We start from the raw sequence: 72,089 nt of genomic DNA on the forward strand, positions 1-72,089 counted from the left end.
TTGCCTTGAGAGAGTCTTTTGTTGACCACCAGCATTATGCTTTCCATTTTTAAGTTTGGAATAGAGTAGTACCTTTGGAAGAAGATAATCAGGCATCCGAACAACATGACCTGCTGGATAATGCTGCTATTGTCCAGGGAGGAAGTGAATTTTTAGGGGAGTCAGCAATCCCAAAAGGAGAGCACCTCTCTCTCTCCCCACCCTTTAAAGTTGAGTGTGTCCAGGAAGAAAAATTATTATTTTGTTATCTCCAACATCTCTGAACCTTTCTTTCTGTCAGAGAGAGGGAGAGGGAGACAGATGCCCTTTGTGTGTGTGTGTTTTGATGTTCGGCTTGTTAAATATCTTTGAAATGTATTTTACAGGTGATCAAGCCTGTTGCCTGCACCATGCTGGGCTGGCATATAGTTGTGCTGTTCCTTACCCAAGGGGAAGAGTGATTAATTTGCAAATCATAGATGCTCTTTCTGGTCAACTGCATTCAGTGTGGGCCAGGGAAGGCATGCTCTCATGGGAGATAAGATTCCAGGCTCATCCAGACTTCTTTTTTTGTGCTGTGTTTCTAGGCACAGGTCTGTGAAAACCTGCTCTTTGCCACTGAATCGGAGCAAATGGCAACTCGCTGAAAACCCAAATGGTCTGTTCTGATTCAGTGTTAATGAGTGGGTGGGTTTTCCTGGAGAAAGAGGTGGTGGGGAAGAGGGGAAGTGCTCAGACATGAAACTTTTAAGTGCCCAGAAAGCACAGGGCAAAAGATAAGCGTGGATGAGCCCTCTGACTCTTTATATACACACACAAGTAATATCCATACATACCTTTTTTAGGGCTTCCCCTTTCATTGGGCAGAGTGAGCCAACCACCTCAGGTGGCAGATAGAGACAGGCAGGTGGTTCAGTGTGGACCTGCTTTGGTGTGGGTGGGTTTGCTCTGGTTTCGGTGATGGTGAGGGTTGAGCTAGTGCATACACCTGGCACATGCCCCCCCGCCTGGCACACACATGCCTACCTCAGGTGTTGGCAAATGATGCTATGCCACTGCTCCCAGTTTCTTGTTCTTCCAATCTTTCGAGTTTCCAAGGCATCCAAATGACTTTTCATGTATTAGTTCAATGACATCCTTATAAAGTTGCCCAATATTGTTATCACCATTTCACAGAAGAAGGAATGAGGCTGGGAGGTAGTGGCTTGCATAAAGGCATTGAGTGAATTCATAGCACAGTTAGATTTATAGTAATCCTTTGGTTAGGGTCTCTCATAGCACATGCTCTTGGCCGTTAGTGCACAAACTGTCATCTATTGTTCTGAGCCAAGAAAACAGCTGTGAGATAGAAATTTTCTTGGGAATTTTGCAAGTCACTTAACTCTAGAGGTGAATGGATTTCCCCCTTTTGGTTCCTTTATCATTCCAGAAGAAGGTGACCAGGATAATGAGGGACCCAGAAACTAATGCTGCATCTGCACTATATATCTAAAGCAATATCACACCACTTTAAACAGTTGTGGCTTCGCCCAAAGAATCCTGGGAACTACAGTTTGTTAAGAGTGCTAAGAGTTGTTAGGATACCCCTATTCCCCCTACAGAGTTACGATTCCCAGAGTTCCCTGGGTAGAAGGATGTATTTAAAAGACTCCTCTGCATAGTGCACATGGAGCACAAGTCCTATCATGAATGATTGAAAAAAGCTGCTTATCCAGAAAAAAGAAGATTAAGGGGACAGGTAATAGTAGTCTTCAAATATCCTAAGTGCTACCATGCAGAAGACAGAACAGACTTGGGCAGGACTAGAGTTAATGGGTGGAAATTGCAGGGAAGCGTATTGCAGCTAATAATTAGGAGAAACTTTCTAACTGTAAGAGCTATTACACAGTGGAGCTGGCTTCCTAGGAAATTGGTGGGCTCTCCTTTACTGGATATATTTAAGCAGAGGCTGCATGGCCATTTGTAAGAGATGATGTTATTTCACAATTCCTTATTGCCCTGGGGTTGAATTAAATGACCCCCAAGAAACCTTCCAACTCTGTGATTCCATAGATTCCCTCTGTTTTACATTCCTGGATTCTGGTATAGCTAGAATAATTTCAAAAACTGCTTCTGGAATTGGAGTGTGCATAGATTGCTTCAGTTTATTTGTATCTTTTCCCTTCAGCAATACTGATGTGCAAGGGTGCACCGTAAAACACCACGAGAAAAGAGCTTTTGACATGATTCTACATACCATTGTATCAAGATTATTTTGGTATGTTGTTTGAGTGATGCACAAATGTATGGCCCTGAGCACTAATAAAACAGCACACCAAAAAGGATTGTGATACAACTATACATACAATCACATATTTTCTTTTCTTTTCTTTTTTTGAAGTTTTACCAATGCTTATGCATGTATTGGTAATACAGACTATCAGAATAATGCAAGAGATTAGAAAGAACAGAAAACTCTGACAGCCTCTATACAAAATCTGGAAATTACAGTGGTACCTCGCAAGACGAATGCCTCGCAAGAAGAAAAACGCACAAGACGAAAGGGTTTTTCGTTTTTTGTGTTGCTTCGCAAGACGATTTTCCCTATGGGCTTGCTTCGTAAGACGAAAATGTCTCGTGTTTCGCAAGATGTTTTCGTCTTGCTTCCTTTTTCATAAAGCCGTTAATACCCAGCGAATCCGCGCTCCGCAAGACGAAAAAATCGCAAAGCGACACAACTCACGGAACGAATTAATTTCGTCTTGCGAGGCACTACTGTAAATGAAAGAGGGAAAACACTGAAGATTCTTAATTCATTGATTCTGCTTTGGAACTCAGAGTTTATTAATCCAAATTAGGGAGGAATTCTAACTATTTCCAAAGCATCCCTATTCAATAATACATCAGGTAATTCTAGACTCTGGACTTAATGGCATTTACATGATCATATATGATCTTTAAACGGCAATGGGTGTTTCTTTAACATAGGGTCAGCTAGTCTTGCTGTGCTTGGCAGCCCTCCTGCTCATTCCACTGAGTGGGCCTCCAAACATCTGCCCCAAAATCCTTTGCTGAAGGCAACTAAGGTAAAGGGATCCCTGACCATTAGGTCCAGTCGTGAACGACTCTGGGGTTGCAGTGCTCATCTCGCTTTATTGGCCGAGGGAGCCGGTGTACAGCTTCCGGGTCATGTGGCCAGCATGACTAAGCCGCTTCTGGCGAACCAGAGCAGCGCACGGAAACACCATTTACCTTCCTGCCAGAGCGGTACCTATTTATCTACTTGCACTTTGACATGCTTTCAAACTGCTAGGTTGGCAGGAGCAGGGCCCGAGCAACGGGAGCTCACCCCATCGCGGGGATTCGAACCAACGACCTTCTGATCGGCAAGTCCTAGGCTCTGTGGTTTAACCCACAGTGCCACCCGTGTCCCTCTGAAGGCAACTAGTCCCTCTTCAATCCAAGCCTAAGTGCTCTTGCCACTTAGATAAGAATGCAAGTGAAAGTGAGGAGTTTCTGATAGAGTTTCTGCTAGCAAAATATAATGGGTCACAGCAGGCTTCATTTTTCTGCTGCACAGTTTGGCCCTTATGCCTGTCAGAAATGAATAGGGAATGGATATTGTGGCAGACCAGGGACAAATCCCTTGCTTCTCTATCATACAGGAATATTAGTCTTTGATTTAGTGGTTCCTGCTCTGTGAGCTGAATGTTAGCATGTTCTCCTTGACCTCTTCCTCCCTGCCTCTGGCTTCTGTGCTCCACAGCATCATTCGAGCATCGATCTGACACCTCAGCAGGAATGGCTTTGAACTGTAGGGCTAACATTTGTTTGGTGTGCCGTGGCTCTGTCAGCAGGCCTCGTGAGGCAGGATGGTGTTGTGGTGATTAAGCCTGAGGATGCTATCCAAACGGGGTGAAAGGATCTGAAGGTTAAAAAAACCCACCCTATTTCCATCCCACCTTTCCTCCTCTAAGGAGCTCAGGGGAGCATATATGGGGTAATATATATATATGGGGTCTTGAGCCAGGTCTTCCAAGTAAAATCAGGGACAGGGAACCTTTCTTTCCACCTGAGAGGCACATTCCATTGTGGAGAACTTTCTGAGAGTGGTGAGCCATTGGTGGGCCAGGCCAAAGAAAGATATGTTATTGCCGTGCAAAAGCCTGAGATACACACAGACCCACTCCCATCCTCAACCAACCAAGCAAGACCCATGTATCCCAGCCTTCTCTTCTCACAGTGACCAAAAACATGCCCATGGGAAGCAACAGTACTCTTCCCTCCTGCAGTTCCCAGCGACTGGTACTCAAGAGGCATACTGCCTCCAACAGTGAAAGTAGAACATAGCCATTATGACTGGCAGCCACATTCTCCATGAATTTATCTAATCCCCCTTTAAAGCCATCCAATTTGGTGGTCATCACTACATCTTTGGGGAGCAAATTCCATTGGACTGTGCACTGTGCAAAATGGCACTTCCCTTTGTCTGTCTTGAATCTTAGATTCATAGAGCTGGAAGCTACCACAAGAGTCATCTAGTTCAACTGCCTGCAATGCAGGAATCTTTTGCCTAATGTGGGGCTCAAACCCACGACCCTGGGATGAAAGAGAATCGTGTTCTAATGACTGAGCCGAGAGAGCCAACATTCAGCTTCATTGAATGTCCCTGAGGTCTAGTATTATGGGGTAGAGTGGGGTGGGGGAGAGAGAGAAACTTTTCTCTACACAATTTCCCCCATGCCATGCAGTGTTTTATTCAACTCCATCGTGTCCCCTCTAACTGACCCTTTATTTAAACTAAAATGCTTCAAATGCTGTTAACTTTACTCATGTGTGTGTGTGTGGGGGGGGGTCATGTCATCCTCTTGATCATTTTGGTTTTACATGATGGGAGTTTTCTGAAATGGCATCTCACACCTGCTATCCGAAATGGGACCAAGCATTTTCCTACCATACTCTGTTGCATATGTAGATAAAATTAGCACATGTTCCCAGAGCTGTTTTGGTGCTACTGACTATTGAGATAAACAAAATCTGAGATAAATCTGGAAGACTGGAGTAAATATGCTTTGTTTTAACTCCAGTTTCAGAACAAGTGAGGATCTGGAAACATGGTTTGTTCTTGCCTTGATGCCTTTCACTGACCAGAATTCAAACACACCACTGTTCTGAGTTCTGACATCATGAGAAACTGTAGTTTGTTCAAAAGCATATGCTCAGTAGCAGATGGCATGGTGGGGTGGCACTGGTCACCATACCTCTGGTTGGTTGTGTCTCTGCCATAAATTGGGAGATAGGGAGGGATGTGGTAGCAGTGAGGCCAGCACAGTGTAAACACACTGGCAGGAGCACTGGTCTGGCACCACTGATGCATTTGCAGCACACTGACCTCATTAACTCTAGGTAAGCAGCAGCACAACTGACCAATGCCAGGTGAGTGGTGCACATCATTCACTATTGCTCTTTGTACTTTTTAAGCTTTTGGAAGCCTCGATGCAGAATATCTGTGTACATGTTTTTCACCCCCATTCTTTGGTGCAATTTTTTTTCCTCCCAGAATTGATTGCAATTAGAGTACTACTAGCAAATGAAGATTGCTTTCATGCTACTTTTTAAAAATAGAAAATATATTCATGCTAACTATGTTCCAACTCACTGGACTGAAAAAGCCCATGGCTTCACTTCAGTGATCTCCAATTTTGCTCTGCTCTTTACATGCCTTAACTACTTGGGAAGCAGATTCACACGGCTGCCATTGCTTAGCTCTGCTCTACAGTTGTTCACCGAGGGTGGGGGGGGGGAGGGAGAGGGGAGTTTCCTGTCAAACGCTCTTGGGCTTTTCTCAACTGCTGTGATTACTGTATGGTGATGGGAAATAGTTCACACTGTAGTGACTGACTAGAGATAAATTTATTGTCATTGTCCGTATATACACAGTATACACAACAACGAAAATCAAACACCCAAAGACCGGGTTCACATACACATTTGCACGTATCTCCAACACTCTCATCCTATTCAGACATAATCTATAAAACATAACATAATCCAGAATATAACATAACCTATTAAAGGCATAACATAACCTAAAACCTATCTCATTCCTTCCTACTCCCTGCTTGCTATTTCTTGCAACTGGCCCTGAGATCATTATTTAGTGCAATCAGAGCTCTTGGATAGAAACTATTCAGAAGGCGTGTGGTTCGTGTTTTCATTGTCCTATATCTTCTGCCCGAAGGCAACAGTTCAAAGAAGTTGTGAGCAGGATGGGTGGGATCTCTCAGGATATTGTGTGACTTCTTGAAGCTGCGAGATGTGAAGATCTCATCCAGGGTTGGTAGTTGGAGCCCAATAACATTCTGGGCAATTTTAATTATTCTCTGTAAAGCTTTTTTATCCATTTCAGAGCTGCTCCCATACCACGATAATATACTATAGGTTAAGACACTCTCGATGGTACTGTGATAATAGGACAGAAGTAGGTGCTGAGATAGATTCAGTCCCCTGAGCATTCTCAGGAAATACAACCTCCCCTGCACCTTCCTCACAACCATATTAATATTTGCAGTCCATGAGAGGTCCTCAGAGATATAAATGCCCAGATATTTAAAACTACCAACCCTCTCCACCTCCTCGCCATTTATGTGCAATGGTAAAAATACACTTTTCTTTCTCCTAAAGTCAATTATGAGTTCTTTGGTTTTTTTGGTGTTAAGCATAAGATTGTTTTCTTTACACCATTGAATTAACCCCTGTACTTCTTTCCTATAAGCAGTCTCATCGTTCTCACTAATGAGCCCCACCACTGTTGTATCATCCTAAGAAGACCACTCACCTTTTCCGGTGGGCAGTGTTGCGGCCAGGCATCCGGGCCCCTGCAGTGGTCCAGTAGAGACTGACGCCCCCATCATGCTGTCCTGGCTGCGTCAGCAGCGCTGGGCAGGGCCTCGCCCAGGGGTGGCCCCACTGTCCAATCAGCGCTGGTAGGGAGCATGGAGGGGAATTTAAACCCTTTGCCAGCAGTTACACATAGGGTAAGCCTTTGTTTGGATGGAGGGGAGGTTGTAGCCTTAATCTGCTCCTCTTCATTAAGGGTATCCTGTTAAAGGGATCCAAGGGTGTGGATTCTGTCTGATGCCTGGACATGGGCTTCGGCCATGCCACGACCACAGTGGGGATCCCCCGGGGTGCCCCTATTTGATGTAAGTCATAGGGCCCCCTATTGGTGGTTTACTCTTAGATGGACTCCCTGCAGAGGGGCGGGAGTTGAGATATTTTTTAAGGATGCCACCAAAATTGTGGAGCTCCCTGACACAATTTTTACACCCGAAAACCAGGACACATCAGGAATTTTCCTGACGTATGGTGGCAAACCTACAGATAAAAGCATCATAGAATCACAGAATTGTAGAGTTGAAAGCGGACCCCCGGGATTAATTAGTCCAACCCCCTGCAACGCAGGAATCTCAACTAAAACACCCATGATCTTGTTCCGTATAAGACAGCTTCTGATGTGCATAAGGGCTAGGAATGAAGTTGCTTTAAAAAAGAAGAAGAAGAAGAAGCTGAGACCTTCAGGAAATGGCATTGTGCCTCCCAATAAGCACAACCTTATGAGTTTTCTGTGCAATGGCGAAATTGTGCCTGGCACTCAACAGCACAGCATTTACATAGTAATGTAGCAAGGACTCCATGAGGAGCGAGCAGTGGGCAACTGGAGTCACCCACAGCCATGCGCTTGTTGCTAACCAAGTCACCGTGAACAAGAAACCCCATGGAATCTAGGTCAGAGATTTCTGTAGCTGCACCTTGTCGCTCACAGTGACTACAAATTTTGCTCTGAGCCTTGACAAGGAGACATGCTGTCTCACCACCTTCCCGCTGCTTCTAGCTCTATGACAACTGCATTACTTTCCCCTTGTATGCTGCAGGGCTTTCTGATGCCCATGTGACCGTAGCAAGGATTATATACCTGCATCACCAACCATGCTCTCATATCTAAGTCCCTTGTTTTCAGCATCTGATCAGGGAGAGTCACACAGCCATACAAAATAAGCCTTACTCCAAGTCAGGATGTTGGTGCATCTAGTTTAATTGGCTGTCCAGGGCTTAAGACAGGAAGTATTTCCTAGTCCTGTGTGGAAATCCCAGAAAATGGACATGAGACCTCCTGCATGAAAACATGTATTGTAGCTAGGGATGGATGGATCCGTCAGGTTTTGTTTCTCTCCATTTCTCGTTTTCCTGAGCTCCTGAGTTCAGCTCTCCACATTTCAACATCAGCTTGAGATGCATTCTTTCTTCTTAAAAAAGGCCTTGTGAGAATGCACCAGGATCCCAGTGCAAATTAATATAGACATTTTTTGTACATGATTTTGCCTAATGAGTACATTTTGGCAAAGCAATTTTTCCTTATATAATGCATTTTTAAATGCTATTTTCATTCATGTGTGCATTTTAACAGGGCTGGCCCAGGGCATTTTGCCACAAAGGCAAAACAGCAAATGTGGTGTCCCACTTTGCTGCCTCCTCCTCTGTCGTGCACCCAACCACATGCCTGCTGGCAGCAGCACATGGGCACACAGCAGAGGAGGCAGTGGGCATGCATGTTGTGGCAGGTGGGTGGTGGGTGTGTAGCAGAAGTGGCAGCAGCCAACAGATGCAGGAGGTGGCAAGCAGTGCACTCCTTGGAGGCAGGATCTGCTGGCCCTCACACCTGTCATAAGCCTGCTGCCCTGAGGCCACTGCCTCACCTTGTCTCATCAATGGCCTGGTCCTGCATTTTAGTGTACTTTTCCCCTAAGTACATGCCTTTTTATAAGCAGCACTTGGATGGGGAATTGCACTGCAAAATTCAGAGAGGTGCGGATTTTGAAGGACAGCTGTGCTTTGGTCCCCAGAATGTTTCCAAAAGTGCAAACTAGGTAGGTTCACCTTTAAATGAGAACTGAGTTGGATTTCTCCTCTATCCTTCATTGTCCCACTGAGGTAATTCTATAATATTCCTCTGAACAGAAACCTGCCTTCTATCATATCAGACCACTGGTCCATCCAGCTTGGAACTATCTACACTGATTGGCAGCAGGGATCTCTCTGGTCCTGAAACTGTATGGCCCCATCTTCACAATACATCTAAAGCATAATCATGCCACTTTAAAAATCATGGTTGCCCCCCCCATGCATCCCGGGAGCTGTAGTTTGTTAAGGGTACTGACAATTGATAGAAGACTCCTAATCCCCTCACTGAATTCCAGTTCCCACAGTATCCACTCTGGGAATTGTGGCTCTGCGAGAGGAGTAGAGGTCTCCTTTGGGGGAAGTCATGGCTGTTTAAAGTGGTATGATGAGGTTTTAAATGTATAGTGCAGATTGGGGCCTATACAAAACAAGTCTTCTGCTGCTGAGCCACCATCCCTCCCCTAACCACCATTCCTCCTCTTGAAGCTATGGCACCAGAAGTCAGCTGATCTATATTAAAGTCTCTTCCAGCTCCATAATTCTATAATTCTCTCTCTCCATTTAGCACTTGAAGAACTGCTGGCTCCAAAGTGTTGCTTCTCATGTTGCTTTTTGCTCTGGGTATTGCTGCTCCCCAAGCAAGTTGTAAGATGTATTTCATTTATGAAAGAATCTCTCTCTCTCTCTCTCTCTCTCTCTCTCTCTCTCTCTCTCTCAAATTGTTAAGCAAGAATTTATGAGTGTGAGTGGCAAGTTCTTTTTCTCCTCCAAAGAATTCATCTTGCAGAAGTTCCACCTTTCTGCTTCTTTGTTCTCTGAAACAAGACATCAAAAGGCTTTCCTGGCCCGCCCTCCTCTCCCCAAATCTACCTTTGCTACTACCATCTCTCTTCTTTCATAATAGAATACCTGCATCTTTGAAGGTTCCCCCTCCCCCCAGGCATGGGGTGCACACAGCCACCACTGATAGAAGTCCAAAACGATTGTTTCCAGAAGGGCAGGTAGGTGTCTTAAGCAGTCATTACTGTGCGTATGAATTCCATTGCCCCATCCTGGAACCAGCATTTGCGTGAGTTCAGAATAGGTGAGGACCAGTGGTGAGTAATCTCAGGCCAGGGGCCAAATGTGGCTCTGCCTGTCTGGCCTTCAGAACTGTCCCTGGGCCATATGCATTAATGGCCCTGCTTTCTACCCTGAATGTGTTTTGCTTGTCTGGAAGGTGTCCTCAGACTCCGATAAGGCCTCTCACTTGCCTGGATGAAGGCGATAGAGGGGAGTGGTGCATAGAGTCTGCATAGAAACCAGCCTACTGTACAAAGGTAAAATTTGGGGCCCTTGGAGAGTCTCCCTGAAGGGAGTGCAGCTCTCAGACTGAAAAAGGTTCCCCACCACTGGTGTAGAGACTATTAAAGCTGATGCAATTCCTTGTTGTCATGACTATCTGCTCTTACTAAGTAGATGCCATTGTGTAGAGTAAATGGATCACTGTTTCCCAATGTTGATTGTCTCTGATATTTGCCCACCCCTGCTATAGTCCTCAGTGGCTTAATGTGCTCTGTTGTGTTTGGCTGCAGGTGCAGGACCAGTCCAAAGCTGTATTTGTGCCATAATGCATGGCTTTGTAGAGGATCAGAACCAGACAAATGTCATTTTAGGCCAACAGCAGCCACCACCCTGAGGCGAGTGTGTTGCATATTGTTTCCTCTGCTTTTTGCAATCACTACCCCTCCCTTTGGAACGTACTGCTGAGGAACAGCAAGGAGAACACCCCCTCCTATACACAAGGGTGAAGGTAAGGAAATAATACACCACAGAAATGAAGAACAAGTAGAAAAAGTTGAATAGTTTGCAAAGGCAACATATACACCAACGCTTTGTAACCAAACAGCACGTAACATGGTAAACCCTACTGGTGGCTTGATGTATAAAAACATTTCCTGGTCACCCAGGAGGTGTGTAGGCTTTGGATTCCATCCCCCTATGCCTGCCTTCTTACTGTACCCTGGATGTGTTCACTTGCTCAGGTCACCCCAGCCTTGGACTCTTAATTTGTAACAGCTTATTCTGAGCAAGTGGCCTGACTTTTCTTTTACCTTCTTTAAAAACATGCCCATTGCTCCCCATTGGAGACATGGCCAGATATGATGATATTAAGAACTGTTATTATATATTATGTGATCTTTATCTATGCAGCTCTACAATCAGGGTCAAGCACAGGATGAGGAGCTGCCAGGACTTGAACTGGGAGCCTTTGAGTTCTGTGCAGCACATCGCAGCCTCTGCGCAGACAGTGGGCCACCTCAGGCCCAGAGATTGAATGTGCCCCAATCCAGGCCTGTCTATCTGTCCTTTGGGACTCTTCCAAACCAAGCCCCCCTCAGCCACTTCCTCAAGTGCTTTTGCTTAGAAGGAATGTGTCCTTGAGCTGTGATAAAGTCTCATGCATCGTACATGGATGCTATGTGTACAAAGTGTGCTTATACGTATATGAAGAAGCCTTCTGCACCAAGTTAAAAAGCTTTGTCATTTTTATCCTGGAAACAATCAGTGAAATCAGGATAACCTTGCCCTCCCTCCTGCTTTCAAAAGCGACTTCCTGACTTTGGCTCACGTGATTCTTTGGCATTTTCACCTTCACTGCAGTTTCCTAAGCTATGGTTTTGATCTCTGGCTGGGTTGAAGGGAAAATAAAATAATAACAATAATAAAATACAGCCCAGCTCTCCTGCTGTTGTTCAGATAACATTCATTCAGCTAACTACTATGGCTCCCCTTCTGCCCTCTTTTTTTATTGTGCATTCATGATTATTTGTGTTCCTAATGGTATGTGGGCATTCACATGTCTTTCCTGTTTCCAATACTGTTAGTGCCTGCAAAAGTTTAGGGGTGGACACACTGCTGTGTTTCTAGCTAGTGCATGTCCCATAACATCCTGCTGAAATCCTGTAATTTTTCATGCCACAAATGTCCTAGTTTATTTTTTTGTTGCACTATAGTGCATGGGTGCCCCTCCAGAAAATAATAATGCAATAACTTGCTTCACAGAACAACTAATAAAGCAGAATGATGGGTCCAGTATAAACCCACCACTATTTTGATTTGTTGCAGAATACACTTGCAGAAAAGCACCAGTCTGGGAGTTTCAAGAGCCAGGTGGAGGAGCTTTGGGATGGCTACAATTGGCCACTGGGGTTAAGGTTCCCCACTCTGATCTACTCTGATTGGCAGCTGACAGATCCCCTGCACCAGAGATCATCAATGGCTTTGTTTGCAACACATTAAGGGATGCCACTGGAATGACTACAAATAGTAAATAGCACTCCTGGTTTTCTTTGTTCCGTTTCCATTGGGGTCAGGAACTTGGGACATAAGGGTGGGGTTTTTGAGAGAGTCGGGCTCAATGATGTTTAACATTTGTGTAGCATTTCTAAGTGGTCAAGGTCCTTTGCATGTGGTATCTAGTTGTAATCCTTACTGTAGGAAAAGTCAGTTGTATTTTTATTCTTCATGCTGAAGATGAAGAGAGCTCCTGCCAACCTAGAAATTTGAAAGCACACCACTGCAAGTAGATAAATAGGTACCACTGTGGCAGGAAGGTAAATGGCATTTCCGTGCGCTCTGGTTTCCATCACGGTGTTCCGTTGCACCAGAAGCGGTTTAGTCATGCTGGCTACATGACTTGGAAAGCTGTCTGTGGACAAACGCCGGCTCCCTCGGCCTGAAAGTGAGATGAGCAACGCAACCACATAGTCGCCTTTGAATGGACTTAACCGTCCAGGGGTCCTTTACCTTTACCTTTACTTATTATATTCATGGCAAAGGCAAGATTTGAACCAGGGACTTTCTGATTCACAGCTCTGCCTCTTAGCTACAGTGCTTCACTGGCAATCTTAATTGCTGCAGTGTTAAGAATATGTGCTTGGAATCAAGCTACACTGAAGTTAAAGCTGCCTGTCTTTCTTCATTGGATTTTTAAACATTGCCTGGTATCTGCACCTGGGACATTCATTCCTGGGGTTTTTCCATACCTGTTGCTTTTGAATAGCCATCTGCAAGTATTTTCCACCCTCAACTCTGTCTCCATTTCCTGGAATGCCCCTGCTGAGCAAAGGCAGTGTTAGGTCTCTGTTTATGCCTTCCTGTGGTGATAAAATGCATCAAAACCTTGTGATTGGAAGTCCACGCCTCACCATCCTGACTGTCTGAACTGGCACAGCGTGTCGACAGTTACAAAGGCATATGTGCAAAAATCATTTTGTAAATTATGTGCTGGTAATTTGATGCTGACAAGCCACCCCTGGGCCAATTGACCTACAGAAAGGAAATTATATATGGACTATGAGAATAACGGCCAGTTCATACATCAATGCTTAATTAATACATTAACACCTTAGGGCAGTGACCGATAACCTTTGTTTAGACCAAGGGCCACATTGACTTCTGAGCTACCTTCTGAGGGCCACATGCCAGTGGTTAGCAGAGCCAGAGGTAAAAGTGGGTGGAGCAACGAATACAAATTTTCCCATTGTACAGTAGGCTAACTTGCACATTCCTCTGTATCCCCAGCCAGACAATCAAGAAGCATTATCAGTAGTTCAAGGAGACATTCTAGCCAGGCAAAAACATTCAAGGAAGGTGCAACAAAAGCCAAAGAAGGATGTTCCCTTCGGATGGGGGACATCATGCGTTTGTACTGTGCCCAGTGCTCCCCCCCCCCCGAAAAATTGGTGCTGGTACTCCCCATGGAGTTGTTACAGTAAGTGTTACACTAACAACAATGAAAAAGAGCTGCCAGTACTGTGTACCCTTGAGTACCCACTGGGGGAAAAATAAGCACAGTCTGTGCCTATGCCTGTACTCCATGCTATCTGCTCCCCAACACTGTCCCTATGTTTGGGAAGAGGTCTGCAGTGGAGCAGCCTGCTGGATGAGAGTAAACCATGTCTTTGAGCTGGAACCTTGAGGGTGGCATCTCATGGTGACAGCCTCCGTGCTTGGAAGGTTGCTGAGCTTCAGGAAGCCTTCTCAAATGCATGGGTGGTATCAAGAAGGGTCAGGTTGTGGGGTGCAAAACAAGTGAGCTCAGTTCAATTTACTTGGCTCAGTTGATGTTAATTGTTTGTTCTGAATGCCCAAATTAAGTTTAGATTACATATACATACATACATACATACATACATACATACATACATAGAGTTTGCCATTACATACTGCTATCGGTTTTGGAATCAGCTCTCTGAATATAAAATTCATTTCAACACCCAAGTTGCTAGGATTTGTTTTGATCGCTGTTGCCAGAGCAGCAACATGTTTGTGTGGCCATTTATGGATTTCAGGTGTGAATCTAAACATAAAGGAACAATAGTGCATCATGGAGTTAGCAACAGTAGCATAGATATTTTAACATTTAGTTGTGAAAGCGAGGTGGATATGGCCAAAACAGCACCAGATATCTTTGTTTCTATTTTGGTCTAGAAAGTTGCACTGAAAATTTGTAGTGCAGATTTTTTTATTATTATTATTTTTAAAAAACCTAGACCTGAATAATTATCTTCACTTAGGGAATCAAACTCTCATTTCATATTTGCGGAGTTTAATACTGGGAGAATTGCTTCTTCTTCTGTTTTTACAAAACCGATGCCAAGGTGAAGGAATTGCTCTTTAATTATCAGCCCGGAGTGAATTTTTTACAACCGAGATGAAGGGATTCTGGAAATAATTGCTAGCTACAGCCTTATAAATCAGGACATATCCATCTCAGCATTACTGGGGATTTCCGAAATTAGAGGTGGAAAAAAGGGCTATTTGCTCATCTGCCTGCCAGTACGGAGGATTATTTCATACAGTGTGGGATTTATTATTTTTTTCGCTTTTAGTACCTTCACAGTGACTGATGAAGCTTCAACTGCTTTCGCTTAAAGGACTTTTTCACCAGCTAATAGGCCTGTTAGCAGATTAGAAGGTTACAGTCACGCATGTTCATTGATGTTCTCCAGGATGGAGAGGGAAAAGGTGTTGTTACGCACAGCTGTAAAACCTTCAGCGTACGATTTGAGGCCGGCTTCCCTATGGTTTTGTGTCTGTGCTTTTTAAAACCAGAGATGGAAGGAAGTACAGGTGATACTTAGTGCATTTGCAGAATGTTCATGTGTTCTCAAAGTCCTTCGTACATAAATGATCTCTGTAATCTTTACGAAAGGGATGGGAAAACTTTTTTCCAGTGAAAGGTTGTTGACCCACCAAAGATTGGGCTGAATTTGATAGTATGAGGAGCTGGAGCCAAAATAGAGGAACTGTCAGGATTGTATAGATCTCCCTCACTCTTTCTCTGCCACCCCATCTCTCCAGGCTCCATGGAATTGCTTTTTAGCACAATAGGCCCAATATAAGTGACTGATCTATTTATTACTTATACCCCGCCCATCTGGCTTGGCCTCCCCAGCCACTCTGGGCAGCTTCCAACAGGACACACACACACACACACACACACACACACAAAGATCAAGCATTAAAACTTCCCTAAATAGGGCTGCCTTCAGATGTCTTCTAAAAGTCAGGTACTTGTTTATTTCCTTGACATCTGAGGGGAGGGCGTTCCACAGGGCAGGCGCCACTACTGAGAAGGCCCTCTGCCTAGTTCCTTGTAACCTCACTTCTCGCAGCGAGGGAACCGCCAGAAGGCCCTCAGAGCTGGACCTCAGTGTCTAGGCTGAATGATGGGGGGTGGAGACTCTCCTTCAGGTATACTGGGCTGACTTTAGTGTGGTAAGAGAAAGTGAGAGTAGAAACAGACCAATTTGTTCCCTCTCTATCTCTAACCAGGAAAAAAAAGTTTAAAATAAATTGAGGGTTTTCAGCTAAAATACTGGCCTTTCCAATTGTTTTGAAACGACCTAGAATGGAGGGGGGAGAAATTCAAAAAGCCTTGAAAAATAAGGAAGAAATTGCAGGGAGGGAGGAACTCTGTGATGGAAGAATGGGGCAACTTCAAGTGACATTAAAGGACACATAAAGTGAGCATTGGGGGCCATGCGTTTCCCCTTCTGCTCTATTAGCAGTTTGACCAGTAGCAATTAACCCACAATTGTACAGTATTCATCTCCAGGCAGGTTTCAGAGACTGGTATCAATGGGTGCCTGTTAAGGTTCACAGCATACAAATACCGATTATGGACAAATATACCACGAGCCAATACTGTACAGCAGTTCTAAGCTCATAAAGGTACCCCTGACCATTAGGTCCACTCACGGATGACTCTGGGGTTGCGGCACTCATCTCGCTTTATTGGCCGAGGGAGCCGGCGTACAGCTTCCGGGTCATGTGGTCAGCATGACTAAACTGCTTCTGGCAAACCAGAGCAGCGCATGGAAAGCCCGTTTACCTTCCCGCCGGAGCGGTACCTATTTATCTACTTGCACTTTGACATGCTTTCGAACTGCTAGGTTGGCAGGAGCAGGGGCCGAGCAACGGGAGCTCACCCCATCGCGGGGATTCGAACCGCTGACCTTCTGATCAGCAAGTCCTAGGCTCTGTGGTTTAACCCACAGCGCCACCCGCATTCCTATTATGAGCATCTCAGCTCATAATACTCTTCAAAAATGCAGCATGAGAACAACAGGCAGGCTAACCAAGCGAACTACAAACAAAACCCAATTTACACCATCCATTAAAAACTCCAGAAAAAAATGGGTGGACCTTAAAAGAGACTGGCACCACAGGTCCACACTCAATGACATCCTCATACCCCATTCTATAAATCCATGTGGCTACATTTGGGGATGCATTGATCAATCTGTTTCCGGTCAGTGTCAGTTTCACATATGATCATTTATCACAAGCCTGCTCTCTCCCATTTCCACATCAATCTGCTTAAAAAACAAAAACCAGTATGGAAATTCATATAGTATTTAAATATGTCTTTTATCACAGAATATGAATTTCCAAACATAGTGTGTTGCATCAGTGAAAAAGGCAAATTCCATGCCTGGCATCACTGGGAAAGGAATCAAAAGTAAAACTGGCAGTATCATAATGACTGCATTAGAAATACGGTGTATAGTTCTGTCACTTATCAGGTCTTTTTAGTTTAGAGAGTAGGTGAGTAAGTGGCAACATAACAGAAGTTTATAAAAATCTGCACAGCATGGAGGAAATGGATAGAGAAAACTTTTTCTCAGTCTCTGATAACCATAGAACTCATAAACATCATAGAATGATAGAATCTTAGAGTTGGAAGGGACCTGAAGTGTCATCTAGTCCAGTCCCCTGCAATGCAGGAATCTCAGCTAAAGCATCCATGGCAGATGGCCATCCAACCTCCGCTTAAAAACCTCCAAGGAAGGAGAGTCTACCACGTTTCATGGGAATCTGTTCCATTGCTGGACAGCTCTTACTGTCAGAAAGTTTTTCCGAATGTTTAGTCAGGATATCTTTTCTTGAAACTTGAAGCCATTGGTTCAAGTCCTACCACCCAGAGCAGGAGAAAACAAGCATGCTCCTTCCTCCATGTGACAGCCTGTAAGATATTTGAAGATGGTTTTCATATCTCCTCTCAGTCTCCTTTTTTCCAGGCTAAACATACCCAGTTCCTTCAAGCGCTCCTCATAAGGCTTAGTTTGATCATCTTGGTTGCCCTCCTCTGCACACGTTCCAGCTTGTCAATGTCCTTCTTAAATTGTGGTGCCCAGAATTGGACACAGTATTCCGAGTGTGTTCTGACTAAGGCACCTACTCCTACAGGAGGCAGCAATGCCCACCAAACTGGATGGCTTCAAAAGAGGATTAGGCAACTTCATGGAGGAATCATGGCTATTAGCCATGATTACTACACTCTGCCTCCACGATTGAAGGCAGTGGAGCTTCTGAATACCAGTTGCTGGAACCTGCAGGAGAAGAGTGGTCTTTTGTTCATGTCCTACTGGTTGGCCACTTTGAGAACAGGATGCTGGACTACATGGGCCATATGTCTTATTTTCACTTAAATCATGGATTTCTAAATGTGTTTAACCCTAAAATGCACATTTTGGGGAAACATTTGGAGAAGCACAAAATCTGAAGGGTAGCATTCTGTTCTGGATGCAAAGTCCAGAAGCTGGAGATTGGATCGGTTCATATTCCTTAAGCATCTCTAGCCCCCAACCCATGATTGTTATGATCTGTCTCACAGATCTTGCATCTTAGGGATGTTGGAGACCTGATGCCTCTATATGCAACTTGCCTTGTGTTATTTGCAAAAGTAGAAGCCAAAGCCATAAAAGGATAATGAATTGGCAACTGTAGGAACAGCAGCATGGCTGCCAAACTCTTTCTCCCTCCCTCTCTGCCCCCTCTCAGTGTGTGTGTGTGTGTGTGTGTGTGTGTGTGTGTGTATCTCCTTCCAGTAGCACCTTAGAGACCAACTAAGTTTGTTATTGGTATGAGCTTTTGTGTGCATGCATGCATGCATGCATGCACAATTCATACAGCATTGCTGTTAATTTAGGAATTACTGTTATATGGGAGTCAGGAGGGATAATTTATATAATTGCCTTTTCAAGTTGCTTTAAGTAGATGTGTTCTCTTCTCCCTATTCAGATCAGCTTCTTTCCATTCTATATGTGTGTGTGTGTGTGTTCTCACAGAAAGAAAGAAGAATTAAACTGGCTTAACGAGGTTCCGAGTCAGCAGAGTTGTAAAAGGGAAGATGAATGAGGCTCTTTAACCCTTTAGCCCTGTTCATTGTTTAAACGTGTCTGTGCTTTAAAAAGAAGCAGCAGCAGCAGCTATGCAGCTTTAGAAAAGTATGCCTTTATTTTGTGGCACTCTAATGTCCTCCCCTCAAGGTCATATGATTACCCCCCCCCCATGGATAGTGACAATTCCCTTGCTGGAGAAAGATGGTAGGTCCCCTCTTAAAGGTAAAGGTACCCCTGCCCGTACGGGCCAGTCATGACCGACTCTAGGGTTGCGTGCTCATCTCACTCAAGAGGCTGGGAGCCGGCGTCGTCCGAAGACACTTCCAGGTCACGTGGCCAGCGTGACGAAGCTGCACTGGTGAGCCAGCACCAGTGCCGCACACGGAAACGCTGTTTACCTTCCCGCTATAAAGTGGTAACTATTTATCTACTTGCACTTAGGGGTGCTTTCGAACTGCTAGGTGGGCAGGAGTTGGGACCGAACGACGGGAGCTCACCCCGCCTCAGGGATTCGAACCGCCGACCTTACGATCAGCAAGTCCTAGGCACTGAGGCTTTACCCACAGCGCCACCCGCGTCCCTTCTTGCCTGCCTGCAAATTTTAAAGGTATTATTGAAGAAGCATCATTGCCCTTGATGTCTGCACTCATCCCACTATTGTCTTGGGTAAAGGAGGTTTTGAGGTTTCTGTCATGTTTCAAAAGCCTACGATCCCTGTTTTGCCCCATTTGCAGTCTCTGGTTAAAGAAATGTGCATGTCAAAGACATCTTTGTCTTACCATTTTCATAGGAAAACAAGAAGAGCCTTGCTTGGTCAGAACAAAGGTCTGCCTGCTCCAGCATTTCCCACTGTGGCAAATCAGATACCCACAGTCATGACAGAAAGACATTAGCCCATTCCAAGCCCCTTCCTAGCAACCTCTACTGTCTCTGAATCTGTGGGTTGCATATCAGAACTTATAACTTAGAACACATCAGAACTTATTTATGAGATCCCTAAAAGCAAGGTAATGAAAGCACAGCCCTCTCCAATGTATGTCCTGAACATCTGGTACTCTGGAATATACTTTCTCTGAATACAGAAGTTCCATTTAGCTACCATAGTTAAATATCCAGTGACAGATCTAACCACTGTGAATTTGTCTAGCTGCATATAGAAGCTATCTAAGCTAGGGGTCACTGACATGGCAGTGAATGCCATATGTTAATTATGCATTGTGCAAAAGATCTTACCATTGCCTGGCAGGAGTAATGGATCCTAACCGGACTGGTGCCTAAAAAGCACTGCAGATTTATTCAGATCAAGATGTATCCATCTATAATGCATACAACCTCAGGCGGTGGGGGTGGGGGGTTAAGCCAATGCTAGGTTGATTTTTGATTCCCCCCCCCCATAGCTCCATGTGTTAAAAAGGAAATTTATTCCACAGCGGTGCCGTTTGAATGCAGAGTGCCTTTATAAATACTGTATTCCCCCCCCCCTTTCCTTTTATTTTTATAATTGCACACAGTAAGAACACAAGAAGAGCTCTGTTGGACCAGACCTGCTAATCTACTGTCTTCTTTCCAACAGCGAACAACCGGATGCTTCTGTGAACCTCAAAGTAGGGAAGACTACCGTAGCAGACTTTTTTCCATGGAAAAAGAGGCATATATTTAATTCTTAGTAACTCCTCTTAAAGCTCACGTTCCATTTTCCTAATAGACCTTTCTTTTTGCAAAGTCTGCGAAGAACAAAAAGAAAATGTAAGTCATCCAAGAACTTTTATCTGTCCTGACTCTGCAAGAGGCAAAAAGAACTCAGTGATCTCAGCAGAAAATGCAAAAAAGGTAAATGTGCACCTGAGCTGCATGCCTTACCACACTGCTATTCCAAGCCTCTAACTTCCAAATGCAATTGCATCCCAGAAATTGCATGTTTGCAGCTGCAAAATGCTTTGCATATTTGCAAGAAACACAAGACTGTCTCTCTGCAGATACATAATCTATTTTCTTTTGATCTTCTTGCAGCATCAAATGCCTCTTTCTGCTTAGGTGTTCTCATCCCAGGTTAGTGAGGGGGCTATTTCCCTATGACCACTGTGGAAACTTTCAGGAGTGGAAGTGGTTACATAAAAGGAAACAAAAAGACAACTGTTTTTACATCAGAGTCTTCATCTGCCACCACAGCCTAAAGAAACTCTTATGCTGATTTGAGCATAATTTCCCCCCTATTACTAGCCACCTTGTAAAACTATAGCTGTAATGTCCCAGCGGCCCGGCACAAAAGAAGGATCACCGGAAGACTGAGTGCAAGAATGGCCAAAAATGCATCCTGGAAGGCACCTGGAAGCAGACACTTCCATAAGACCAGGGAACAGGAGATGCAGGGAAGACTGAAAGTACAGTGCAGAGTTAAACTGTGGAATCTGCTTTTTCAATATGCAGTTATCACCACCCACTTGGATGGCTTTAGATGGGAATTAGACAAAATCATGAAGGATTTTTTCCACCTCCAGTATCAGTTTGTGGGAATCATAAATGGGGGAAGTGCTATTACACTCAGATCCTACTTACAGGTCTCCCATAGGCATTTTATTCGCCACTGTGAGACCAGGATGCTGGACTAGATGGGTCTTTGGTCTGATACAACAGGGATATTCTAATGTTCTTCTGACTTAAGCACTGCTACCACTTCCATAGTCTGAGGAAGTTGCTTGGGCTTTGACTCTTAAGACTGAGCCCTCAGGTGAACAGATCCTCCTCTCACCACAGACACAGCTAGCACCAATGGAGCCAATGCCAAAGAATCATGAGGAATCAAACATGGCTGCTTTAGGCCCAGGCACTGTGGTCTCTAAGCCACTGAGCCTCTTGGGCCTGCTGATCAGAAGGTCGGCGGTTCGAATCCCTGCAACAGGGTGAGCTCCCGTTGTTCTGTTCCAGCTCCTGCCAACCTAGAAGTTTGAAAGCATGCCAGTGCAAGTAGATAAATAGGTACTGCTGCAGCAGGAAGGTAAACAGCGTTTCCATGCACTCTGGCTTTCGTCATGATGTTCCTTTGCACCAGAAGTGGTTTAGTCATGCTGGCTACATGACCCAGGAAGGTGTCTGAGGATAAACGCCAGCTCCCTTGGCATGGAAGTGAGATAAGCGTCACAACCCCATCATTGCCTTTGACTGGACTTAACCATCCATGGGTCATTTACCTTTTACCTTTTTAGTTTCCCTGGGTGGGACCTAGATATCCTGAGCTAACAATAGTCTATTTAAGCATTCAGTTGACTACATATCTTTGCTGGCACAGCATCATTCTCTGATTTACCTTTGTACCCATGTACACTCAGCTAGAAACATAGTTGGCTAGAACATGGCGCTGATAATGCCAAGGTTGCAGGTTCCTGTAAGGGACAGGTGCATATTCCTGCATTGCAGTGGGTTGGTCTAGATGATCCTCAGGGTACCTTCTAACTCTATGATTCTACAGATTAAACCTGTTTCTTCTCTACATTGAGCCATCCATGGTCCTGTCACCTTGCCTAAATTCTGCCCCACCTTCTCTGTTCTTCTTGTAGTCTCCATTTGGAGTGGGGTAATTGTGAGACATAAAGGGATCCAAAAATTGTGGGATATCCAGCTTCTTATAACCAACATGCTTAGGTCCAATTAATGCATGACAGGCTTAAGCTGTCCAGCCAGGCTTAACTAGGTCACTTCCCTTCACCTCAGGAAGAAGGGTTATCAAGGCTTTGGCCTACCCATTCCACCAAGTGAACTCCTGCTAATAAGGAAGTCTGAGCTGGTCGTGCCAGCTCAGACCACAAGCACGCCATCTTTATGTTTCTATACAAATAATTTATAAACATTCACCACTTTGGAACCTCAGTTTTACTGCCTGTGTGTTCTTACTGCTATATGGAAAAGCACATGAATCTGAGCTTTGAAGAATTTGTAAGTAAACCATTTATAACTTACCAAGGATGTGGTCTCTTTCACACTTCACTTTGTGGTTTTGTGGTTTTAAATCTCTGCTGGGGCTCTCTCACCAAAGAGTACGAGTACTTGCCCCAAACCTGGATCTAGGCATCCAGGGAATCCTCCTTTTTATATACCATTTTTTTCCCTTTCACCAAATTTAAACTAACATAAATATCTCAAGTCATTTTTCTTCCTTCCGTGAACTTGTGAGGTAGGTGAAAGATTTCCCACCACTCAACAATTCTCGAGACTGTGTGTGTGTGCGTGTGTGTGTGTGTGTGTGTGTGAGAGAGAAAACAATGACAGGAAATGACAAGAAAACATCTATAAAAACCGAAAAATGCTTGTAGCGCTGAGTTGCCCTTATGCAAAAGTCAAGCACCAGAAGTGAATATTTCTTTTGCACCATCCCTTCCCAAAACAACAAGAAAATGCTTCCTAGGTAATCTTGAGTTCTTTAAAACAAATACCACTCAGCCTTAAGAGTGTGTCATTCACGTGGGTGACTTTTAGACTAAAGCAAAAATGGGGGGTTTTCGTTTAAAAAGAAATCACATTTAAACCTGACCTTTCATGTAGCGGAGCATAATAGACTATGTGCAAGCAAATAGCATCTTTCTCGTTGGAGACGGCAGTGAACTGGAATATTAGTTTTCTAGGAGGGCATTTAATTTTTTACAAATTCATCTGTCAGAAGTTGGTATTTCTAACTAATGGCCCCATTAATGTTGAGTCTCTCCCCCCCCCCAAGTGCCTTCCCACACTGGGTGTGTTGCTTGGAGATTTGCACTCATGAGCCATTTGTATGAGCAAGTGTCTCCTATGCCAGCTCATGGTGGTGTCACCTATTGGGGACAATAAAAGTATTGCTGTGTATGTTAATGATATAATGAATGCTTCCCTGGGGACTGCATATCGGGGCTGCGGAAGAAGGGGAGTAAAAATTACTTTAACATTTTGCTGAAGAAGAGAGGACTAATTAAGAGTAGATGTGTGTGTGTGTGTGTGTGTGTGTGTGTGTGTGTATACACTTTGGATAGCTGTACAGTGGTACCTCGGGTTACAGATGCTTCAGGTTACAGACGCTTCAGGTTACAGACTCTGCTAACCCAGAAATAGTACCTCAGGTTAAGAACTTTGCTTCAGGATGAGAACAGAAATCGTGCTCCGGAGGTGCGGTGGCAGCGGGAGGCCACATTAGCTAAAGTGGTGCCTCAGGTTAAGAACAGTTTCAGGTTAAGAACGGACCTCCAGAACGAATTAAGTTATTAACCCGAGGTACCACTGTAAACTGTAAATGAAAAGTGGACCAGTCTCATGTGGGCTGGTCTAAGACATTTTGGTGCTATTGTAGCATGGTGGCTGAGCTGAAAGTCAGGATAGCAACCCCATACCCCAACATCAACAATTTCCTCTGTCATGAACTCACCGGAGCTGGGACAGAGCAACAGGTGCTCACCCTGCTGTGTGGATTCGAACCGCCAACCTTCTGATCGGTGAGAGGCTCAGTGGTTTAGACCACAGTGCCACCGGCATCCTATTTAAGTGAGCCAAAATCTATGTCTCAGCACTAACTAAAATAGATAGGTAATACTTCACACATGCTTTAGTTGCATCCAGGTTAGTTGCATCCACTACAATGCCCCCCCCCACAAGGGGCTGCCTCATTCCACTAGTGGAGATTGCCGCTGCCAGACTGTTGACTGGGACTTGTTATACCGCAAATCCAGTACTGACATTGAGTCTGAGGGCAAGAGGTCAGTGGTGCAGACTGAAAAGTTCTGGGCTGAGTTCACAAGCCCAACAAGCAATGTCTGAAAACCCTAGAGATAGCAGCTCTAAGCTCAATTGGAGGACAGCATCCTCTTTCTCAATGGCTGCATAAGCAACTGATCTGATGCACCAGTGCAGGTGGTGAATCCAGTGGAAAATCATGGGGAGACGATAGAAGGCTAGATTCCAAGCCAGCAGTGCCCTCTTTAAGATTCTGAGCCAAGCAAGAGAATAGAAAACTGAGATGAGTAGGAAACCTAAAGAGTATAAAAGGATACTTTGAGAATGGGCTTCTTCCTGAAGAAGGCACCTTTAAGAACAGAAGTGTGGAATTGTTGTATGTCACGTGTCTGTTTACACTCCAGCACAGCTTGCTGGGAACTTCTGTTTTGTGTATAGCTTTTGCTTTAGCTGTCTTACTTGGACACAGAGGAGATCGGACATATTTTCCTTTTGTCCTGATGTTGGTCCCTGCTCCTGCCAACCTAGCAGTTTGAAAGCACGTGCAAATAGATAAATAGGTACCGCTCCGACGGGAAGGTAAACGGTGTTTCCATGCGCTGCTCTGGTTCACCAGAAGCAGCTTAGTCATGCTGGCCACATGACCCAGAAGGTGTACGCCGGCTCCCTCAGCCAATAAAGCGAGATGAGTGCCACAACCCCAGAGTCGGCCACGACTGGACATAATGGTCAGGGGTCCCTTTACCTTTACATTTATGCTGAATGAACTGCTTGTGAATATGCTCACACAGCCTTCTCCTGCCACTTCTGTTGCGTACCGTTTACTCTGCTGAGGAGCGTGCCCTAGCTTCTGAAGCTCAGGTCGCTGATGCTGCACCAAGGACTGGAGATCGCCTGGCACACCGGCCAGTGGGCTGGAGCCAGCTGGGGGCCTGCCAATTCATCTGTCAGAAGTTGGTATTTCTAACTGTTTCCTTAGTTGCATGCCAACACTAAGTTCCTGTTCTCTGTCCAGGGTCCTGGAAGGCTTGCCTTCAATGGCTTTTATTTTGGGGGGTGCCTGCCTGTATATTTTCTGCTGCTCCTGTCTCACTGTCCCAGATCACTTGATAAACCTGCCTTCTCTTGATGCTCCCACAGGCTCTGCTTCTGCAGAACTGAGTATTATTTGATCAGCATTGGCTTTTGTTTCCAAGCCCATTTCAAAGTTCTGGATATCACCTTTAAAGCCCCACTTCTGATCAATAAATGTGGTGCACAGTCATTTGAGAGTTTTTTCTGTGCACATCTCACAGGAATGAATGGGAGTTTTCCAACTGCACTATAATTATAAATTGCATTCATAGCCCACCCTTCTTCCAAAGACCTTAGGGTAGTATACATCGTTTCTCCCTGTTTCACCTTCAAAGTAACCCCGAGGGACAGATTAAGCTGAAAGATAATGACTGGTCCAAGATCACCCAGTGGGATTCATGGCAGAGCAGGGACTTACAAGAGGGTTGCATTTCACAGCTCTGTCTTCTGTTCTAGTACTGTTGCTTACAGATCAGAAGTAGGGAACTTCAGCTGATTGGCAGTGCTTGCATAGGGCTTTGTGTGGCATAGCTGATTGGCAGACTTTTGGCCCAACTCTGTCTTTACCTGCTCCACACCTGACATCATATATGGCATCTGGTGTAGGGCAGGTGGGTGCAGCTTGACCAAAATGGCTTTGCAGTCCCCCATGGCTGTTATGGTGGTCAACAGCCAGCTGCTCCTGTGAACCCATAATGGCTACCCTTTTACATTCATATCTGACTCAAACCAGATCAGATCCTGAAATACTACCCCCTCCCTTGGAAGCTTACATTTACAACTGTCAAAGAAAAGAATGCTTCCTTATTTTTTAAGAAGTACAGCAGATGCTGTGTTGATGCATTTGCCTTGGTGTTTCCTTCCACCAATTTTTGCTTCACTTTCTCCCTGGGAGGCAGATGAAACATGAAGGTGCCTTATCAAGAGTTTTTTTTTGCTTCTACCCGTGGAGCTGCTCTCAGCTTCCAATGACTCCCAAACTATTTTTTTAAAAAAACATCAGGAACTACCCTTCCTTGAGTGACCAGCACTTTGCATGCCATCCACAGCCCAACTGTTATTCTCCCAAGTGCAAGCTGGTTCCTAAAGCCGCTGCTGCTACACCAAGCATTTATGCTAATATCCTACCAGGCCTCTCTGTTGCATCACCTTCTTCATCAAGATTTGGTTTTATGCTTGAAAAGAAATGCTTTCAAAAGACCATTACTGGTCTGCCTGTTCCCCCTGGCCTTGCGCCTTCCAGCTGTTAGGGCTTTTTATGAAGGCATATATTTTCTTTGCTATAAAACTCACAAAAGCTGTTTTTCAGGGCCCACATTGAAGTCTGTTGTCAGCTTAGTCATTCCTGTGCACTCTCTGGTTGAAATGATCTTCAGACTGCTTTTTGTTAAGCCAAACATTCCTTCATGGCTGTTATACAGCAAGCATGGGGAACCTTTGCCACCCCCCAATGCTACTGAACTACAATTCCCATCAGCCTCAACAAGCATGGGCTGTGTGCCAGAGATTATGGGAGTTATGGTTCAGCAACATCTTGGGAATTAGCCTTGCCCAAACTAGAGGGCCAGAAGCAAAAGAGGATAGGATTCCTGCACCTGTTTGTGTTGAAGAGGGAATTTCAGCAGGCACAACTTGTATGGCAAACTATACCTGATGCAGTCTCCAATAGAGCCACCATAAGGTGCAGAGTCCTTGTCCTAGTCTGACTACCCTCCCATCAACTCTTAGAAACCCACCAAAACTTGATCCTGTAACATCAGGGAAGGGAAACCTGTGGCCCATGAGAGGTTCTTAGACTCCAACTTCATCAGCCCCAGCCAGAATGGTTGCTGGTCAGGAATGATGAGAGTTGTAGTCTTAACAACATCTGGCAGGCCAGAGATTCAGTCATATCTAGCTTAAGACCTGTCTGAATGTACAGTTTTATTGCAAAGGAGAAATGGGGAACAGGTGCCCTGCCAAATGCTATTGGACAACAGCTCCCATCATTCCTCTGCTGGCCATTCTGGCTGAGGCTGATGGGAGACTTGAACAATATCTAGAGTGCTATCTATAGGGAGAGGGTGGAGCTGTGGTCTAAACCACTGAGCCTCTTGGGCTTGCCGATCAGAAGGTTGGCGGTTTGAATCCCTGGAACAGGGTGAGCGCCTGTTGCTTTGTCCCAGCTTCTGTCAACCTAGCAGTTTGAAAGCATGTCAGTGCAAGTAGATAAATAGGTACCACTGTGGCAGGAAGGTAAACCACATTTCTGTGCGCTCAGTGTGTTCCTATGCACCAGAAGTGGTTTAGTCATGCTGGCCACATGACTTGGAAAGCTGTTTGTGGACAAACGCTGGCTCACTTGGCCCGAAAGCGAGATGAGCGCCACAACTCCACAGTCACCTTCGATTGGACCATGTGTCCTTTACCTTACCTTTACCTTTTAGAGTGCCATCTCTGTTGCATGTCAGTAACTAGAAGTCCCCATTGTTTAATGTGGAACTTCAGGGAGTTGTGCTGCATAGGCAAACTGGATATTATTGTGGAGTCAGATGGCTGTTGAATTATAAGGTTGCAGCTGGGAAAGCCATTTGCTCCATGCATGTGTTTAAATCTGTGCTGAGACTGCCTGAACCATAGAAGAACATGCATTTTTATGTATTGGCCATAGCTCAGATGTAGAGTACATACTTTCGCATGAACAAGGTTCCAGGCTCAATCCCTGACATCTCCAGTTTAAAAGATCAGGTAGCAGGTGATGAGAAAAACACCCATCTGAGAGCTCTGTCAGTCATGGGAGAGAATGCTGGGCTGTATGGACACCTAAGAGAGCTTCCTATTACCCTGACCAGTTCCGTGCTCCTAGGGCTGCCACTTCTTGTGCCACTGCAACGTTTTCATAGACCAGCAACCAAAGGAGAAGAATAACAGAATAAGGAGCTACCTTGGACTAGCCAGGACATCAGTCTACTTATCTCCAGTATTTTAAATGCCACCAACTTCCTAAGGTCTCAGACTTTCTACACCAGAGATCCTTGCAGGTGAAGATGCCAAAGGGTCTCAGGTCAAGGTATTTTCCTGACCTGGTACCTGAGATCCTGCACTGGAATTTCATGCATGCAGAGTATGCATTGTACCGCTGCAAACCTTTGCACCTTCTGCAATAGGAGAAAACTGGTAACCATCATGGAGATGGTGCAGACTTCTCTGTCATTTCAGGTCTAGAACCAAAAGTCAGAAACTGCAGGGAAGCGAATGTCAGTTAAGCAATGTTTAACAGTATACTGTCTTAGGAGATAATTGGCTCTCCTTCACTGAAGGGTGTATGGTCATCTTGAAGGGATCCTGTTGTTGCATCTTGTACTGCAGAACCAGCATTGGGAATTTGACTAGATACCCCTCCCACACACACTCCAAGGTGCCTTCCAACCCTATGATTTTTGAGGATTAGAATTCAGGTTGCCTGCATCCTCGTCCATGCATATGAACCAACTGGAACAGTAAAATAGCTAGGTTTATAATGATGGTTGCCTGTCTGAGACCACCCCGCCCTTCTCACCATCACTGGAACAAGAGATCAGCCTTATTCAAGCAAGTGCTATTTTTAACCCGAAAGGGAGGCAAGGTGTTCCTTTGCACCCTGTAATTAAGCTGTGGAACCTGCTGCCACAAGATATTATTGAAGCAAATGGCTTAGCAAGATCCAATAAAGGATTAGACACGAGGCGGGATAAGAACAGGCTCGGCAGTTCCTCTTGCGGGGATCACATTAAAAGGATTAGTTTCACTTCTGCATGAGAGCACAAGTAATATCAGCAACAGTGTGGGGCATAGAAGAAATATCTCCTTCTCCCTGCTCCCACTTCCCTATTGTATCATGTGTTGGCTTAAGCATTTTTTAATATATAAAAAAGACTTCCAGCCAAGCATCCAGGACTGATGAACAGCAGCTTGAGACTGCATCACAAAGGCAATAATGTCTTCCTCCGCTTAATGTGGCATTCAGCTCCAGCTCTTGACTTAAAAAAAAAAAATTGTGAAATTTCCCAGAACATGAAAGAACAGAATTTCTCTAGCACCTGTGCAGGTGTCCCCCAAGAATCATTACCTTTGGAGTGAGAGAGCTATCTTACTGCACCGAATCCCATTATCGCATACTCATGCGCTACACCGGGAAATCCTGCTTGCAAATGCTTATTTCAAATTACAACCCTCCCACTTAGGGAAAGAAAGAAAGAAGGAAGCTGCAGCTATATGTCACCTCTTAAAAAGCATCTTCCAGCACTGTGACACTGACAAGGCTGTAGACAATTCTTGCACTGTGTTGAAGTTCCAGGCCAAGGGCACTTTCACAAAAGATGCCAAAGCATGTTAGGGGGCATGGGAACTGTTCTTGGTTTGTGCCATGGGTGCTTCAGAGTGTGGGGGCTGATGTGAAAAATGGTCAGTGGCATAATCGAGGGAGGGAAGGAAGGATTGCTCCCCTCCCCTTTCTCACAGCAGGAGAGATGACATGTGTTGGAGTGGCGTTGTAAGCTTTGCTGGAGTGGCTTCACACATGGTCCCTTTGCTTAAGTAGGCTAGGGTGCAGGAACGCTTTTCAGCTTGGGGTTATATTCCCTTCTGGGCCACTTTCAGAGAGGTGGGCAGAGCCAGAGGCAAAAGTGGTTAGAACAACAACTATCGATTTTATCTTTGTACAGTTGGCTAGTTTATACACACAACTCTCTAGTCTCCATCCAGACAAGCAAGAAGCAGTATCAGAGTTTGAGGGTTTGAGAGTTTGAATTCTAGCCAGGCAAAAACACTCATTGTAGGTAGAAAGCAGGGTCAGTGAGTGGAATGGCCTGGGGAGAGGAAGCATGGCTGAGGAAGGACATGGTCTAGGGAGGAGGAGGAGGAGGAGGAGGCATGGCTGAGAAGAGAGTATGGCTTGGGGAGATGAAGCAGGGCTGAGGGAGCAGGGCTTAGGAAGAGTTCCACTGTCCAGGTAGAGAGGCTTGGAGGGCTGCATTTGGCTCCTGGGCCTAATGTAAGCCAGCCTTGGTTTAGACTGTGGTTGGCCCAAGTCAGCCAGTGACCTTCATGGCTGTTGTGAAAGAAGATCACCACAGGCAAAGCCACTACTAATACCGCCATGTACCACCAGGTCTGCCTATCTCTCATGGACCAACACAGCTGCATGCATTTTTGGGACACTCCTTGGAAGCGTGATAATGGAGGCAGCTATGATGAGCTTCCTACTTCCAGACTTTACCATTAAAGGTAAAGGGGCCCCTGCCTATTCGGTCTAGTCTTATCGGCAAGCCCTAGGCCCACGGCACCACTATTATACCACTGCATTCTCTAGGATGGGTTGAATTAGATGTCCTTTTGGGATACCCTTCTGCCTTGTGCTTGAATAATAATAATAATATAAAAAAGATTAACCACAGTAACGTGCCAAATGGCAGAAGGTCTTTGGTGCACATTAAACCCGGAGAGAAAGTCTAGGGATGAAATGGTCATCAGTACACAGGCAGTCAGTCTGCCGGTGAATTGGATTCTATGCAGTCAATTCTGTGTTTTTCTCCTGCCTCCGTTGTTTTTATCTCATTAAAGTAATAGCAGTTAATTAAAAGGTCCTAATGGATTTCAAGAGAGAGGCTCAAAATGGTCCTTCCCTTCCCCTTGTCGACGCTGCTTTGAGCGAGAGTGGCTGCGTGTTTTGCCTCTGGCATACTGTTTTTTTCCCCTGGAATCCTCCAGGCTTCTCAATCTTAATGTACTTTATTAAACAGAGGGACCCATGCTGCCTCCCCCAGAGAAATAAAATGCTGCCACCGGCCACCTGTTGCCAGTAATTGCCTGGCTGGGGCAGACCTGATAAACGTCTGTGTGTGTGTGTGTGTGTGTGTACATACATATCTAACAAATTCGAATGAGTAGCTTCTATTTATTAAAGAAGGTGCCGTGCCAGCAGATTGGAGAGTTTTGGATTAAAAATGTATGTAACTTTAGATGCAAATGAAGGGCAGCCTGGAGGCTCTTAGCAAGTTACTAACTTGGCATTCTGAATTTCCAACCAAGTTGACCTCTGGCTTTGAAGAAGAGGAGAAACTTGAGTTTCCTTTTCCATGCAAACCTTTCTTACAAAGATCCTTAAAAAAAAGAGTCTGGAATGGAATTTCAGACCAATGTATAATGTAAATGCAGACCAACGGCATTGCCTCAGAGTCTGGATCTCAAGGAAAAAATGCCTTGACACAGGAGCTGGAGGGACCAGCATTTAAACTACATGTAGGCGAGGGCGGGTGGAGGAGAGAATGGTCCCTTAGGCTCATCTGTCAGTATGAGATTAATGCAGTTGGACTGCCAATATACAATGGAAACTGGTCTCCATTGTCCAGCCTTCTCCCTGATTGCTCTGATAGGAAAATGATCTTGACCCACCCGGCAAGTGAACACTGCAAGGATTTATTAAGTGGGACAAAGAGAGCATGTTAGGAGACTTGGGACGATGAGAGGGATATTTCTGTTGCATTTCTGCCTATTAATAATGCTGGCTGCCTAAGCATTCTTTGCATCTTTCCTCTGACTCTGGGAAAACAAGTCCCATTTGTGTTTCCTTTCTAGGCAGAAATGCATCCACCTGATGGTGAACTTGCTCAGACGATGCTTTACATCAAGGAAAAGATGAAGAAGGGGAACAAAAATAACAATAACAATGTAAAGTTTTTACAGAAACAACAACGAACAGCAGTGGCTTAAAAAACAACTTGCTTCTGTGTAAGGTTGTTTAGGAAGCACTGAGCAATCTAGAACCATAGATACATAGTAGGGCTGTCATACACCTGGGGATTTCTGGACAGGTCCTTTTGGGGGGGGGGGTAGGTTTTACATGCCCATTCAGGGGAAGGACTTTACATTTTAAAGCAAATGTCCTGAATTTGGGGCTTCTCAGTTTTGTCACCAAATTCAAACCTCTTCTGATGCTGGAAATCCAGGATCCCTAAAAGGTTGGCAATCCATCTTCTACTTAAAGTAGAGACTTCAGCAGCTTCCAGGACAATCTGATTTACTGTTGAATAACTTGTGCTGAACCAGGAAGCCTTTGCTATTGCTTTGCAGAATCCCTTGCCTTGTAATTTGTGCCTGTTGGTTTGGATCCTGCCCTTTGGAACAGCAATGTTCCTCTACCATTTATCTTAGGAGTGGGGGAACTCAGGTCTGGGGGTCAAATGCATCCCTCTGGGCTTTTCTCTCTGGCACTTGGGAACCCCTCCAGGCTAATGCCCCACCCCTGGGTCATGGCTCTTCTTCACAAACTCCACCCTTTGCTAGTCCTGCTCCATGACCTCCTTGAGTCCTTTTGCCTTGCTGGAAGTGCCTGTAAAATTGATACATATATTTCAGGACCCACTCTAGTTCTGACTGTAATTTAAACTGTTTTAATGCTGTATTTTTTGGGATGCGGGTGGCGCTGTGGGTTAAACCACAAAGCCTAGGACTTGCCAATCAGAAGGTCTGTGGTTTGAATGTCCGTGACGGGGTGAGCTCCCATTGCTCGGTCCCTGCTCCTGCCAACCTCACAGTTTGAAAGCACGTCAAAGTGCAAGTAGATAAATAGGTACCGCTCCGGTGGGAAGGTAAACGGCATTTCCATGTGCTGCTGTGGTTTGCCAGAAGCGGCTTAGTCATGATGGCCACATGATCCGGAAGCTGTATGCTGGCTCCCTCAGCCAATAAAGTGAGATGAGCGCTGCAACCCCAGAGTCAGTCAAGACTGGATCTAATGGTCAGGGGTCCGAATGCTGCATTTTATATGCCTGTTGTCTTTGTCCATGGAGTTTTCTTGGCAGGGATACTGGAGTGGCTTGCCGGTTCCTCCTCCAGCTGGATCACATTTGGTCAAAACTCTCCACTATGACCTGTTCTTCTTGGGTGCCCTGCTCGGCATAGTTCATAGCTTCTCTGAGTTATTCAAGCCCCTTCACCTCGGCAAGGCAGTGATCCATGAAGACAGAAGTGGAAGACAGACGTGCCTGGTGTGCTCTGGTCCATGGGGTCACGAAGAGTCGGACATGACTAAACGACTAAACGACTAAACAACAACAACAATGCTGCATTTTATATTGCTGTAACCTGCTCTGGGACCTTCTTGTGAAGGGTGGGCATTAAATCTGAACACCATCACCAGGGTTGGGGGTGGGATGACACACACCACATTTTGCTTGTTTGGATGGAGAAAATTGTGTGCAGGAACTTCTTACTTCTGCATGGCTAGAATGTAACCTATAGTACAAAGTGAAGAGCTACTTCCATTGAACTGCCCACTTAAAATAATAATAATAATAAAATCTTTGCGCATCTCTGGGGTGCACTTGCTGAAAGTATGCCCATGAGGCAATGTGACTAATGAGCTGAGGAAAAAAGGGTATCTACCCCTATTTGATGGGATGGCCCTCAAAATATTTGAACATAGGAGTCACCAGATCACCTCTTCATATTCTCCAGGCTAAACGTACCCAACTGCTGCAATGTTTCTTCATGGCAACTGGTATCCATGCAAATTACCATCTTGTCACCTACCTCTTGAGCTGAATCAAAGCAATTAGCCCCCAAATGTCCTTTGTGGATTATTTTTTTAATGGCAAATGGTTGTCAAATATGTCTATATTTGCACACATTCAGTGAGTATTTTATCTTTAACAATGGCATTTGACACTTGCCCTTTTTGCCCTGTGAGTCTTGCATTTGGAGAGTGTCTGGCAGTCAGTATGAGTAGTTATGAGGTTTTGACAATGTTTGATCACCGACATGCAGTACCAGTCAGTATTTGAGAGTCTCTGACACATAGTGGTGAAAATGTGACAGTATCTGACAGCTGCTATCATTGTTTGACAGCAACTGGCAGCTGGCATACGTCAGCAATCAGAACATGACAGCTGACACAGCAGCAGAATTGAGCAAATTCTATACTAGCTCTATTAATTTAGTCAATCAAAAGAGTTCCAAGATGGAGTTCTGATTCTGAAATTCATTTCCTGAATTGTGAGATCTCCAGAATCCAAAAATTGAATTGCAGAATTACATTGTAGCTTCAATGGTCTTGGGAGGCCCTTCTCATAGTCCTTCTGTTCTCACAGGCATACTTGGTGGGGACACCAGAAAGGGCCTTCTCAGTTGCTGCTCCCAGACTTTGGAACTCCCTTCCAAGTTGCACTAGACTGGCTCCCTCCTTTTTGTCCTTCTGCCTGCAGGTGAAGACTCTTTTATTTGGGAAACTGACTGATTTTAAAGGAAAATGTTTTAACAATGTTATTCTTATTCTTGTTACCAGTGCTTTAATAGATTTGTTTTTTATATTGTTTAAATTCTGTTGGCATTTAATGGCCTTTTGATGATTTTTAAAAATATGTTTTTAGCTCTTTGTATTTTATCTGTTTAAAATTATTCTGTCTTAACTCTTTTTGTGTGGGGAGATGTGTCTGAGAGGAGGAGAGCAATCTGGGGGGGCAATCACAGTGGTTCAGGGGGAGGGGGAGGTATGGTGTGGGAGGTGGGGTGAGGTGGTTAAGGGGCACACGGCACAGGTGGTAAGTAACTGTGCTGCATGCCAGCCCCTCCTCCTACCGGAGGAATTGTGGTTGTCCTATCAGCCAGACCTTGGGGCTGCTTTTGCTGAATGCCAGTATGACTCTGGGTAATAAGAAGCATGATAATAGACAGCAAAATAATAAAATAATCATAATAATAGCCCCTCCCACACCAGCTGTAACAGGCCATCGATTATTTAATGGCCAAAGGCCTAGGTAAAAAGGAATGCTTTTTGCCAGGTGCGTAAAGATATGTAGGGACGTGGGTTGTGCTGTGGGTTAAACCACAGATCCTAGGACTTGCCGATCAGAAGGTCGGTGGTTTGAATCTCTGCGACGGGGTGAGCTCCCATTGCTTAGTCCCTGCTCCTGCCAACCTAGCAGTTTGAAAGCATGTCAAAGTGCAAGTAGATAAATAGGTACCGCTCCAGCGGGAAGGTAAATGGTGTTTCTGTGCGCTGCTCTGGTTCGCCAGAAGCGGCTTAGTCATGCTGGCCACAGGACCCAGAAACTGTACGCCGGCTCCCTCAGCCAATAAAGCAAGATGAGCGCCACAACCCCAGAGTTGGTCACGACTAGACCTAATGGTCAGGGGTCCCTTTACCTTAGTTGGAGGCCCACTCAGTGGAATGAGCAGGAGGGCTGCCAAGCACAACAAGACTAGCTGACCCTATGTTAAAGAAACACCCATTGCTGTTTAAAGATCATATATGATCATGTAAATGCCATTAAGTCTAGAGTCTAGAATTTCCTGATGTATTATTGAATAGGGATGCTTTGGAAATGGTTAGAATTCCTCCCTAGTTTGGATTAATAAACTCTGAGTTCCAAAGCAGAATCAATGAATTAAGAATCTTCAGTGTTTTCCCTCTTTCATTTACAGTGGTACCTCGCAAGACGAAATTAATTCGTTCCGCGTGTTGTGTAAATAGGTCCCTTTACCTTTTAAAGATATGTGATGATGGTGCCAGGTGATCCTCTCTGGGGAAGAGCATTCCACACATGGGGAGCCACCACCAAAAAGGCCTGTTCTTGTGTTGCTGCCTTCCTGACCTCTCTGGGAGGAGACACATGAGAAAAGGCCTCAGATGATGATCACAGGGTCCAGCCTGGTATTGATATTGATATCAGCCCTTGTCATGGTCAGATCACTTCCTTCTGAAATTAAGGCTCTCAGGAATTTCTCCACTTTGCAGAGGCGGGGAACTGCTCCCCAGTTTGTTGCATATCTTAACTGCCAGGTAAAGACATTCCTCTTCTCCCAGGTCTTTGACTGATAAAGCAATTGGTGGCCTTGTAAACCTGGGGAGGGGGGTTGCTTTTTAAAATTGCTATACATTTTTGTGTTTTTATATTGTAAACTACCTTGTAATCCTCAGATGAAGGGCAGTATAGAAATTTAATAAATACAAATAAATAAACTTCCTTGAGACAGGTAATCTTCCTTTGTTTCTGTATCATATACTGGCAATGCTCCCCCTCCCCACTTCCCCTTCCCCTCCCCCTGCATTTGATTCTTTTTGTACTTAATTGAGGTCCATGTCTTATTTTGCAAAGAGTCTTCTCTTCCCCTTCAAGTGTGCTGCAGACAGAGAACACATGTCTGGCCTCTCTGAAGGCAGCAGGTGGGCATCCCCAAGTCTAAGACAACCCTGATGGCTTATTACTTTTGATCAGAACAGGGAGACCCAACAGGGAAAAGAGAGAGACAGAGAGTTGTGTGTTAGAGGTGCATTTGGGGAACATATTACTGCTTCCTGCGAGAATGGTAATTCCCATTCTGGCACAAGAATTAGACTGAATGGTGGTGAGAGCAATGGAGTCAGGTCAAAATCAGTTCAGACAAAAGACTGACCCTCCAGTTTCATTTCAGTGGCCACAGTTTCTGCATGGAATTAAACGGAAAGTCTATCAATAGCAATTCCTGCATTTTTTTGTCATGACAGAGAATCTCAGACCCCATGGCCTAATGGGGCTCAACAGGCCTCTCTATCTGGCCCTCAGGACTCTCCCCAGCCACACCCTTCTCTGAAAGCCACATTCCTCACTGGACGTGCATTGCACCCTCCTTGCCTGTTTTTAACTGGCTGGTTTTTAACCTGTTTGGAGTGTTTGGGTGGCATGTGAAAGAAGAAGAAGAAGAAGAGTTTGCATTTGATATCCCGCTTTATCGCTACCTGAAGGAGTCTCAAAGCGGCTAACAATCTCCTTTCCCTTCCTTCCCCACAACAAACACTCTGTGAGGTGAGTGGGGCTGAGAGACTTCAGAGAAGTGTGACTGGCCCAAGGTCACCCAGCAGCTGCATGTGGAGGAGCGGAGACGCGAACCCGGTTCCCCAGATTACGAGACTACCGCTCTTAACCACTACACCACACTGGCTCTCAGTGTGTAAGAGCTGTACATGCACACTTCCAGTTACTGACCAGATGTGTGAGTAACTCTGTGGTCTTGTTCATTGCCCAGCACTTGTGGAGTCACCTGCAACCACATTATGTATGGGTTTGTCTAAACACTCCCTTAGTGACCCTTGATTAACTGAACATGCTGCACGCCCCTGGATTCTGAGTTTGTTTGTTTGTGTGAGTGTGTGTGTGTTTTAAAAAAGAACAACAACAACAACAACAGATTTTGGCTGTGCTGCAGCTGCATACACACCATATGTTGAAAGCATGTGACTTCCCACCCCCAAAGCAACATGCAAACTGTAGTTTACAGAGCTACAATTCCCAGAACCCTTAGCAAACTACAGTTCCCAGGATTCTTTGGGGGAACGCATATGCTTTTAATGTGTGGTGTGTACACAGCCTGGTTTTTCTTTGAGGGTGGTTGCTTTTATTTCCTTTTCTTTTGGGGTTGTTTGTGGTTGTTGTACAGTATTGTTCTTTTAAACGATGAGTTTTAATCCACCCTCTGGACCCTCAGGTTGAAAGGCAATGCAATAATATTTTAAATAAATAAATAGCTACAGGAACTAGTGAGAATGTTGTCTGTTGAAGGCTGAGGTGCTGCTTTGTGGCCTCAGGCAAACTGCTGTCTGTCATCCTATCCAGCCTCAAAGAGAATTTGTAAAAGTGCCGGAACATTCTGTAGAAGTGAGGAAAATAATCAACATGACCTCATTTCTCCTCCCTGCCCTTTGCATTCATTCCCTTACCCCTGTTTTTTGTTTTGGCGGGGAGGCATCCAATGGGCTTTCAACTGTAGGCCAAAGAGGCCCAACAAATTACCTCAAGACCCTTCTTTCTTTCAGTTCACAGCATTCTGAAAGAAGGCCGCTGATGTTTCAGGTTGTGGGAGAATTATTGCTGACTCCTGGAATAAGGGTCATTCTCTGGAGATACTAAAATGTGTGCCCTTTTTTATAGAGCTGTTTTATTAGAGTCTTATTAGGGGAGAGTGAAGGAGTCCTCCATTTGTCTTAAGCTGCACAATGGAGACTAAGACTTTGTATTTGGGGATCTGGGAGGGAAGAGAATTTGTTTTCTGACATGAATAATAGATAGTTGGAGGCTGCACTGATTTCCGCTGTAAAGAAACTGTTTGCTGGGGGGAGTGTGTGTGTGCGTTTCTGTGTATACTGAAAAGTGAAAAGAAGGGCAAATAGACCTGAAACTTTGAATTCTAGCAAGGCTTTTGATGAGGCTCAGAACATGGTCTAGGTAGTGGTTCACTACCAAACACTTTAGAGTTTATGTTTTGAAGCAAACTTGAGAGTAGAGAAGCCAATTGCGATGTAGGCCAGGATAACGAACTTAGTGCTTTCTGGTCTGTAACCGCCATCGGACACATCTGGCAAGACCAATGGGTAGGGATGATGTGAGCTGGAGTAATAAACATATGGAAGCTACCATGCTGAAGAATGCTATACTAAGATGCATTCCATGAAAATGCCATAATGTAGGTTATACATTATATACCTCATCACTAATTATAAACATACAAGGCAAATAGTCTGCTTTTGTTATCTTGATATATCCAGTGCCATGGTGGTGTAGTGGCTAGCATATCAAGCTAGGATCTGGGAGTCCTGAGTTCAAATCCCTACCTAGCCATTAAACTCATTTGGTAAGCTTGAGCCAGTCACTGACTCTCAGCTTAACTTTTCTCACATGGTTGTTGTGAGAATAAAATGAGGAGAAGAACTATGTACGTTACCTTGAACTTCTTGGAGGAAAGGTGAGATATAAATTCAAGTGCACCCCCCTCAAATTTATTGATTAATACACAAAATAAATCAAAGATAAACAGCATACAAAAACACTTGGAATTTTACAGCAGGTTGGAAGCAGCATAAAGTTGGACATGACGGTTAGCTAGTTTTGTAATGTTCCTAAAGCATTACCAAAAATACCTATTTCCCCCTAAGTCTGTTAAGCTGCTTTACTATCAGGTCTCTTTGCTTTAGCACTTTTCTTGTGCTAGGCAGTGGTCAATACTACTTTAGCAATTTTATTATTATTATTATTATTATTATTATTATTATTTGTTTTAAAGAATCTGCTTTTAATCTTGTGCTAAAATGCATTAAAAGGCAAATTAAATATTCATGCAATGGTGCTTAAATGAAAAGGCATTTTAGCATAAATGAGAAAAAAATATTCAAAAAAATTCCATGCTTCTTTGTATTATCAGTTGTCCACACATGTGGCTACGTCACACAGCAGGTAGCATGGATGGAACATACAAAGGCGATGGTGTTCTTGGCAAGGCTGGTTGCAGTTCGGCAGGTAGAATATTCATGTATTTATGGGAAGCATTTTGAGCCTGCTCAAAAAGAGAAATAAAAGACCCACCCCACCTACTGCCAGCAGTCTGAATATCACTTTAGAAAAAAAAAGTCATTCCTAGCTAGTGGTGGGGTGAGAGATTTGACCCAGTTCACATTTAAAGGCAACTCTATCAAATCTGCATTTCCAAAACAATGTGAGGACGCAAACATAGCCAGCCTTTGAAATTTGCGCTCATCTGGATTCCGTGACACAGTTCTCCAATCAAATAATGATTACAACAGTGCATATATTGGGGTGAGGTGTGCATAAAAATCAGTGTTGTTAGTGGAAGTAGCATACAAAAATAAAAAAGCAATGATGATGATGTGTTTATTTGGAGAAATTTGCACTATCCTGCTGATGAATTTTGGGGTGTGTGTGTGTGTGTTTTAAATCACATAAATCTGGAGAGCTGAATTAAGATTGATGAAATGAGAAAGGAGGGTAACTGAAAGTGACAGATCCTTCTAAACCTAGTCCCTGTCCTCAGGCCTGACAAAAAGGGGGAATGGACTGGCAGGGTGGGAGGGAGGAGAAGACCCAGTAGCTATTTCTTTCTTAGTTTTCATAAAGACCAGCTTGAACAGAATTTTTTCAAGGAGAGGATGAGCCAAAAGGTAGTTACTCTTCCCACGGAGCAGATGGAGAGATTCTTAGTTTAGTCCCATCTCTGTCCTCCTCCTATGCCCTAGTGAAATGGCTGCTGTGGACTGCACTTGTGGGACCTATGCCTAAAAAGTATGGGGCAAAAGGGAAGTGTGGATGAGCCCATAGATGACAAAAGTCATTTTGCTGTTAAGACTCCCTGGAGAAGACCCTGATGTTGGGAAAGATGGAGGGCACAAGGAGAAGGGGGCGACAGAGGACAAGATGGTTGGATAGTGTTTTCGAGGTTACCAGCATGAGTTTGACCAAACTGCGGGAGGCAGTGGAGGACAGAGGTGCCTGGCGTGCTCTGGTCCATGGGGTCACGAAGAGTCGGACACGACTAAACGACTAAACAACAAGAACTACATCCCTTAAACAAAATGGTGATGGTGGTCATTACGATGGTGATAATAGGCAAAGAAGCCTTGTTAGGAGGGACAAAAGGTGCTTATTCTTATGTAGTTAAGCAACCACTACCTCCTTATTCCAGCAGATGTCGAAGAAACGACAGAAAAAACTGGGTTTTCGGTGCTGAACTTGGTCTCAGATGTAGGCTCTCACTGGGAGACTTTTTATTTTATTTTTTGACGACTGCTGCTTTCCATCTATGTGGGGGGAGGTTGCTCTCCAGAGTGACATGCGGTGATTTAGCCATTAACTTTAATGCTCCATCTTTCTCTGCCGCCTTGTGAAGCTTCTAGGCTAAGCAGTGCAAATAGCTTAGCCGGTAGTTTTAAAGGTCACTGTGTAAAGGAGGGGGGAGGGGGGAGTCGCACACCATTCAGGCAAATGTCCTTAGTAATCAAAGCCTGCTTAAGGGAGGAGCGAGTCATGAGTTCTTTCAAACATATATCTTTCCCCTCTCGGATCTTTCTGCGCAAGCCTTTGGATTTCTGGCAGCTTGGAAACGTGTGAGACGGAATCCTTTCTTTGCTTTCTGTCTTTCATTGTATTGCCTGCAGGATGAAATGGGTGCCCACTGTCATTTCTTTTTGAGGACTCCCTTTTCCAGCAGCATTAAACGCATCCCCCTTCATTTGCTCAATGATGGTGTCAAAGGGCAACTCAGAACTCTGGAATCTAGGGCGGGACACCTTTTGTCTGAGCAGCTTCATTGTGACCAGACATTCAACCGGTGTGTTTAGACATTCAACCAGCCGGAATGTTCAATGAAGGAAAAGGCTTCTGTTGCAACTCCTGCGCAAATGTTCAAGACAAGAAAAAGCCCCTCCCTTCCTAAGAAATGGTTATTACATATTTATGCAGCACTATCAATGCACATGGTATTTTACAGCAAGGGTAGCGAACCTATGGCTTTCCAGATTTTGGTGGACTCCAGCACTGCTTCTACACCTCTGCTTTAGAGCATAACATCAAGAGGACAGAAATGCTACTCTCTAAAAATGGTTGTGAGGAAGCAAGAGGCCATTGTCGATGGTGGATGTGGGTACTATGGTGCCCTGTGCAAGGCCAAAATTTGGCACCAATCCAGTCCCCGTACTGCATTCCCAAAGGTGGGTAAAGAGGCACCCAGCTTTCGGAAGCCGCTAAGTGAGGTGCCAGGAGGGATGCGGGTGGTGCTGTGGGTTAAACCACTGAGCCTAGGACTTGCTGATCAAAAGGTCAGTGGTTCGAATCCCCGCGACGGGGTGAGCTCCCGTTGTTGGGTCCCTGCTCCTGCCAACCTAGCAGTTCAAAAGCACTTCAAATTACAAGTAGATAAATAGGTACCACTCCAGCAGGAACCACTCCAGCAGGAAGGTGAACGGCGTTTCCGTGTGCTGCTCTGGTTCGCCAGAAGTGGCTTAGTCATGCTGGCCACATGACTCGGAAGCTGTACGCTGGCTCCCTCGGGCAATAAAGCGAGATGAGCGCCGCAACCCCAGAGTCGGTCACGACTGGACCTAATGGTCAGGGGTCCCTTTACCTTTACCTTTAAGTGAGGTGCCAGACTTTGGGATGGAGGCACAAGGCTCTGCCAGGGTCCTAGAGCCCACTTCCCACTGCTGAGAAAGTGCTAACTAGGCTTTGGGAGGTTAGCAAGAGGACTGTGGGGCCCTATCAGAGCCTCATGCCTCCTTCCCAAAGCCCAATGCCTCACTTACTAGGCTTTGAGACGGTGCCCCTTTGGCTCAGTGCCCGGTGCATGTGCACTACTCGCATAGCCCTAAATCCACTCCTGCCATTACCACATCAGAGGAAACAAGAGGGGCTATCTCTTGGCATTCAGAGCCATCTGCAATACGTTCCAAGTGAAGGAGAGTCCGGAGCAATAGAGGGGATGACAGACAGGAGGGGGAAAGAGAACGGAAAAGGACTGTGGGGTCAACAAGGATGCTGGAAGGGGAGTTTAGGGAGGGGGGGAAGGCAAGTGCGGGGTTGGATTAAGACTTTTAGAGGCCCTAAGGACGGGGGGGGGGGGGATATGGTGCCTCCGAAATGCAATTCAAAATAAAGCAACACTAAACCGTAAAATAAAATCTTATAAATGAAAGGAAACAAAGATTTATTGCAACACATGATAGAATCTGATTTCGTCACATTATTTTGATCTATGTTAGTAGGATGCCTCCTGGCTAAGGTGCGGATAAGTAATAAAAAGAGAACAAAGGGAGGGAAGAGTGTGTAGTGGAACTTAAGGAAGTCTAACAAAGTTCTGATTTTTCCCATGATGACTACTTTGATGGCATAAAAAATATATATCAAATGTCAAATTCTTTTTTAAAACTTTTTTTCTTTTTTGGTTCTTCTGCATTGCTAGTTCTCTAAGCGCATACTTGGTCTGCCTACTGGGGCGCGCTTTCACTAATGGGGTATCCCATTAGCACCTCTGACGTGTGATTTTTGTTTACATCCTGGGGCAAAGTTCATAACCAGGAGCAGCTACTTCTGGGTTACAAGAGCTTGTAACTTGAAGTGTTTGTAGCCAAAAGTGTTTGTAGCTAAAAGCATTTGTAGAATCCTTAGGTAGGTTTTTTTTTGGGGGGGGGGGTAATTATTGCTGAGGTTTCTCCTAGGCCCTCCTCCTCCAGTGGTCTTCTGATGAATGCAGGTGTTCACTACATAGTGCGATTAATTAAAATAGTGTGTGTGTTATTTGAAGAATCCAACACAAAGCAGGGAAATTCTTTCACATCTTCTCATTGGTAGGCCTTTTCATCCAAAAGATCTGGATGTTCAGAGTCCAGTTTATCTACGAGATGTAGAGGTTTAAAGGGAAATGTTTACTACAACCCCACCCTCTGCACAATGTTCACCCCCCTCTCAAAGTCTGGCCTGAACAGGAACTCTCTGTCATGTTATGCTGATGCTGTGGCTTCTTAAACATTCTGCTTTGTCATTGCAGTCAGACAATATGGTATATAATTGGGATCAATACGTAGTTTAGGAAATGGAAATGTCACTGCCTTCCAAGTAACAAGGTAATGTAAAGTGTGTGTGTGTGTGTGCGTGTGCGTTTTGGGATATTGAAGATGACATCTAAGGGATCCTTCGGAGCTTGGGGTAATTAGTTATAAAATTGAGGCTTGATCAGGAGAGTGTTAATGAAAGGAAACAAGATTTCTGGAGATTATCGTGATGGCTATGATAGGGTTGTTAGTGATCCTATTTTTGTTAAGGAGATGTTTCTGAAAAGAGAACCATTTGGGAATCAGAGATTGACCTCCCTCGCTTCTCCTGGCTGGGTGGTAGTGTGGAAGTACAATAGTCAGCCATTCCTTTCTTGAGGCTTAAGACAGGGGGCAAGTGTGGTGTAGTGATTATAATGTTGGACTAGGGTCTGGGAGGCCAGGGTTCAAATCCCCACTCATCAATGAAGGTCATTGTCCAGGGGATAAAATGGGGGCTGGGGAGAACCATGAATGCCACATTGAGCTCTCTGAAGGAATGGGTAGATATGAATGTAATGCTAAATTTGCTCTCTGTGAGAATCCAAAGCTTTGGATTTGTTGCCCTCCTAGAAATGTAATGGGGGGAGCAAACACTTTTGGAGTGTTAATACTGTGAGCCCTTCCATCTTAGGTTTTGCTGGTATATATGTGTAAAGAAAGCCATTTATCACAGACACTACAAGCCTCTGCTGACCTTCATTCGTAGGAAACGAAACCCAACTTAGGTGTTCAGGCTGACCAGATGTTGCTGAGATACAGCTCCCATAAGCCCTGAGCTTCTTCTAGGAACAATAAGCTAGATGGACTTCAGCTGAAAGCCACTATAAAATCTGCTTGGGTAGGAGAACTGTTTTTAAGACAATGGGCATCCTAAGAATCAGTTTGCCAAGGATCATCCCCAGAACAAGAAGACCATTAAAATGGACAATGAAAAGCAGTGGGAGCCCTTTGCAAGAGCAGCTCTAGAGTTCTCTGCAGCCTATCCAAAAGAAAAGTTTCACTGGAGACTACCTACCACTCCTAAGTGTTTTATTTCCAGCTGTGACAGTTGAAAGCTGTTGCGGTGGCAAAATAGCAATCCTTGCAGGTTATTACAACCAGCGGTAAGAATTCTGCAGACCCAATTGCTTCTTACACACTGCTGTAAATGGCTTCAGCAAGTGGAGCTAATCCAGGGGAGATGAGTGCCTGGATCTCGTCAGGATTCATTTAATGCTGGTTTGGATTCTCTTAAGACTAAGCCTCTTGATTTCTCTGTCTTCACTGCCTGTCACCTTCATCAAGTCTGCACATCAAGAGTAGCAAAAAAACAACCACCCTATATATCTTTCCATTTGGCCCATCTAGATAAGGCAATGAAGTATGGAAAGTTTGGGGGTTCCAAATAAAGCCCCAAAATGTTTTCTGCCTGATTGGTGACACTCACAAGCTCCCATGTCTCTAATACTAATCTAAGATTTAGAAAATGCACTCCAGTAAAGGCATCACAAGATATTTATTTTGCTTTTATTTCACACAACCATCTCACATAGAATCACTACATGAAGCAGGATTCTGCCTTCTGAATGCACCACAAAACTCAGTGGTTGGAATCAAGACTTCGTTTCCAGTGAAATCAATGGGACTCAGCTAATATCATGACTAATTTCCCACACTGATCTTAATGGGACTAGGCACAAGTAATTTAGCCTGCAATCCTAATCCCATTTAGCTGGCTGGAAGTAAGCCACATTGAATGCCAAACCCTGTGGAGACACCTTGGCAGAGCTGGGAGGAGAGGGAGAAGGAATGGGATAACAGGGTGCAAGCTGAACCTGGGGAGGGGCCCAGTGGGTTGGAAAGTATTGATCAGGACTATAGAGGGGCTGAGGGGGTTGCCCGGAGAAAGCAGCAAGGGACAGCTGCTGAACTTGGCCTTGGTGATGCCTCTTGCCAGAAAGCACTTCCTGGTCCTTGGTCCTCAGGACGTACCAGAGCCTAGAGGCTGAATAGGAAACAGACCTATTAACCCTGCCTCCATCTCCAAGGAGGTAATTTCAGTTGCAGCAGCTTGAGTAAACCCGGCCTGTTTGTAGAAGGGCTCACTCACTTGTCCATTGACTCAGGGTGTTGCCTTCATGAAAGTCTGTTCCCACCTTGGTCTTCACAAGTGTTGGGACGACATTTTAACTTATGCAATGAACTCTGTTTTATGAGCTGTGTATCTTGCAACTTGATCTATGTTTGGGCACTGAAGTGAATTCTGGAATGAAATTTTTGGAAATAATTGTGCCAAGAGTCTGAGAACTGTGTCCATGAGTGGGAGCCAAGGCAGTGATTAAGATTGCAGCGTGTTGATCTAAAGATCAGCAGAGAACCTATGCATGTTGTATACACGTAAGACCTTCTGCACATGATCTTTCCAGTTGCACAGTTCTGGAATCCACATGTTGGAATCTATGTGCAATTGATGCATGGAAAAGAGTGAGGTCCAGGGTGGGGAACTGGATCTGGTAGGTGGGCCATATCTTTATGTCCCCCATGCCATGGAGGCCATGTTTGGCAGGTGGGCAGGGCTGTTCTCCAGTAAGCTACCTGTTGTCACAATAATATCGTGTGACCCATTTGGCCCATTGAAATAAAACCATGTGGGCAAAATAGCAGGGCTTTGCTTCCCCCAGTGACCAGCTGATTGTCAACAATTGCAAAGTTCAGCACCCATCACAGCTGCTGCCAATCATCTGGTTGTTGGTGCCTGCTAACTCTTTATAAGCCCAGCCACATCTTTACTTACCCCACACCTGATGGTTTATATGATATCATATATAAGACAGGTGAGTGTGGCTTGGCCAATATCCTTACATGTAAAATGGGAAGGGCTGGATAATCTAGAGGTTCTGTCCAGGCTTGTGTCCCAAGCACTATGACAGATTCTTGGAAGAAAGAAGGTCAGCTTTATTCACAGCTTATTACAGCACAGGTCTGACTGTGCGGGGCAGACTGTCAAAGGCATAGCTAAAGAGTTTCTTGTGATTTTCTTGTTTTATCCTTTTGTAAACCACTTTAAAGTTGTTGCTGTTGTACAATCAAGCAGTGTATAACTTTTATGGAATAAAAGACAAAAATAAAGCATTTTAGAACAGCATGAGGCGTCCAGGACTGGATGAAGCTATGAAGATGTCTCAGCAAATGGTCATGCCTCTCCCTCCAGCTTTTAAAGGCTGTTGGGATGTGGTACACGCAGTCACCTGACTCTTTCCCCCTATGAGGCTGGTGTGCTTGAAGGTGCATGCTTCTTTGAGGGCCGTGGGTCCAGGGCTGGTGCTATCACTAGGACAAGTAGGCAGCCACCTAGATTTCAAAAGGGTGCAGTTTTGTACAGATAAGCTTTTGTTATCTTATAAATTTCTGATATTTAGCTTTTATTGTATATTTTGAATTTTTTTATATCATTTTTGAAGTAATTCACAGATTAGAATATATATATATATATATATATGAAATAGACTGTAGAGGTGATAGGATGTTTTGTGTGTGTGTGTGTGTGTGTGTGTGTATGTATGTATTTGCAAACTGCTTTGAGGATATTTTTAAACAATCAAATGGTGTATAAATTATATAAAATAAAGTGAAAATGCAATTGATTTTAAATCTTACAGTCACACCTTAATCTTATTTAGGAAATGTATTCATTTTTTCCCAGAGAGCTATGGCTGATTAAAATATGACCATATGGAGTTCAGTATTGCAAACGAAAGGCATAAAAATCTAAGGAACAAGCAAAGCAAGTGATGCTGTTCCTGAAATACTTTGTACGCAGAAAGCAACTGAAGAACAAGAATATGACTATACTTTTGTTGAAACTAGCACTGAGGGAGCTCAATGTGGTGCTGCTACCACAGATGATATAAACTCTAGACAGAAGTTTCACAAATTGAAGATATTTTTGGAAAACACACAGAGGAACAAGGGAAAAAAAAAGGTGAGAGTACTGCAATGTCTGCAAAAGAAGATTGCATCCATCCTGACTTGAATTACAGTGACCCAGCTAAGTGGCTAACTATTGCAGTGATAATTTTGCAGCAGCTTATAATACAACATGGACCACAGCAGGTTACACCACATGATTTCCTCAAAGACCCCAAACACAGAATATTTTCTCCTATAATACTAGCAAATGCTAATCTCGTAGTATATAGAAGTGCATAGTATACAGGAGTGGACCATAAATCGCTGAAAGATTCAACTTTTTGTTGTTGTTGTTGTTGTGAGTTGTACAGCAAAAAAATGGTGCATCTACCCTACAAGGAATATGTTCAAAAGACTGAAGCAATTCTGTCTTCACATGAGAGGAATACTGACCATTTAGAAAACTATCAGGCCTGGAGTGAACTTGAATGCTAAAGGGAACTACAGGTGCCTTTTTGACAGAATCTCTTAATGGACAGCTGGAGCAAATGGAATTGCGTGACCAGGTGGAGCCCAGCCCCCCCTGGCCCCCAGGGACCACCAGAAAGGAATAATTACTTGTGACAACGTGTTATGGAATTAAATTTTTGGGAACAACTTTATTAAACTTTCAAATGTAGGAAGACCTAGGCTTAGGCATTGGGCGTGTATCCCTCCCAGCCCCCCAGCCAGGGGAACTGGGGCTCCTCAGGGTGAATGGGATACAGGGGTGCCCTGCAAGACGCATATGTATGCAGGCTGCCCACCTTTCAGTGTATGGCCAGTGACAACCATTTACAACCCCTTTAAAAAGGGACCCTGGAATTGCTACCATGGTGTGTGTGTGTGTGTGTGTGTGTGTGTGTCACCACTTCATGATCCCCCTCCATTTTAGGGAAGAAAAGACTAAAGGATTCCACCCAAGGCCCTAAATTGCCCATGTTGTGATGAATTGAGACGGGGAAGACAAAACCTGCCAATGCAGGAAAAAAATTTCCCGACTCTTCAACAGCAACCAGTCCAAAGACTGTAGCAGCGCCCGCTAAACAGGAAGAAAAAGCTTAACCTGCAAAAAGAGCATTAAACTAAGGGAGGGTTGGGTGGGTGAAGCTCCTGAGCCAACTGCTTGGCTGCTGCCGGCTCCGCCTCCTATTTATGCGACTGGCCCCACCTCCAGCAGTGCTAAATGGCTAACTGAGGTTTGGCGGGAACCTTCAAAGAATAGTACTGAGAGGCAGGTTGCCCAATCAGCTGGTAGGTCCCCAGGAGTCCGAGGCACCACACGCGATCCCGCAAAGGCAGTGGCGTAGCGTGGGGGTGCAGGGGGGGCCAGCCGCACCGGGCGCAACATCTGGGGGTTAGGGTTAGGGGGCGCAAATCCACGGGTTAGGGGGCACAAATTACTTGCCTTGCCCCGGGTGCTGACAACCCACGCTACGCCACTGCGCAAAGGGCGCCCACAGTGTAAGGTGTGAGCGCTCATTACTAACTGGGAATCTTCATGGTCAAGGTTATGATAATGAGAGTAACATGAACAGCAAAGAAAATGGTGTAGAAAAGAGAGTCTCAGACATAAACGCATGTGTGCCTTTTTGTACCCTGCAATGCACACACTTGAAACTTGGTAGTGTTGCTAAATGTTGTCTGGAAGCAACTAGTTTCTTCATTTTGGTTCAACAGATCTATAATAATTTATCTGCATTGATAGTGTTGGCAAATTCTAACTAGTCATGTAGCAGACTTGGGCATAACTGTAAAGACATAGAGCAAAACCACTGAGATATCATCTTGGTAGTTTATGATGCCTTAATAAGAGATATTTGATAATACAAACCTAAAAGGTTTATTTGGAAATACTTCCCAAATTGAAGCTAAGGCCCTTGCTTATGCAATTTGTAAGTTCAGGTTTGTGGTATTCCTCCTTACATGGTACACAACCTTTTTGAAGTCAATCTTGCAAGCAAGCTACTACAAAATAAGGGAGGTGATTTACATTCAGCTACAAGCCAATTGTAAGTGACCAAGAATTACTTTGTGAGTTGCAGGTGAGATGAGGTTTGTCAACAAGTTTTGATGGATACAACTGAGATTGCAAAGGAGCCAGAAATACTACCAAACTTTGAGACACAACAAGTTAGAAAAAGGAGAAAGGAATAGCAGTTTGAGGCCCAAGAAGGGGTTCTCCAAGAGCCAAAGCAGAAATTTCAAATAGGTTTCAACTATGCTGTCTTAGACACAGCCAAATAATCTGTTGAGGAGAGATTCTAACAGCTACAGCAATATAATTCCCTATTTGGCTTCCTGTATGATATATACAATATCAACAAGAAATCTACTGAAGATGTACTTAAGGCTTGCAAGAATTTGGAAAAACAGTTGATGCACAATGGCAACAAACATAATTGATACTGAAGATCTGTTCTGTGAACTTACAGCAATAGCTCGAAGACTTCCAAAGTCTATGCTGCTTCAAGGAGTACTTCTCTTCATACTACAACAAAAAACTCCTGGATAATGTGCCTAATGTTTCTGTTGCTCTAAGGATCCTTCTCACACTTTCAGTGTCAGTGGCAAGTGGTGAGCACAGTTTCTCAAAGCGCAAACTTATGAAAACACACATATGCTCAACAATGTTGCAAAAGAGACTAGTTGGCTTGGCAACTATATCAGTTGAGCATGCCCAAGCATTGGCACTTGACCTGAAGGAAATGATGACAACATTTGCAAAGAAAAAGGCATGCAAAGTGAGATTTTGATATGTCTGAAGTTGAAAGTTAAATTCTAATAGATTATTCCAAAAGGTTTGTGTGCTAAAACATTTTCTTTTGTACGTAAGAAATATAATCAAAGATTGCTTTATCATTTATTCTTGCAATTTAAAATAAATTCAGCAGTTTCAAGTTTTCTGATTTTAATTTTTTCTACAAGTCATATGTTTTGAAAATTGAAGTTAAACATTTGTGTGTTGTGATGGTATATGCAGGTAGTTTACCTTGCCTAGGGTGCAAAACAGCCTGGCATTGACAATGCATGGGTATGCTGCCAATGGCAGAGGCAGCAATTGGTTCTATAACTTTTAGAAATGGCTTTTGTATGCTGACTTATGCTTACTGTGGCTGTCAGTGTGTACATTGCCTGTCTTGTTTGCCTTCCTTCAACTGGTATGGAAAATTCCTGTAAGTTTCCCATAAGCTGATGGCTGTTTCCCATAAGATCATGCACTGGTACATGAGCTAAGTGCTTTTTTTGGGGGGGGCAGGGAGGTGTCAGTACTTACCATGAAGTTGGTACAGTAAGTGCCATACTTTTAACATTTGGGGTGCCGGTACTGCATACCCTTGAGTACGCCCTCAAAAAAAAAGCACTTCATGAGCCCATCATACCAAGTGCCTCCAAATGCTGTGATGACTGATGCTATACACCATGGTTGCAGCAGGGACACATTTAATATATTGCATGGATAGAGATGCTTGCTGTAGGAAAGAGCTCTATTTAGATTTTTCACTGCAGACATCAAAATGTCTATAGCCAGTCCTGACTGTTTGCATATTGGCACTCCCATGTCACAATTCACTGGGATGGGCTGATGTTTGCTTGCACCAGCCCTAACTCAGCTTGTTTGACATCTTCTCAGGTGGCTGTCCCTTGATATGTTGTTGGCTGTGTCATGATTCTGGGCCTTTTGCTGTGAAGCATGCTGAAGGCAGAGAAATTTATTTCCCTTCTGGGGTTGAATATGTGATGGTAAGAGAGCTACAGAGGTGACAAACTGCCCTCTGGAGGGAACTGAGCCAGGGATCAGCCAGCCAGCAAAAAAAAAAAAAAAAAAAGAGACCAAAAAGAAGAAGGCTGTTTTGTGTTAATGCAACTTTAAGCAAGGAAGTGCTTCAGGACAGAATGTGCAATTTGTATCTTGTTAGCAGTGAAATCATTATGTGTGAATTAGATCAGCAGACATCCTTTATTCTCGACTGCTGCCCAGAAGGAGCTGCTGGGGTAAAGCAGGAGTAGCCAACATGGTGCCTTCCAGATACCGTGAACTACAACTCTCACCATACCTGACTCTTGGCCACCTGGATGCGCCAAAAGGAGCTAAGGTCCACAGTATCTATTGGGCTTACAGCAGGAGCAGCCAGCATGGCAGCCTCCAGGTGTTGTTGGTCACTACAACTCCCATCATCCCTGGTCATGCTGAAGTTGTATAACCCATTCTGCTACTTCGTTCTCATATATGCCATATATGAAGAGCAGAATGGAAATGTTGAATACTGGAATAACTTTTAGGAAAGGGGAAGAACCCTATATCAGCACATGTTTTGCCTGCAGAACATGCAAGGCACAAGGAATAATCCCTGGAGTCTCTAGGTAGGGCTGGAAAGGCTCCTGCATGAAGTTCTGGAGAGCTGCTGCCTGCAAGTGTATGCAAGCTGTGGGGCACCTCAGGCCTAGGTGCCAAATGCAGTTGTCGCCCATGTCTGGACTGGGGGACTGTCTCCAGATCACATCACTCACACTTTCCTTGAGTGTTTTTGCCTCGCTGGCTTGTGTCCTTGGATTCTGATAATGTCATAGTTGAAGTTCAGTATTTCAAGGGTTAATATAATAGGTTTGCTTTCACTTTAATTAAGGTATTCCTTTTAGCTCAGTGAGCCTTTGGTTTACAGATGAGTTGTATTTGAATACATATATGAAGCAGGGGTGGTGTACCTTTTTGAGGTGGTGGGCATATTTGCAAAACTGCAAACCTGTTGTGGACTTCCCTCTCACTATCAAGCGCAGACTGTGACTTATTAAATCAGCTACAATAAAATGCTTCTTTGAAGCCTAATTTCTGTGGAGGAAAGGTGGGTGCTGCATTGACAACCCCGATGTAAAGCCTTAGATAAGAATAGGCATCGTTGAGTGATGTTGTTTTTATTATGAAAAAACAAATTCTTGGTAAGCATAGAAGACTTGTGTGTGTGTGTGTGTGTTCCTGTGAGTTGTTGTTTTATGTTCATTAAAAGAGGTTTGTAGTAAAACAATCTTTAATTCTCTCATCTTTCTAATTCTTGTTCATTTCTTTTCCTGTGCCAAGGGGGTCAATAGATTTTTATTTGCTATCAACTATAATTTCTTTTAGGGATTTGTGTGTATGAAGGGATTTCTAATTATAACATTGGTGGTTTTGTAATGAGAAATTTTAGCTCTGTAATGAAAAACAAGTATATTGGATGTGATTGAAGTTGGCTTGTGTTATGACTAGTTGAAGCTCAGGTTTTCTAAGTGAGCAGCCTTCTTTAACCTGGTGCCCTCCAGATATTTGGACTTTTGCTTGTGTGTGTATTCACATGGGTTGTGTCCAATGTTAATTCGCACAAACAAAATTTCATTGAGGTCCATAGGCCCAAAATACACAATACATCAATAGTATATATCAACAGTTATTAAGGTGTAAGATCATCCTTGCTAGCCAACAGAGGAACTTTAGCCTGTACATACTGATTTCTGATTTTTACTGCCTCCCTCCAAGAGGAATTTTGCTACAGCCCAGTGTAATAGTGTCAATCTTATTCTCAAGGAGAACGTTGACATGAAGTTCAACTGCTAATGATAGGAGGAGTTATTTAAAAATAACCTCATGGAATATTGCAGGCTGGGCCCACAAAATCAGGGATGGGCCCTTCTACGAGTCTATAAAGGGTTATGATGTGATAGTGCTGTAAGAAACTTGGCTAACTGACAGCTTGTTAATGCTAATCCCAATGTTAATTCCCTGCAGAGGAGATCCATTGAAATTAATGGACCTTTGTTATGTCCATTTATTTCAATGGGCCTACTCTAAGGGCCCATCCACACTTCCCTAAGAGCATGGATCAAAGGGGTTTTCTGTTTGTCCCATGCTGTCTAAATATGGCCCCAAATAGTTTTTTGTTTGTCCAACTGCTTTCCCCAGAGAAACCCACTGATTATACTGCTGAATTGGAGCAAACGTCAGTCTGAGGGGGGAAATGTTTGACTTTGTTCTGATTCAGCGGTAAACAGTGGGTTTTCTCAAGTGAAAGCAGCAGGGCAAGTAGGAGTGTGGATGAGCCCTGAATAGAACCAACATTGGACAGAACCTCTATGTATATTATATGGAGCCTGTATTATGCTTTAATTATGTGGTGCATGTTCTCTGTGTACCCTTGAACAAGGTATTCACCAGCTGGTTTTTGGCATATTATTTTTAATCCCCTCCTTCACAATTCTTCACCTTTTGGAAGGAGGACTTCCTGTGTCGACAGCTTCTCCCGTTTCTGTCTCTCCCATCAGAGTAAGTAACGCTGGAGTAGACAGACTGGTGAAATAAGACCCCTCTACCATATACAACCGTCTCTATTTTTCCCAATGAGAGGGTGCGCCAGCCATTCATTGTGAAATGTTGGGAGGAGAAGGTCCAGGGAATTAGTGCTGAGAAGGACTGCGGTGCACTGGAACAACATCTGTTTTACAATCTGAATGTCACAGTTCTAACCCCCCCTGCCATCTCCACTGGGTGAGACCCTTCCCTGCAGCTACAGAGAACTGCTGCCAGTCAGTCTACAAAGTGATGAGCTGGATGGGCCAATGGTCTGACTCTGTAAAAGGCAGCTTCCAATGTTGCCACCCCCCCCCAATTCTAAGCCAGTTCTTCATTGCCATGTGGTCCAGTCCATTTCTACCTTTCTTCCCCATCTCCAATTGTAGATTCTTACTATGCTTTCGAAGTTTCTTACTAAGTTTTTAGAAATGATTTATTAATTTCCTCTGCTCAAGAGCTCTCAGTTGTGAGACCCATTCACATGAGCTCTGGAGGGAGGAAGTTATTCTGCCTAACTAGCTGGCCAGTTTAGTAGCACAAAGGGAGGAACAAGGTGATGGTGGAGCTTCACATTGCTCCTTGAGATCTTGCAGAAGTGTTTGCCCCAATTGGCTATGTCTCTAAAGTTCTTATACTCCCTGCACCGTCTTTTAGATTGATTGGAGATGTTCCTTTGGGACTGCAAGGACAATGTGGTGAGTAAACCTGACATGTCAGTCACACACACTCCCTGGGTTGTACGGCCTGTCATCAACCTTGGGTCTTATCAGAGTGCCTCTAAGCAAATGGGCACAACTGTCTTAGAATGTGACATTTCTTCCAAGGAATGTTTTCTTACTTACTCTGATATTTTAAGTCCTGTTTATTTAAGATCACTGTCAGCGATGATAACATTCCCTGCAGTGGTCACCTTTCTTTCAAATGCACATACATCTTCTCATTCATCCAAAATAGTAATATGGAATGAGTATATTCAAGGAATCTTCAGGCTTGTTTTGCAAAATGCTAGGTCCATGGTATTGCAGTGGGCTCAGTGCTGTTCTTTGAAGCTCTTAGCCTAGCGGACTGGGGACACATCCACACCATACATTTAAATCACTTCTATACTACTTTAGCAGCCATGGCTTCCCACAAAGAATCCTTACAGCTGTAGTTTGTTAAAGATGCTGACCCTCACAGACCTACAATTCCCAGTACTCTTAAGAAACTACATTTCCCAGGATTGTTCATGACTGCTAAAGTGCTGCAAGAGTGCTTTAAATGTATGATTTGATTGTGACCTGATCTGCTTTGTGTGCCTGCTTTTATGGATGGCATGATCGGTCAATTCCAGTGCTCCATTTCTCATGTTTCCAGTCTTAAATTAAGTTCTCCACATTTCTGCAGCAAGCAAGCAAGCAAGCAAGCAAGCAAGCAAGCAAGCAAGCAAACAAACAAACCTTAATGAAAATGCACCAGTATTTAGGTGCAATCTCCTAATAAACACATTTTAATGCAGTTTTTGAGTAACAGACGTTTGTTTGCAAGCAATTACCTCTAATATACTGTATTTTTGTATGTGATTTTCATTAATATAGCCTTTTTCATAACACCTCCTCCCAATAATATATGCATATTTGTAAACATTGGTCAGAGAAGTACATTGCAAAATTCAGAGACGTGCGAATTGCAAAGGCTAGCTGTGTTTTGGGTCTCATTGAAAAAGTGTGGGGAAATTGAGAACTGATCACTAATCTGAAATAAAGAACCAGCCAACGAGGCTCTTGAAAGGACTTCAAAATCGCAGGCCTTCTGATTCCTCTCCCCTTGCCAGCTTCCCCACCCCCTGCCCCTCCACCTCCGATCTTTTCTGAAACAAGATATTAAAAATAGCTGGGAATATTAATTTGGCAGATGGTTCCGCTTGGGCTTTGGGCAGGAGGCTGTGAAACTCTGCAGAGTCTCTGACCCTCGTCTCTAGCTCTAGCACACAGAGCTACATCCTGGCTGCCAGCCAGCCAGCCAGCCAGCCAGCCAGCATTTTCCTTAGGCTTTCTTGCTCTTGTTTCACTTAGTGAGCCTTGGCAGAATTGTTCAGATCTGAAGGGACCTGGGGTGGGTCATCTGGGCCTATCCTGCATACATCATCATGGAACACTCGGGTTTGCTAAAAAAAGGTTTGCTAATTGTTAAGCACTTTGCAAGGGAGGGGATGCTTGTCATATTACTGCGATAGAACCTAGTGGTTTTTCAGGCTTCGTTTCTTTAATTTATATCCAACATTCAGTATCTTTCTTTCAATTACACACACACACACACACACAGAGAGAGAGAGAGAGAGAGAGAGAGAGAGAGAGAACTCACAATAGAAACAATTAAAACACCTAAAAATAATTCCAGTATCTGTTCTGCATGCAAAAGGCCTCAGGTTGAATTCCTTGAATCTCAAGAAAAAGCTAGGAAAGACCCTCCTGTGGCACAAAGGGTCACTGGCTGTTAACCAAAAGGTTGGTTGTTCAAGCCCACCCAAGGATGGCTGTGGGTAGGAGTCCTACATTGCAGGGAGTTGGTCTAGTTGACCCTTGGAGTCCCTTCCAATTCAATTCTACTCCCTGCAGAGCCATAGCTGGGGACTAGCTGGGTTTTTTGCCCTGGGTGACACCTCCAGATGGCTCCTAGTCTCTCTGTGTGAGCCTCTGCCAGTTGTGGTGCCTCCAGACTATCTTAAGCTGCAGCAGGAGAGAAGAAAAATCCACTGCTTAGTTCCTCTTTTCACCTTAACTGCAAAGGTTTTTACATTTTTGTTTCCTCTTGTGAGTCTGCCTGCCTTGCTTTGCATGTTCTTTGAACTCTCTCCAGCTTGTCTATCTTCATTAAGATAAGATGCTCAATCCAAACACAAGGAATCAAATGGGGACCCAACTCCTACTGCGTGGAAAGAAACAATTATCATGCCATTGACAACAGCATCACATTACTGAATTGGCTCTGTTCCTGTAGGATTACCGCTTGCTCAGAATCCACACCACTTCTCAACTCTGCCTTTCCAAAAATGCCCATCCGCTGCTTCTCTACCTCTCACCTAGCCCTAATCAACTATCTTGAAAATAAATATTGCTGAATGTCTTTGGAAGTTGCAGCTGTTCCATATAATCAGATGCATGGTGAGATTAAACATTCAACTACAACATTCTCGTGCATGTTGTTTTTTTTTAAAGTAAACAATAGGCATTTTGGAATTTACAGCAGGCAGCTAAGAGACTTCAGAGATGTTGTATACAAGAGCATCCCTAGCTGTGGATTTTTTTTGGGGGGTGGGGGGCATTCCTGTTCCCAAATCTTCCCTTTAATCTTCTGGAAAAGATTAAACCATGTAGACGCCTTCCTCTGTCCTAAAGAATCTCATTTTATTGATCTCAAGCCACTGCTCAAATTCATGAAGGTCATAAATTAGTTTATCTTTATTTGGCACAAATTGTTATCAACACGCACACCAGCGGGGGGGGGGGGCGAGGTCCCCTGAAGTTCTTAAGGATGATGCCAAGCCCCCTCAGTATTGACCGGTTGATGTGGCATGCCATGGCAGTGTGTTGTGTGATGTGGCACATGACACCAGACGTCGGCCCCCTCAAAAGCGGGGGCAAGCCAGAGCTACTGGTTGTCACTCTCCCATCACATAGCCTACAGATTTGAGAAATGAGCTCTCTCTTGCCCCAACATTCTTCAGCTAGTGAATGAGATTATTGGATGCCATATATTCTCTTGGTGGTCCTCGCTGAGGTTCAGCAAAAAATGATATTTCCCTAACATTGAGTCAGTCATATATTTAATGAAGTTTTTGGTGTGGAAAAACCATTGTTTCGCAGGCATAGGATGCACTTGTGAGCACTTCGCAAGATAGCATGTCTCTTCCGTTAATTAATCTGTGCATTGCAATGCAGCTTGCTTCTTTTAAGACTGGACGGAGCTATACCTGAAAGTAGTTCCCATAATTGTAGAGTGAACTAAAGGTGAATTAAGTTGGTTTGTGTGTGAAACTTTGAACAACTGGTAGTTTATCTTCACATTCATCCTTGCACCTCCCAAAGCAGGAGACCTGGACTCTTAACTTTCTTGGGGGGGGGGGGGAGTTGGACAGTGCAGTTGGGCCATGATTGGTGTTATGTGCTCAGACCATCTTGGTCCAACCTCGCCACTGAATTCTGTATGATCTACATTTTCTGAACCGTCTTCAAAGGCAGTCCTGTGTATAACATATTGCAGTAATCCAATCAAGAGGTTACTGGAGCATAAGCAACATAAGTTAGACTATCCCTGTCCAGATGGTGGTATAGCTGGGTCACCAACTAAAGCAGATGGAAAGTCTTCTGTGCTCCTGAGGCCATATGAATTTCAAGCAACACTGATGGCTCCAGAAGTGCCCACAAGCTATGTCCCTACAGAGGGAGTGTAACTTCGTCAAGAGCAGGCAGCCTCCCATGTATCAGGTCTAGAGAACTACTCACTGACAGTGCCTCAGTCTTATCAGGATTGAGTTTCAGTTTGTTGGCTCTTATCCAGCCTATCACCGAGGCAAGACAATGGTCCAACACATTCACTGCCATACCTGCAGATGTAAAGAAGAAGCAGAGCTCTGTGTCATCACCATGTTGCTGATAACGTACGCCAAAACTCCAGGTGACCCCACTCAGTGGTTCTATGTAGATGTTAAACAGCATAGGAGATAAAATTGAACGCCCATGGAACCACACTCTGAAGGCTCCATGGGGCTGAACAACACCACTCTCTGAAATTGACCCATCCCAGTAGGACTGGAACCACTGCAAAGGAGTGCCACCTGCTCCCAACTCAGACATACCATGGTCAATGGTACTGAAAGTCACTAAAAGACACTCCCCCTGTTTCTCTCCCTAAGCTGACTTTAACGTGCAGGCCAGGCCAATTGAATTTCTACCTATGGCTCCAAAAACTGATTGTTTTTGTTATCTGCATTTGATTTTTCTGTGTGTTTCCCCCTGTGCCTTAGGATGCAGCTCGGGTTGCTGCTTTCACTTAGCTGGGATGTTTCAATTTTGGGAAGCTTAGTCTTGACTCCTCTTGCTTGAATAGTCCCTGCTGTATCTTCCCCCCCAGCAGGAAGATTTCAATGGAAGTAGCTCCACCATTCCCTTCAATACATCTTCCTCTTCTCCTCCCATCTCCCCAGCACACACTCAGAGTGCCTTCAAAGCTTTTCATTTGATCAGATGCTAAAGGGAAACTTCAGCTGTAGTGTAATTCTCTAGGACTCCCCCCCCCCTTTAATCTTCTGGAAAATAGGATATTTACCCTTTCCTGCTCATCCCTCTCCTCTACAAACTCTCAAAAGTGATTGCAAATGCTTCTTTTCACCACCTCTGCTTCTCTCTCTGAAGCCTCTGGGGTGAATTTCATTGAGCTCCACAGATATGAATATATTCCGTTTATCTTGATTCAGGTATTGCCTCTTCCTTCAGTGGTCTCATTACCTATAATTGCATTAAGCACCCGCCTCCTATTCTTTTTTCCCATTCAGCCACGTAACTATTTCTTGTATCTTCCCCGACTCTAGCTATTGTCTGCTTGGCAGTGACATTCCACACACCCCCTTCACCTATTTGTGGATAGTAAATCCAGCTGAAAAGGCCTGCTAAATCATATATTTGGTGAATTTCTCTTCCTTTTGGAAAAGCCACCTCTGAGAATCCTGCCCTGACCTCAACAGGGTAGCACCAAATGATGAATATTTATTGTAATATTTGGGTTGTTGACATTGCTATATGCACCCCTGCTTCTCTGAGTAGTGGCCAGGTTCAATGGGCAGTGCTTCCCCCTAGTTAGGTTCCCTTTGGAAGGAACTCCCTGGGAGCTTTTTGGCATGTTATAATAATTTGAGTTTGTTCACAAAGATACAGGTTGAGCATCTGCGGAGTGACAACCAAAACACTCTCAATGGACTGGCCAAGTCAATAGACTAGAGAATTACTGTATTTTAATGTTTTGTTGGAAGCTGCCCAGAGTGGCTGGGGAAGCCCAGCCAGATGGGCGGGGTAATAATAATAATAATAATAATAATAATAATCCTTTAGTTTAAATAAAAAAATCTCTTCCATAGTTGATAAAACCAGGCTAATAAAGAATGCTAAAACTATGTTAGGGTGCAGCAAGCAAATCTCACCTGCTTCTCCAGGAACCTTCTTCAGCCAAGCCGCACTATTTTTATTGATTGTTATCACCAGATTATCAAATGATTAGAGCCATTAACAATCCACTCTTGAATAGTCAACATAACAATTGTTTCACTGCCTTGCAGTAACAATTAAAAGACAAAGCAATTTGCAATAATTATGTTGTGTCTGCCGATGGAGTTGTCATAAAGAGACATTAAAAAGCACTATTTTAATGGTTAGGGGGGAAATAGAGCAGGCAGGCTTCTCCCTCTCTCTCTCCCTCGCTCCCTCTCCAGAAAAACAGAAAGAAAATAGTGTTGCTTTTTGCCGTATGAAGAAAGAAAGAAAGGAACATTTTCTTTCTCTTTTGGCAGGAGTTTGCAATTATGCACTATGCAGACTCTTTGATTCTGTCAGATTCTCAGTCTGCCTTTCTTCTTGCTGTTGTTGGGGAAATTGGCTCATTTTGGCTACAATCCTACAGCCACTTACCTGGGAGTAAGCCTGACTGAATTCGGTGAGACTTCCCCATTCAGAAGGTGTTGTGCTGTTCACTGAGGAAGGGTGGTTGAAATAAGTCAGCACCTTTCTCTCTTTTTGAAATTATTATCCTTGTTGCTTTTTGCAAGAGTGGTTGCAAGCAATACTTTGTCATGAATGGAACATGCTAGACTTGGTCAAAGCCCCATCTAACACAGCATCCCCATCCTACAGTGACAAGCCAGATGTCTATGGGAATCCCACAAGCAGGACCTGGGGGCAATAGTACTCTTCCCAATTGTCTTCCCCAGTAGCTGGTATTCAGAGGCACACCCACCTCTGATGCTGGAGGCAGTACATAGTCATCAAGGTTGGTAGTGACTGAAGACTTTATCCTCTGTGGAACTGTCCATTCCTTTTTTAAGCCATTTGAGTTGGTGGTTATCACTGCCTCTTGTGGGAGAAAACTGGCTGTTAGGTTACTACACTGGTTGCCTGTTTTCTCTCTCTTATGGCTCTGCTCCCAACTATTTGTGGGTGCATACCTAAAAGATTGTCTCATCCCGTATATATGCTTTCAATAGAGGCAGCTCTTGGGAAGTGTGGCTGGTGTCTGGGGCAACACAGCAGGTGCCATCACTATTCCACCCATTGGAAGGCAAGAGGTGGTGCTGGTGGGGTTTGCCAGATTTTGGCATCGCACAGGGCGCCACTGAAATTTGAGATACCAAGGTCCACCACTGCAACCAATCACTGTGCTCTGTAGGAATAGGCATTCTGCAGATTCCATATTATCAGGAGGTGTGTTTCACCCAACCTTGGAATCAGACATTTGGTGTAGTGGCAGTTAGTCCCTTCCATTGCATATCAGACAAGTGCCATCTGCATTGTCTTTTGAGCATCATTTGAAGACTTTCTTCCTTCAGTGAGCCTTTGAAGTGCATGTTTCAAACCCAATTCAGCATCTGTATTGAAACTATTTTTCTATATGCAATTGTTTTCTATATGTTTTTATTGCATTGTGGAATTGCTTTGAGATGCTTCATAGGAAGTAATTCATAAGTGAGATGAATGAATTATTCTTAATAATGATAATAATAATAATAATAATAATAATAATAATAATAATAATAATCTGCTTCACCACTGTGAGAAATTGGATGCTAGATTGGATGCGCCTTTGTTCTGATCCAGCAGAGAAACTTACATTATTCTTGCAGGTCGGCCAGTGCCGTTTGAAATGCTGTGTTCCCCTTCTTGCTGAGGTCTCCCTCTAAGAACACTGACCACAGACCTCTGTCAGCACAAGTGATTAGAGCATGTCTCCTCCCCAGCTTCTACAACAGCAGCATGTGTTAATGGCTGTAGGAAAATACAACTGAAGCCTCCCCAACACCTGTCCAACCAAGTGAGTCTGGGCAGCCTGTGCCGTATTTTGATGTCTACATAATGTTCAGAAAGAAAACATTAAGAGAACTTGGAGGGTTACAATTCCCAGTGCCATGTGCAATCTTCAGAAAGAACATAGGGATGAGGAGGAGACTCAATTGCCACTGGTGATGCAGTACTAGTGTGTGTCGTTTTCAGTTCTGCCCATATGGAGTACCATCTGCCGGCAGAAAGCAGACTATGCCTAGGTCGTCATATGCTGAGATGGAATGCTATAGTTTTGGGATGCAAAAAATAATTTGTGCTGGATGCTGTGAAGTTCTTGCTAACTGAGATGATCCTGTGCTATTTAGTAAAGTCCTGGTGTCACCAGTGTGAAATGAAATTGGATCATGTTATTATAAAGAAAATGTGAGAATAAATGCTTAGCATTTCCTGCAATGTTGATAGATCATGTATTATAATTATTTATAATAGGGTGAATGATTTGAGAGTCTACTTCATCCTGCATTGATGGAAATAAATCAGAATTTGCAGTATATCTGTGGTGAAAGTTTTCCCTAGTTAATTGAAACCAGTGCTTGCCAATGAAGTGCTCTGATGATGTTTTTGACAAGAGCTCCTAACAGCTCCAGCCCCCATAGCCAATGGTCAGAAATAATGGGAATTGTAGTTCCTAACATCTGTGGGGCACCATATTGGCTACGCACATTTTAAACCAACACCCACATTCTAAGTTTGCCCCCTATTTTTTTTAATTTAGTTTTATTAAACTTAAAATTAGACAATCCAATACATTACATACAATACATTACATACAATACATTACCTACATCACCTACATACATACCCAATGTAAATACCCCTTAGTGTTTGACTTCCAACTATTCTCATTGTGCTATTTTACAATTTGGTGGTCTATACGCATTTCATTTTTGTTATTTTGGTTTCCAATTTTTTCTCTACACAAATTTTACTATATATTCCTCTATTTTCCAGATTCATTTGATATCTGTCAGGAGAATTTTGCTCCCCTATTTTGCTTTGCTTCAGTTCTCCTTTAGCTCTCTGGTTATAGTCTGCAGATTCTAAAACTCCCTTGCTTGCCTACTACCTTCCTGCATACAGAACCAAACCCTTAAGAATCAAATGCTTTAAAAGAGGATTATACAAATTTATGGATGATAACACTACCAGTGGCTACCAAATCTGATGGCTATGCTCTACTTCCACTGTCTAAGACAGTATGCTCTTGAATGCCAGCTGCTGGAATCACAGGAGGGGAGAGTGCTGTTGCATGTGGGTGCTGCTTGTGGGCTTCCCCCAAGTATCTGGTTGGCCACAGTGAGAACAGGATGCTGTATTAGATGGACCACTGGCCTGATCCAGCAGGTTATTCTTATGTTCATGTGTGCATGCATTCATATGCCTTGGTGCTTCATATTTTGAGCTGAATGAAAGAGGGTTCTCCAATCTTGTTGTTTGCTTTGGGATAGTATACATTGCCTGTAGATGCTTTGGGCCCAGCACAGTGTGTATGTCCTACTTGTGGTGGCACATGGGAGTGAGATTTTAGGTCATTGGTCCCTAAAAATGTCTAGAATTTTTAGTCTGACTTGAGGTCTACAAGTCTCCATGTGTATGAAAACAGGCCACATCCACATGATCTAGATATATAGCTCCCCTCCCATTTTGCAGTGGACAGACTGTATGAATGGGAATTAATCAAATATGTAGCCAGATCTTGGCAGAGTTCACACCCAATAACTTTTCACCCTTGCTGCTTACCAGGTTGTCAGAATCACTGTCCATGGTGCTGATTGCAGCTTCCTCCCCAGCCCAGCAGAAAGATCTTCATTGATCTTTATTGTACTGGCTGGGCCACTCTGCAATACAGTGGTACCTCAGGTTACATACGCTTCAGGTTACATACACTTCAGGTTACAGACTCCGCTAACCAAGAAATAGTACCTCGGGTTAAAAACTTTGCTTCAGGATGAGAACAGAAATCGTGCAGTGGCGGCGCAGCGGCAGCAGGAGGCCTCATTAGCTAAAGTGGTGCTTCAGGTTAAGAACAGTTTCAGGTTAAGAACGGACCTCCGGAATGAATTAAGTACTTAACCTGAGGTACCACTGTAGTATCAGTATGCAGCGCAGTCTGTGGCTACTGGAAATGAGCACAATCAGCAGGGGAATGTGGGTCATTTGCCTTACAGATGCTATAAACTGTTTCCTCTGCCAGCAAACATGTATTAAATGCATATTTTGAGGAGGAATACATTAAAATGTATTATAGAGAAAATGCATACTGTAACACATACATTAAATTTAAATGTTAACTTTTCATGCTTCCTTTAAACAAAAGCAGGATAGGGTGGACCTATGATTTTAGTGCCAGTGGAACACAAATGGGATAGGCTTGGTTTGATCTGACTATTCCTAGGATTGTGGGAGTTGTATGAGTACAGTGGTGCAACTTCTATTTGAAGCCCTTGCACTGTGTACAACCCACCTTTTTGCCCTGCACAGCCAACAAAAGGAATCAGCTGCTAGATGTATCCAAAGGGTATTCAGTACTCACTGTTAAAAGATTTGCAATAACATTTTCTGATTCAAAGCACAACACAGCTCATGCTGTCAGTCACTAGCGTCCTTGAGTTATTTATTTCTGAATGGCAAAAAAGCCCCAAATTTCTCTTAAAGGAGAAATATAACACATGAAAATATAAACAAAAGCTGTGCTGTGCATTACCAAAAACAAAAGAAACCAACCCACCACTTTGTCACTACAAGAATACATAATATGGCATTTGACTGTGTATGGCAGTTAAAAGTCATTGAAATGTGTGAGCATAAGAGAGAGAGCATGCGAGAGAGTGCAAATATATCTATCTCTCCATTTACAGCTACAACCTTACTCTGCAGTGATTAAGAACACTGATGGAAAAAAGAAGGCATATCCCACTTTTCCACTTTAGAGAAATGTCTAAGCTTATTCTTTAATAAGTGCACACAGGATTAGAGCCTGGGGAACACTTTTGTCACATCACCAGCATGTAAGGCCTGTGGCTCAGAATTGCTTTAGCAAAGGTATAATATCAAATATCATATAGGAAGAACATATTTCTGTAGCTGCTGGAAGCTGCGGCTAGCTGCCGCATGTAGTAAACCACCAAACTGCAAGGGGGAAGCTTCTCAGCTAAATATCCTCAGGCCCTAAACTGACTCTGGACACCCAGAATAGCCATGGGATCTTTCTGGACTGGAAGTAGAAAAAGAGGGCTTCTTGCTCCGGTTGTGTCTTGTTAGGCAATAAAGTCCTCCTGAGTTTTGGCTGTTCCTGATTCCTTGGTTGTTCTGATGTCCTGATTTCTGGCTTGCCTCTCAACTCTACCTCTTGATTCATCTTATAGTTCTGATTTACTCTTCAGTCCAGTCTACTGACTTCTGAGTCATTTCAGCTTGCTTTGCCCAGGTCACTGTCCAGTAGGATAGCTATGGTAGCTGACAGAGAAGACACCGAAGAAGTTAGAAAAATTCATTGTTCATTTCTGACAACTGGTATATCATAACTCTCAACTCAAAGATTTCTCTAGTGAGTATGGTTGTTGATCCTCCAAGAATATGCTAAGTTTAAGCCATCTATATCAGCTCAATATCTCAATGCCAATGTAGTCCAAGGGTTAGAATAATGGGAGTAGGGCTGGGGAAACTAGGGATCCTATCCCACTCAACCACAGCACATCTTGGACCAGTAATGATCTCTTGGCCTAACTGGTCTTATAAGGATGCTGACATGGGACAGATAGAGAGCATTGTGGACCATCCTGAGCTCATTAGAAGAAAGATGAAGAGAAAGAAAATGAAAAAAAAATCCCCTTATACAATATCTGAATAAATTATTCCTTCCTTTATACTTTTCATTGAATGATCCTGAATGCTGTTGTTTGGAGAGGGAAAACCATTTCTTTCTATTTGTCACATAAATCTATATTTTTGTGCACCTTAATTGCATCCCATCAGTGGCTGCATTCATATACTCACTTACCTGGGAGTAAGCCCTACTGAACTCACCTGTTTTTAGAAATGACATCCCATTCTGCAGTCGGTGATAACTCACTGAGTTGGTATGCCTCACAACTCACAATTTGCCCTTCCATGTAATCATATGATGTGAACATTTGTGGCATGGTGACAATAACAATTGTGGCAGCAGCAATCTCACTGCTCTAATTAAAATGTAAAATAGGTAGGAGGTATTGACATTGAAGTCTTTTGGACCTAATACCTACCTCTCAATATTTGACAGAGGGGAAAGATGGCCCACATGTTTCATGTCAAGCCCTTCGGGTCAAGGTAATGGGCAATTTTGAACATTTTAGTAGTTGGGAAATGAGATGTGAACTGGTTGTAAAACCAGGCCAGTTTTTTGCACTTAAATGTGAAAAATTGCTTTTTGGGAGAGGTAATAAAGAACTGTATATTTGAATATGCAAGACATTATTTGGTATCAAACACCATGGGAATGGCAACTATGTGAGACACTTTTAGATTGGGAGGGGGGAGTGCAAGGAAGGTCAAGAGATTTCTTTTGTGTGATGAATTGTAGCAAACCTCTAAGACCCATTCCTAGATATTATCAGGATAAAATCTGCACCCACATAGGTGGTAATAATATTTACAAAAATATTTTTTAAAATTTATTTATGAAAGGAATTTGCATTCCACCCTGTATGCAAAACACATCACAATAAAACCAATTACATAATTAGAATACATACACACAATTAGAACAAAAACACTTTCCAAATTCACCCCAACATCAAGACCAAAAAACAACAAAGTTGGATTGCTCTGTAGTATTTAAAATATTTATTCCTTTCCCATCATATTTTTTTTTAAAAAAACTTCATTCATTTAAAAAGCCTGAGGTGATAATGATAATGATGATGGTGATGGTGAGGATGAAGATGATGATGATGACAATAATACTATCATCTTAACCTGCTACCTAAAATACAAACAGAGGGAATTTTTTCACCAGGATGCCATCAAGGAAAAGGCCTCCATTTTATGTCTAATAATTTCGGCAATGTAATCAACAAAGGTCAATCAAATCCCTACCTTCTTTAAAAAAAAAAGCAACAGGATTGGCACATGTGGCTTAGATACATAGTGTATTTAGACCCACGGGCTTCTTTACAAAACTGGTCTTTAGCTTTCAAAGTGGTTTTCAAAAGTGCATGGGTAGAGCTTGTGCTTTGCATGCAAAGGGCTCCATGTTCAATCCTTGGCACCTCCAAATTGGGCTGGGAATGTCTCTTGTCTGAAACCCCGCAGAGCTGCTGTTCAAGACAGTTAATACTGAGTAAGGTGCACCAATGCTCCAACTTGGTATCAGGCAGCTTCCCATATCCCAACATTCTCCCTAGGAACCACCGCATTCTGAAGAGGATTTGGGGGAGCATCTTAAATTGTGCACCGGTTGGGTCTCTCTATGTGAAAACTGGTAATGCACCCCAGAATGCATGCCACATGAATTCAGTCCTGGTTGTTGCAGGGGAAACAGCCATATCTCTACCTGTGCCACACCTGATGCCATGTATGATGTTGGGTATGGGGCAGATGGGCATGCATTAGAGAAAATGACCTCACAGGCTAAATGGGGGAGTCCACAAGGTCAAATTTAGCCAACTGACTGGAGCTTCCCAACCTGTAATGGCTTTATGGGAGTCCCCTCTTTAGATGATAGTATGTATTCACTTGCTTCAGAATTGTGGATAAGCTACTCTTTGTTGCATTAGAGGGCCCTCCTGATTACTCTGTTGAATGGAGCTCTGGACCTTTGCCCAAGAGTCCTGTTCTGATGGTTTCACTGAAACAGACACATGGCCAGCTGGTTTTCAGACTTGTCTCCTCACTCAATAATTGTCTCTTAGCTTATAAAGTAAAGTGCAGTTATTTCTGACAAAGCCCCCAGGATTGTAACTCTGGTTTAATAATTGCAGAGCTGTGGCTGTTACAAGGGTTATTGATGTGTTTGATCATCCACATAATCAAATGTAGAGGAAAAAAAATGCCTCTGGTGCTCGAGGAAGGGGGTTGATATATCAGCACCTGCAAAACAGGTGCTGCAAAATGCAAGAGAAGAAGATTGCGTGTCAAATTCTGTTAATATTCTGTTATCTGCCTTGAGCTTTTGTTTATTTTTTATTCTTTTTATTTTAAATAATGGTATTTTATCTATTTGCTAGGTTCGTGGACAGCTTTTGAGCAGAGGGGTGCTGGCGGGCAGTTAGGTCATTTTAGACACTGGATTTAATGGCCTTATAGGAAGGGGGCTTGTTGGGTGACAATGTGTGCTACTTCACTTAGATCCCATCCATCTACACTGTCCATTTACAGCACTATTGTAGCATTCAAGCATTTACACCCATCCAACCCCATACACTAGCAATTTCAAATGGCACAGGCTAGTGATGTGGAAGCTGCCTTATATACCAGGCCAGATCGTTGGCCAATCTAATTCAGTTTTGTGTACTCTGACTGGCAGTACCCTTCCAGGGTTTCAGACAGAGGTGTTTGTCACCACCTGCCTCCTTGGTATGCACTCCACCGTTGAGATATGTCACCTTAGCCCTAACTTTCTAATGCATTGCTAGGAATTCTAAGTCCTTGTGGTCAGATGCAGCTTTCAGGCTTCTCTGCCTGGTTCGCATAACTCTCCCCAGACCACACCCCACACCAGCACTGTTTCACATCCCAAATAATTTTGCTTGGCTGGATCGTGTTCTTGAACTCTGATAATGCTTCTTTCTTGTCTGGATGAAAGTGCAAAGAGGGGTGTGTGAAGAAACCAGTTTACTTTCTGAAGGCAAAATTTACATTTGTTGCCTCCACGAACTTCTGCCTCTAGTCCCACCCACCAGAGTATTTGGACCTTGGAAAGTTGGCCAGGAGCAATTGCGGCTCTAAGGCTAAACAAAGGTTTCCACCCCTGATCTAATGTGACAAAGCTGAAATACAGGTCAGGCTTCAGTTTATCACTTCTAGTTTTTAGTGTAAGAAGTTTTTAGTGTAAGACAACATGATCATAGAGGAAAGTGAACTAAATTGTTAAACATTGCTAAACAAAGAATGGCTTCAGCTCTGTCTCCAATCAGTAGTCCCTTGAAAGACCCTGATCCCAGGTGTGCATACCAAGTTCCTGGTCTTAATTGGTGCAGATGGATAAGCTAAAGTGTCTCAGGCACTCATAAATCTGCAGGTGAGCTACAGCAGTTCATTTAATAAGTTCCCACCACGAGCATAAATGGAGCTGTCTTCAGTGTTGCTATCTGGGAAAAATTTAACGTTCAAAGAACTTGGGCTATAAAAAAAGCATCGGAGACGTTAATGGTTGCAAGCAAAATGAATGAAACAAGCTCCGTGAGGGAACTGTCAATAGCTAGTTACATCAAGTCTGCTCCACATCTGAGCTGTTGGTTCTGATTGGGCTGGTGGTTTCTTCAGCTGCTCTTGCATGACAGTCTTTTCAGCCACGCTACATAAGCTCCTGGAGTTCTCCAAAGCTGACACTGAATCAAAATTTAAATCTGCTCTAGTCACTTAAGCAATTTTAAAATGCCTCCAAATCATTATAGATGATTCGAGACAAAATCCAGATGGCCACGGAATTGGCTATAATACTATCCAAAGGCTATCTTCCCACTCTTGAAAATGAGGATAACTTAATACAGACCTACTTTCTTAAAGTATCTTAGAGGCTGCTAAGAACTATGCCTTTAGGAACTATAACACGAATCCTTTTATCTTTTCAATCATTGATCACTAGGATTGTGACGTAATCCTTTGGATATGGTGCTGCTTCATGCTCCTCTCTATCTTAAGAATTCAGCAGCTATGCCAAGTGGTCTGAAATACCCCAGGAGAGAGTGTGCAAAAAATTATGGAAAGGCATGAGAGGTTTCTCTACAAAGGCTGTGATTTCTTTGGCATAGTACAGTGGTTTGAGACAGAGAGATGTGACTACTGCAATGCAAAGCAAGAGTGATGGTGTTTTTCTTTCAGAGTAGCAACAAAAAGACATCTGCCTGGAGGAGCACACAAACTAAAATCTGACACTGAGAAGGCAACTGGGGTGTAGATAAGATGAAAGCAACAACAAATAAGGGAAGTTCAGTTCTATCTACTTAGTGGAGCATGAGGCCTTTGCAGATATATCCCAGTATACAAAGAGTATACAGTATGATAACATCTAATCCTTGAAATATGCCCATGTTGTCAGGACTTCAGCCTACCTCATTAAGTCTTCCAGTTCAATTGGAAATTGGAAGTGTTAACACTTTGTTTCAAATCAGAAGGTAACTGAAAAGAGACATGTGTCAGTGGTAGAGCAGCTGCTTGGCCTGCAGAAGCAAGTAGGGTTGGGAAGGACACCTGCTTGAAACTCTAGAGAGCCACTGCAAGTCAGTGTGGCCAATACTGAGCTAGATTGACCAATGGTCTGACTCGTTATAAGGCAACTTCTTATTTTCTGTGTTCCAGTGCTGTTTGTGAATCTCCCGAGTGCAGCAAACATTGTAGTTAGTGACTTGATGACAGAAATTTACAGTGATGGAGCAGTTTGTTAAAGATACTTGGAATTGCCCCAATGGACAAGTTGACAGTAATGGATAAATGATTGCTCTGCAGAAGTGGCCACAATTTATTATTATGTGCAAAATATAGAAAGACATGATTGCTGGTTCTGTTCTATCCAGGCTGGCTTCTGACCCAATTCTTCTAGGTTCCACACTTGAGCAAATGGGTTTTGCATTTGGTTCTGCTTCTCCTACCTCAGTGACTGGTAGTCTCAGGCCTGTGAGCCAAATGCAGTCCTCAAAACCTCTCAGTGTGGTCCTTGAGAATATGTCTTTGAAATCTGATAATGGCTTTTAGTAGCCCGGATGAAGGATGGAAAGGGTTGTGTGAATGGACGTAGAAATTAGCCTGCTGTGCGAAAGGTTCATTCATTGCTGCAACCGCTTTGTCTCTGGCTCCATCCACCACTGGCACATGGCTCTCAGAAGGTTGCCCAGAAGGAAATGTGGCCCTCAGGCTCAAAAAAGGTTCCCCACCCCTGCCTTATCTGGTTAATGTACTTGTGTGTGTTGGGGAAAAAATATGATGGCAGTCATAAGTGAGGCGGGCAACTTCTGGAGAATCCAAGTTCTGGGAACATGTTGTTTATTTATGTGCTCATGTCACATGGTCTTATTATCCTGGGAGAGGACCATCAGGCCCAATCTGTTGACAGAAGAGCATTGAGTTCCATTGTGTTTAAAACTGACAGTCAAAAGCTTTGCAAGAATCTCAGTTAGTATGACAAGACAAGAACATTTTTATTTTATTTGCATAAGTCTTGGCATGTTCACACCCACAAGAATCTGTTCAGAACGATAACATCACTTTGTTCAGTTCTTCTGTAGCAGACCTTTTCCTTCACTCCTTTCTCCCTCTTTTTTCTCCTTCTTAAAAACAACACACTGAATTCTTATGTTTAGGTTTACTTCCAATTTTGTATACAAATTACATTTACTCTTGGTATCAAAACAGCTTTCTAATAAGCCTAAGGTGTTAGAGGAAATGTTGGCATTAGAAATGGAACAGAGTCAGTTTTGTAATGAGCTTTAAATGGGGCAGGGGAGGCCTATATGGAAAGCTTGAATTCAATTATCCCTTTAAATCCCTTACTCCTGCATAGCCTGATGATACCCTAAAAAGTCATACTCAGAGGACCTAAGCGAGTCATGGCCATAAATTTCAGTGGGTCTACTTTGAGTAGGATTTGCATCAGCTACAGCCATATGGGTTATGACTAACATTAGATACCATCCCAGTAATTTAAATTTGTACCAAACCTGAAGTAAGCTAATGTATGTGTGTGTGTGTGTGTGTGTGTGTGTACACACACACACACAATTTCTTAGTAGTTTTTAGCAACTCACAGTACAAATATTTTAATAAGTCATCCCCAAGTGGCAAAAATATGGGGCCTGTGGTTAAAACTACAAAACCCAAAATGCAGTGCAACTACA

Source organism: Podarcis melisellensis (genome assembly GCF_964234715.1).
Source record: "Podarcis melisellensis genome assembly, chromosome: Z".
NCBI lineage: Eukaryota > Metazoa > Chordata > Lepidosauria > Squamata > Lacertidae > Podarcis > Podarcis melisellensis.